At 39.5% G+C, this 72089-nt stretch overlaps 2 protein-coding genes and 1 long non-coding RNA gene across 6 annotated transcripts; 2 read left to right on the forward strand and 1 right to left on the reverse strand.

The window, feature by feature from the left end:
* Positions 1-357: 357 nt before the first annotated feature.
* On the forward strand, positions 358-14116 carry GLYATL3 (glycine-N-acyltransferase like 3). Of its 2 annotated transcripts, none has more exons than NM_001145061.1 (5): positions 358-460; positions 3930-4037; positions 4438-4564; positions 8225-8348; positions 12510-12936. In NM_001145061.1, exons 1-5 carry the CDS (start codon positions 383-385, stop codon positions 12934-12936), a joined length of 864 nt encoding a protein of 287 aa, NP_001138533.1. In that variant the 5' UTR covers positions 358-382. The 2 variants fall into 2 exon arrangements, with proteins under 2 accessions (NP_001138533.1, XP_059736448.1); XM_059880465.1 differs by lacking the exon at positions 358-460 and adding an exon at positions 3309-3406 and having other exon boundaries at positions 12510-14116.
* A 14759-nt stretch (positions 14117-28875) lies between these two features.
* C23H6orf141 (chromosome 23 C6orf141 homolog) lies at positions 28876-33584 on the forward strand. 3 transcript variants are annotated; one of them, XM_059880192.1, is made up of 2 exons: positions 28876-32613; positions 32911-33584. In XM_059880192.1, exon 1 carries the CDS (start codon positions 29080-29082, stop codon positions 29644-29646), a length of 567 nt encoding a protein of 188 aa, XP_059736175.1. In that variant the 5' UTR covers positions 28876-29079; the 3' UTR covers positions 29647-32613; positions 32911-33584.
* Positions 33585-37134: 3550 nt separating this feature from the next.
* LOC132343625 (uncharacterized) lies at positions 37135-54651 on the reverse strand. The gene is made up of 4 exons (XR_009492548.1): positions 49932-54651; positions 45123-45262; positions 44578-44762; positions 37135-44050 (listed from the first exon to the last, which is right to left on the reverse strand). It is a non-coding gene; the product is annotated as an uncharacterized lncRNA (long non-coding RNA).
* Between the last annotated feature and the right edge of the window lie 17438 nt (positions 54652-72089).

Genomic DNA, 72089 nt, shown 5'->3' on the forward strand with positions numbered 1-72089 from the left:
CCCATGTCCTTGGCAGTGAAAGCAGGGAGTCCTAACCACTAAATAACTTTTGATGCCATTTCCAAGACCTACAGCTAGCTCACTCCTGAAAGAGATGGTATTCACCAAGTCTTCATATTAGGAATTCACCGACCATCTTAAGACCCACACTAGACTTTCTCTGCAGAAGACCCGGGCTCCAGTTGTAGCCACCACATCATTTTATATGAGAAAAAATGAATGAAGCCCAGTTTAAACAAACAAACAAACGAACCAAAAAGACAAACAAAAAGCTTCAAGGATCTTTCTGGGTAGATTTAAATATTAACAGACAAAAATTAAATACATCCTTTCATGTTTTTAAATAGGTGTGGAGTTACTAGCTCTCCACTCTCCAGAGAAGATGCAGGTTCTTAACTGTTCTACCAAATTACTGCTCCTGGAAAAAATGCTGAAGAGTCACTTTCCTGAATCACTCAAGGTATGAAACATTGAGTTCTATCTTCATTTTATTAATCTGTGAAATAACATCAGACTTATAGCTGTTTCCCAAATTTTCCTAATGGTAAGACCCTGGGAATACTGGGTAAACATAGTTTCCCAATCCTCTCCTTCTAGAGACTGATTCAATGGATCGGGGATACAATGCAGTTAGTTATATTTTTGAGAGTCTTGCTAGATACCTTCTAGGAAAATTCATGCTGTGCTGGACTGGACTATTTATGAAATAAATTTCAGTTCTAAATTTTATTAAATGGCAGAAGGGACTTCTAAATTCAGATTAGTTGACTTGGCCTGAATAATTTTTTTTAAATATCTTTCACATTATCTCATTTGAGCTTCAAAAACACCTAATCAATCCCCCTCTAAAATTAATTCCTCTGTAATATTAAAACCTCTGAATAGGCATATATTTATATTAAAATTTTATAGATAATATTACTAAATAACTTCCCCATTTCCAGGTGCTAGAATTCAGATTTAAATCCAGATTATCACGTTTCAAATTGAGTGTTTTTTTGGAAATGCTTGCCTCTCACAGCACCATCTGAAGTAAGAATTAAGGAAATGAACCGTATAGGCACAGATAGATGCCTTTCTGAGAAATCTCCTCTTTCATAGCTGCTGAGCTCTTTGCTCCTGATTTCTTATTTCTCCTACCCTGAGTCTTTTTATCCCTAAATCTCTTTATCCTCCTTTAATGATTTCTTTGTTATATAATGCCTGGCTTTGTTCTTTGACCATAGTTTCAAAATACCCTTTAAGTAAACACTAAGTCCTTTAGTGAATAAAAAAGATAAAGAAAAGATAGTCTCAGTTGTTTCCTCTTCCTCCATCCACTGGAATTTATAGCTGCGTATTTTATAATCTCACTTTAGGCTTAAAATTTAGTTTAGTCACTCAGTTGTGTCTGACTCTGCGACCCTGTGGATTGTAGGCTACCAGGCTCCTCTGTCCACAGGATTTTCCAGGCAAGAGTACTGGAGTGGGTTGCCATTTCCTTCTCTAGAGGATCTTCCCGACCCAGGGATCGAACCCAGGTCTCCCACATTGTAGGCAGACACTTTACTGTCTGAGCCACCAGGGAAGTCTTTAGGCTTAAGTGTTTAAATAACCTTTCAGATTTCCTTCACACGCTCTACCTGCTCATTCCTCTAGCATTTTTACTCCCTCCTAGCCACTTTGCATCCCCTCTGAACACTCACTCTTTGGATGAATAAATTATTGAAAGGATTTGTTTGTTTTCTTATTGGAGGACAATTGCTTTACAATGTTGTGCTGGTGTCTGCCATACAACAACACGAACCAGTCATAATATAGACTGATTCTATATTATATAGACTGATTCTTTAGCGGCCCTCTCTGTAAAGTCTTCCTCCCCCATCCCATCCCACACCTCTAGGTTGTCACAGAGCACCAATCTGGGCTCCCTGTGTTATATTGCAGCTTCCCTTTAATTATCTGTTTTACACATGATAACATATATATGTCAATGCTAGTTTCTCAATTTATCTCACCCTCTCCTTCCCCCTGTGGTTTCAACCAATGCCAAAGCTTTCAGTTGGTTCTGATCTTTTACAAACTAGTTATTTTTTCAGAATCTGAATGTTGTAAAGAGGTCTCTTTTTTCTTCTAAACTTGTGAACATTTCAATCATGTTTAAGTTACATTCTTGAATACAGATTATGCTTTCCTCATGTGAAACCATTTTAATAAGTGTATTACTCTGTACACGTAAGATCATCAATTCCAGAATTTAATCTTGAAGAGAACAAGCATGACCCTTCCAGGTTACTTTAGTTTGTGGATTTTCACTAAGTGTGATCCATGTTGCTCATTAGTATTAGACTACATTTGGAAAGATATAGTCTATGCGAAAATTTGAGTGAGGTCTCAGTTTGGGTAAGACAGAAGAGAGTTGGATCATCTTCTAGGCATTGAGATGAGGTGAGTGATTTGAATTAAGATAGTGATAAAGGAGGTAAAATGTAGGCTCCAAAGCCCTTACTATTTAACTTTTTCATTGAAGTATAACACTAGCAGGAGTTTGCCAGGTGATTTTAGTGGTAAAGAAACTGCCAGCCAATGCAGGAGACATAAGAGACACTGGGTTGGGAAGATCCCCTGGAGGATTTCTTCACTCCTGGAGAATCCCATGGACAGAGGAGCCTGGAGAGCTATGTCCATAGGGTCACAAAGAGTCAGATAGGACTGGAGCAACTTGGCACACACCCACATAACACTAGAAAGTGCACAAAACATAATGATACAGCTCAGTGAATTTTCTGAGTGAATATCTATGTAACTTCTACTCCATTCAAGAAAGAACAGTACATCAAACGCCATTCTTCCCCCACTCCATACTCTTTTCCCGTCAATATCTTTCCCTGCTCTCCCACAGTAACCACTATCAATTTCTAAAGTCATCATTTAATTCTGCCTGTCTTTGAATGTAACATAAATGGGATCACACAGTAAGTATCTCTTTGAACTTAGCTTCTTTGGCTGGACAAGCTCGATACCATGTTGCTCTTTTGTAATCCATGGTAGGAATATGCCACAATTTATTTATTTATTCCACTGTTGCTGGATATTGTTTCCAGTTTCTGTCTACAGTATTACAAAAACGCTGCTGTGAACACTGGCCTATAGCTTAGCTCTTGTCCTTACCACTACAACTTTGTCTTCTCTAGAAGCACAGAGATAACATATTAAAGTTGCTTTGTGGGACAGATATCTTTGATTCTTAGTGGAAAAAAAATGTGAAAAATCACAGAACAGAATTCTAACGATAATTCAGTATTGTTTAGTCAATAAGAATTTGGTCAGCTCTGTCAGACTCCATGGATATAACAGTGAATAAGACATAGTTACAACTCTCAGGGAATGCTTATACAGACCTGCTCTATCAAATCTAAAATGCAGGGTATGCTTTTTGGCTTTTCTCTGGGGGATAGTATCTCAGTCTCAAGTGATATTTAATTGTAATTCAGGGTTAAAAGAGTAGTTGTACTTCACATATGATTTTAAGATAGTGTAGTAAACTTCAAAAGCAGCTGCACATCAAAATTATCCATAGAACTTTTAAAAGGCATATGAACTCTAAATCTAGATATCAGACACTGATTCATTAAGTATTACTGACCTATGTTCCAAGTCCCTGTCCGGTAAGCCTTTTGATTTGGTACCTCTCACCATTGTGCTAAAAAAAACACTAAGTTTTGGGAACATTTTCATAGACTGTCATAGACATTTTAACAGTTTCCATGTGCACTGATGAAATAACAAGGGAGAAGTCTATATGTGTGTGGGTTATGAATATATGTGTGTATATTTATAATTTCCCCTCATGGCCATAACTTTGCAGTAGTACAAGAAATGAAAAGAGCAATAAGCATCTGAAATGGTTAATAATACGACTAGCTTTTCCTCTGGGTTCTCTGCCTCAGGTTTATGGAGCAGTCATGAACATAAATCGTGGGAATCCCTTTCAAAAGGAAGTGGTGTTGGATTCATGGCCTGACTTCAAAGCCATCATCACACGGCGGCAGAAAGAGGTACAGTTTTAAAAGGCAAAAAGAATTGGTACCAACTGAAATGAAAGATGAAGTAAAGGGGAAATCGTAACCGCCATAGCTTAACAAGCTCACCATTAGCTTCTAATTTGACTGGCTTTGGAGTATCAGACGTATGGAAACCTCCAGTATAAATGTGTTCACTAGGATGATTTCTCTAGTGTTTGATAATCCCTAGAAGCATGAAGCAGATACACTTACACACTAGCTTTCTCACTGGGTTGATGATTCCTTATGATCATTGACTTTGGTCATATGGATAAATATGAAAGAAGATTGAAAAAGACAGCATCCTCCCCATTCTGCCTCTGAGACAAAGGAGAGGCTCACGTGATCAAAGGTGGTGTGCTTTATGTGTTTGTGATCATGTCTTCTGTCCTAGGCTGAGACAGACAACTTGGACCATTATACTAATGCCTATGCTGTGTTCTACAAAGATGTCAATGCTTACCGACAGCTGTTGGAAGAACATGGTGTTATCAACTGGGACCAAGTCTTTCAAATACAGGGTGAGTCAAGTATAAGACACTAGACAGGCGTTTTTTTTTTCTTCTTTTTGTCATATATCTCAGATATATAAATATGACACGCTTTCCACACATATAAGCACACATATGTACAAATACACTTACATACATTTTATATATTAACAGCTTATGTATTACAGTCTTATAGCAATACTTTTTTTGAATTATTTTTACTGAGGTTTGGATTAGGCTGTTTTTAAGCGATTTTTTTTTTTTCTTTCAAAAAATGGTATCAGTGAATATCACAGAATATTTCTCCTATTACTTCTAACGCTTTCCTGTCATAATCTTTTAAAGTAAATCTAATTTAAGTCTAAGCCAATAGGTAAGCCTTTCTTCTTTCTACAGCAAATGATTCTTGAAAAAGATAATCAACTGGTCTGCACAGGATAAACTGAAATGATTTTATAAGGAAAGAGTATATGTGGGCTCCAAGGAGATAACTGCATAGCCATCAACGCTTCTGGAAGAACTTTAGGCCAAGACTGAAACAGATTAAGACTTTTGATTATTTGGATGGATAGCTTTGGCTTCAATGTATCACTTGCTCTCTCAACTTTTTATAATGATTGGGAGTTGATATAGGCAATGAAGTTACTGTGCGTAGCTCTTCCAGTGAAATGAGTTCCTTGATCATTTGACAAGAAGGTAGGAACCCCCATTTAGATATATAAATTCTGGTAATTTTTATCAGCCAGAAGTAGCTGAAGCCCTCTACAAGAAAAGTTTCTGTCCACCTATAATGATTTATGTAAATTCATAATCTAAAAACTTGGAATGTTGTGTATATATATATAAAATCCCCTGGCAAATGCTCAAAAAGAGTTTATAGAGGCAGTTCTAAACTCTCTCACACATTTACAGATTTACCCCTGTTAAGCTGGTTAGAAGTGAGGCATAATTCAACCACTTGCTTATCTAATTAATTCAGAAAAATCTCACCAGGATTACTTTAATATGGATATGAGTATATCTCCCCCTTGATGTGAAAAGTCATGGCAGTAACTGGATGGATTTTGGTATTATTGCTTAATATCCTCAAATCCCCTGAATTTATCATCCCTCTGATTGCCAATACTTTTTTTTAGAAGGCTGAGCTATTAGTTGTGAGTTACACTCATTTTAATTGATAGTCATCTTTCCTGAGGGTTTGGTGGGGAGAGATGTGAATTATAGCACCTAGTATAGCTGGAATGGTAAAACCCCTCATTTACCAGGAGACCTGGGTTCAATCCCTGGGTTGGCAATCCACTCCAGTACTATTGCCTGGAAAATCCCATGGACAGAGGAGCCTGGTAGGCTACAGTCCATGCGGTCTCAAAGAGTTGGACACAGCTGAGCGATTTCACTTTCACCGTGTAGAGCAATACCGGCTCTTGACTTCTGATGTGGTCTCAACTGTAGGTTTCTGTGGTAAGAACTGTAATCTCTTTAGGACACTGAATAACTTCTAAGAAGTCATCAGGGTCTTTACTATTGTTATTCAGAGAACCTAAAAAGGTGCCATTTCTATAACATCTCTAAATCATGAGCCTCCCTAAAAGCCTATCAGCTACATATAAATAGCCTTTTACCTACTTCTTAAGTGCAGGCTAGGTCAAAACTACTAGTTGGGTTGGTGGATACATCAGGATTTAGGCAGTGAAGCTGCTTCAGTACTGGGTGTTTAGAGCAAGAACACACCCTGCATAGGAATGCCTTTGTCATTTTTAATCTAAGACCCATCCATAACAATGTTAAATCAGGGTTAATCCTCTAATGGACTCAGAGGAGCCAAACTCCTTGTGTTTGCCATATACAGGAAACAAAAACATGCATAATTGCCCAGACAGGCCCTGCTTGCTGCTCACTGCTAGTTGCATGGACGAGAGAGCTTGTCTATATATATGAGCACCAGCCTGAAAGTTTCAAAGGCCTGCTCACTGGTAACTATGAACCAAAAAACTGTCCCAAGTTCTGGCTTATTCAGTTAGCAACCCTTCCCCTTCTAAGGAGGTGGAGTGCTCAATAGCAGAACGAGAAGTGGAGATTCCTTTCTCAAGGAGAAAGGAGAAAATCATTTGTTAAAAATGATACCCTCTCAACAGATAGAAGGACATGATCCACAGCACTATGGAGAGATGAGCGGCAAAATCTAAACAACAAATCCTGTTGTTTGGTGATTAGAGGGCCCTAACCATCAGGATTCTCCAACAAAAGAAGTTTTTAAAGTAGGGAGAGAGGAGTTTAGCGGGAATTGAAAGAAGGTCTGTTTATGAAAAGACTCACAAGACAAAAAGTAGGCAAAATCAAACTACAGTGTTTAAGGATGCAGGCTTAGATAATAAAACTGTAAAGAAAACAAGAAAATGGTTATCTTAAAAATTATTATAATGATTATTTTTGGAAGAGAGAGAAGGAATTGTGATTAAAAGATTGGGAGAGTGATACATAGAAGGGAGCTCATCCAATTCTATTCTGTGGCTTCAGAAGTAGTCAAAATGTATGTAATTATTTCTAATTAAACTGTCCCTTTTATGCAGTTTTTGTTACCTGTTACATCTGAAAAGTCTAAAAGGTTTTGTTTCAATGTTAGGATGACCTTTAGAAAGAATTGACTCAGTCTAACTTAGAAGAAAAAAATTCTGTTGGAACTACCATCCACACCTCGAGTCAGCACGGCTCACTACCACTTAGATGTAATTCAGTGTTTTAATATGGAGTGCTAGCTACAGCATCTATGATTTTAATAGCATTATCTTAAGACTTGCTTATCTTTTCTTAGACTTAACTCCCTGATGGAGAAGCCGAGGCTCAGAGCGCAGTCTATGTTCACCAGGACCTGCCATTCATGTTTTCTTCAAGAGGAAGTGATTTCCTAGGAGAAGGAAACAAGCAATTAGATATGAAAGGAAGTGGGAAAGTCAATTTCCAGAGCATTCAAGCAATCAGCAGCCAGAATGGAAAGGACAGAGCAGATTAGGATTTGGAGAAGCAGACAGTCAGTTCTAAGTAAACAAGCCCCTTGTCATGCTGTAATTACTATCAGAACAGAGACCATGCCATTCTTGTGTCCTGATCTGAAGCTATGCCCAGCACAGTACTTTACTTACAACAAGTACTGAATAAAGGTTTATAGAGAATACAATATAGCTACCACAAATGAGTAAGTGCTGGGTAAGTTAAGTTCAGAATAAACCTCACCAGTCTAAGTTTATATATTGACGTTGCTGTGATGGGTGTTTAGGCAGGAGACTGAAAGACAGTCTTTAAAGTAAGATTGCCCTGCCAAATAAATTGAAGCTCTTTCACACTTCCAGAGCATCCCTTTACCCTCAGGGGCTTAAGATCAATCTGAGAAGTCAGGAAAATAAAAAGTTCCCATAAAGCATTACAAATTCTTAAGGGATAGTCCCATCAGAAATTCCCATGGAAGATCATGATCAACATGGAAATTTGAAAATCTCATACAAGACTTGAAAATCAGACAAAGGAGTAGCTCTGATAACATATGTATGAATACAAAGTGGTTAGGATAATACAAGGTGGGAAGCTGGTGGTATTGATGATACCAAGTATAGAAATCCTAAAACAAATTTCCTTTTGTCATTTTCAGATAAAGTGTCCACATTTTTTTTTTTCATTGTGTGTTTCCACATACAGGGCTGCAGAGTGAATTATATGATGTTTCCAAAGCTGTTGCTGACTCAAAGCAGGTGGATGTAAAGCTAGCTTCCTTCAAGGCCGCTTGCTTACCTCCGATTTCAACTGTAGACACCAGTTTCTTGTATGTAAACCAAGCTTCTTCTGGGGGAGAACTTATGCTATGGCAGTACAAACTGCAGTACCTGGAGTACTTAATACCATTAAGGAATATTGGATTTAGGTGACTGAATCTAAATGTGTGTATGTGTTTACTCTTTTCCTTTTTGCTGTGCTTGACTGCTCATAATTTCCTGCAAAATCAAATCTGTGTCTCTCTCCATAGTAATTAACTATGGACAGTTTTTTCACAGAATACACAAAAAAGTCATTTCTTGGGCATCCTCCTCCTTCAAATAATTCTAAATAACTTCTGCTGTCTGCACCCAAGGTGGTTATAATTGTTTTTTGTTGTTTCAGGGATGAAGGTGTTTAACTGACTTATGTGTCTTCTATTCCAGGCACTAAATGTTTTCAAGTTTTAAATACATTGTCTCTTGAATCCTTTCCACAACCCTATAAAGCAGTACCATTATTATTCCCTTTTTGACCAGAATTGAAATAACACACAGGAGCAAACTATAGAGCCAGAAACAATCAAAAGAAGTCTAATTCCAGGATCCAGCCCTTCAGAACATGTGTTAGTTTATATCTGCATTCTTTTACTTTGTGGTCCCTGATCTGTCATGCTCTAGTTACTTTCCATTTTGCCTTACCTTTCTCTGTGTGTGTGTGTGTGTGTGTGTGTGTGTGTGTGTGTGTGTGTTAGTCGCTCAGTGTGTCTGACTCTTTGCAACCCCGTGGACTCTAGCCTGCCAGCCTCCTCTGTCCATGGGATTCTCCAGGCAAGAATAGTGGAGAGAGTTGCCGGTTTCTTCTCCGGGTTACCTTTCTGAGCCTCAATCAATTCTTCCTAAAAACTGGTGTATAATATCCTCTTTGTATGTTTCTTGTACGCAAATGAAACTTGATACCTGAAAAGTAACCACTTCAGTGAATGTTACTTTCTCTACTTCTGTGGTGTATGTTGAAGTAATTATTGAGCAAAACAAGACTAAACCTAGAAAAGAAGGGACACTTTAAGTCACATAAAGCAACTGGATTTTATTACTTTTTCAGTCATGAAAATTTTCAAACACAAGAGTTGAGAAACTAGTTTAATTAACCTCCAAAACCAAAATACTTTAAAAAAAATCTTAAACCCCTGCCTCTTTCAATCACAAAATAATGCAGTTCTCAATTTTGTTTGTCCTTTGTTCAATTCCAACTGTAACCTTTTCAACAATACATTTTCCTATTAATTGAATTTAAAAAATATAACCAAGCTTGTGCTCATTAAATATACATGTATATTTTTAAAATGTACAAAAAGTACAAGATTTATTAGGAATCTTTTATCCAGACCTCTATCCTTCCCACCCCCTGATTTATTCTAAAGGAAATATCTTATATATTATTCCATTATACTTAAATATTATACTTCCAAAAGAATTATTATTATTATTATTGGCCAGGCCTCATGGCTTGTGGGATCTTATTAATCCCTGGTGGTTCAGATGGTAAAGAATCCACCTGCAATGTGGGAAACCTGGGTTCGATCCCTGGGTTGGGAGATCCCCTGGAGGAGTGCATGGCAACCCACTCCAGTATTCTTGCCTGGAGAATCCCCATGGACAGAGGAGCCTGGTGGTCTACAGTCCATGTGGTCACAAAGAATCAGACATGACTGAGCAACTAAGCATAGCATAGTATGGCTTGTGGGATCTTATTAATAGCTCCTCCATCAGGCATCAAACCCTGGCCCCAAAAGTGAACACACTGAATTCACTCAGGGAATTCCCAAGAATTTTTTTTTAAAGTGCTGTAGTAACATCACCTCTGTGTCAGGGGTCCCCCAGACCACCCACAAGTTCAGTGATTGGCTAAGAGGACTCACAGGACTCAACATATTTAGTCGTGGCTATGACTAATTATAATGAAAAGATACAAAGCAAAATCAGCACAGGGGAAAAAGGTGCCTTGGCAAAGTCCAGAGGAAACCAGGCACAAGCTTCCCAGAGGCCTCCCTGAGCAGAGTCACGCAGTATGCGTTTGATTCCCAGCAATGAGTTGTGACAACACATAAGATTTTTTTACTGGAGGTACCCTCTGCCAAGCACGCACCAATTTCCTAGACTCCCAGGAGGAAAACAGGTGTTCAGCATAAATTACATCGCTTGTACAAAGAGGCCAAGCTAACCACTCTTACCAATTCTGAGAATGGCAGGACTCCCCCAGAAATCCAAATTACCAGACACTTAGCCAAAGGCCAACCTGGCAAGCAGGTTCTCTAAAAACAGTGGCCTCGAGCCTGCTTTGTTAGCTCTTTCCTTAAAATTTTGTGAACATTATTTCCTAAATATAAAATGACCTGTTAGTAGTCACATTTCTCCAATAATCAAAACTTTGAGCACCTTATTTGTTTTGAATAAGCACCTGGTTATTATATGCAACTGGTTAACATCTCTCTTAAGTTTCTTTTGACAGACAGGTACCCCTTTCATCTTTTTTTATTTCTTATGTTATTTTTGGTTGAAAAAAAAAAAATCACGCTATTTGTCCTTTAGAGTTTCCCACAGTCTGTCCAATTCAATAGACATGAGTTTGAGCAAATTCCAGGAGATAGTAAAGGACAGGGAGGCCTGATATGCTGCAGTCCATGGGGTTGCAAAGAGCCGCTCACGACTGAGCTACTCAACAGCAAGTCTGTTTGCTGTCGTATCCCTGAGATGTTATTTAAAATTTTCTTCAATCCCCCGTCAGACTTTTTTAAATCAAATTTTTACTTGAATTGTTCCTTTCTGCGTAGGAAGTTAGACAATTTGTCTTTAAAACCTAAATCATTATCCAAATTTGTACACTTTATTTTGGATACCCACCCTTCACAGGTCATTGTCTCGAATGTCCCTCCTGAAACACACGGTTTAGTGTTTTTATTTATAGTGACATCACTACCCGAAGCTTCCTTGACTTTGTTTGAAAGTTTATTTTCGAGAATTAAATGAAAAAATCCTGTTAAGCCAGTTATTGCTTGAATTTATTTATATTCTTTCCCTCTGCTTAGTGGTTAGGCGAATGGCCCAGCTCCAGGTCTCACAGAATACCTGAAATATGAGCTAACATTGCATGACCACTAATAAAAGAAAACACAAACTTTTACTTTATAAAGAGGGACATGGTACAGGACCTCCCTGGTGGTCCAGTGGCTAAGACTTCATGCTCCCAGTTCAGGGTGCCCAGGTTCAATCCCTGCTCAGGAACTAGATCTCACCTGCTGCAACTGAAAGATCCAACATGCTGAAACTAAGACCTGGTGCAGTCAAACAAATATTTTAAAAAAGGACATAGTGAGAAAGACATCAGTAGCCTCTTAACTGGGGATGATCTTTGGATATTGATAACTTCAAGCATGAAAGAAAATTCAAAACACAACCAGCCCCCAGAGACTTGCAACTAAGTAACCTGTCTCAGTTCTTAGAAACTGCAATAATTTCTGTCCTTTTTTTTTCTTTTAATCTTAATGCCCATGGATCTTGAAATCTTTTTCCAGAATGTTTAGGGAAAGGTCTGAAAGAGCTAGCATTTCTTAAGCACCTACAAATGCCTAGAACATTATGCACTTTATATTTATTTTGTGAACATGGTTGCATAAATGTAGGAGTCCTATCCTAAAACATTTATTATTATCAAGAAAAAGATTAGAGGCTCAAGTATCTGGACTTGTTCAAGGCCTCAGAGAGGGTGTCAGCAGACTCAGGACTTAATAAGAACAAGTCTGAGGTTTGTTTTCCAGAAAAATGAAATCCTTGCCTTCATCTATTCTGAAGACAATAACAAGTGGGCATAAAATTTGAAGGAAAGACTTAGACTCAATATAATGAGTGTTTCATCCTGTTAGAAATGAAATCCTAAAAGATGTTTGTAAGTGGTAAGTTATGGATTCTTATTTATTGAAAATATTCTAGTATTTGCTAGGCACTATCTCCAGGATGCTTTCTCAGTTTGAATCAATGTAAAAAGAGAAGTAGTTGGGGAATTCCCTGGAGGTCTGGTGGTTGGGATGGGGTGCTTTCACTGCTGGGGCCAGGTTTGATCCCTGGTGGGAGAACTTAGGATCCCCCAAGGTTTGAAGTGAATAAAAAAGAAATACTTGTTTGTCATCATATGATCCCAAGTTCATATTTCTTCCCATGTCATTTTCTTCAAGAATGAATTCTTCTGTACAACTAACCTACCTGAGTATTGCTGATGTTGACTTACTCAACCAGACTTGGTCTCGGGGCGGCAATGAACAGTGTCGCCGGTACATCGCCAACCTCATCTCCTGCTTCCCCAGTGTGTGTGTCCGTGATGATAAGGGGAACCCCATGTCTTGGTCTATGACGGACCAGTTTGCCACCATGTGCCATGGCTACACCATGCCTGAGCATCGCAGGAAAGGTTATAATCGGCTGGTGATCCTCATGTTGGCCAGAAAGTTGCAAAGCCGGGGATTCCCCTGTCAAGGCAACATCCTGGATGACAACACTACATCCATTAACCTCACAAAGAGCATCCACAGTGACTTCTTGCCTTGTCGGTTCCATAGGCTGATTCTCACCCCTCCAGCTTTCTCTGGGCAAGTTCACCCCTAGCCCATTGGAACTCCAGGAGTTCTCTTCCTTTTTCTGAATATACACACACTCCTTAGCTGCCAATGAGGGAAAAATTAAAACTAGAATCAGGGGGACTTTAAATTGTTGAAAAAGGCCAGAAGACAAACAGGCTTAGGCTGGGAAGCCCTAACTCTCCCTGTCTCAAATTTCTATGGTAGTGATGATACAGGTCAGAAACAGCTGTGACTAGAAACAGGATAACTATCTTCCTTTAGGATCCACTGCAGGAAGAAGGTTCTAAAGCCATCAGTCTTAGCACAGGAGCAGAAATGACTGCATGAGAACAAATGACTAACATGGGAGTACCTGGATACTGCATTATTATTTCCCTTGGGCTTATGCCCGCTTTTCTACAACCACACCGGCGTCCTACAACCATAAATAACCCTCTCCTGTGCCTGCCACTGCTCTGTCTCCCCAAATCTCTTCCTACCACCCGTGGCTCAGGATCTCTGTAGACTATCCTGCCTTCCCCCCTCCCCCCTTTAATTCCTGTCTCTCCTCTAGCCTATAGTTCTTCCCTGGGAATGTTTAAATGTAGTGGTTCTCACATTTTAGTGCACTTCAGAATCACCTGGAGGGCAGGTTGCAACAAAGCTAGCTGAGTCTCTCCCCACAGCCCCTGATTCAGTTAAGTTTGAGGATGGGTTTGAGGTCGAGCCTGAAAATTTGTACTTCCAGCAAGTTTTCATTTCTCAGTTGCCTTGGATGGAGGAATAAACACACAAGCATTTTAAAAGCTAGAAGCAGATGCTATCAGCATAAGACTGGACACTGCCTATCACCTATTCCAGCCCCCTTGTTCATTATCAGCTTTCTCATGAAAAACTAAGAAGCCTGTTTATGTAGGTGTGCATTTGGTATGCAAATATAAACATACATACACATATATTTTCACTTCTTTCTTACTTCTGTATGCATATGTAATACTCAGAGAATCGTGGTAAGATAATAAACTTTAGTTTATTCTCATTACATATGAATATTTGTGGACAAAAGAAAACAAATGACTTCTTCAAGATTATATAACTGGTGCTAGAGGTTGAGCCAGAATGGTGTTATGTTGATTTCAAACTTTTCACTAGACCATGTATCTTTTTAGGAAATGTAAAAGAAATTTAAATGATTAAATAATAAAATCAACACCTCCTTCATCTTTTATTCTTGTCAGTATTTTTTTTTTTTTTAATTTGGGTTCCAATTGCTTCTGTCTGTGTATCTTTCAAGGACAGTAAAGGAAGAGATAAACATCACAGGCTGTGTTCTTCTATCTGCAATAAAAGCTGACACAAACAATGGTTGGATTTGTCTAGTCTGGATAAAGTTGACTTAGCCATATAGAAAATATATGGCTTATATGGTTTCTTATTGTGCAGAGGTCACACAAATCTCAACTACAAAGATAAGAGGAAATCTAAATTTTAGGTGTTTATTCTGAGAAACATAATGGAGAAGGAAATGGCAGCCCAGTCAAGTACTCTTGCCTGGAAAATCCCATGGACAGAGGAGCCTGGTAGGCTACCGTCCATGGGGTCACAAAGAGTCAGACACGACTGGGTGACTTCACTTTCACTTTTCTGAGAAAAATAAACTGGCTGAAGGAGAGCTTCAGTTATAATGAAAACGATTCCTTGGGAGTGAATATATGCTTAGGTCATCCTGAGCCAATGGTTACCTAGAGACTTATCCTTGGGGCTGGAGGGACGAGTTCTAAGGAACTGGAGTCCATAAGTCTCTCAGGAGAATGTGGTCTAATTTTCGCCCCAGGGACATGCAGTATCTATAGCACTAATGAACAGAGGGTTACTCCCACCTGGTATATGGTCTCATTAATACAGCCTTGTGCCTTATTTCTTCCTAATGATAATGTGCCTATTGTTTACTTAGCACTTAACTGCATGCTGATAATTGTGCCAAATTTTATATATGCTTATGTGTAATAAACATATGTGTGTGTTTATTTTATTATGGGGAGTCTGGCTCCGGGGTTTAATGACTCGTTAAGATTTATGGAGATTTTAAGTCATGATCAGAGCCTGGTTTGTCAGATTCTGAAGCCTGTACTTTTTTTGTGTGTGTGGCCATGACAGGTTTTAGTAGCAGCATGTGAGATCGGGTTTCCCAACCAGGGATTGAACCTGTGCCCCCTGCTTTGGAAGCATGGAGTCTTAACCATTGGACCACCAGGGAAGTCCCATGAGGCCTGGACTTTCAATTATTATTGGCCTCTTGAGCAGCTTGGAACTCTTTGGGGACTCAGTAGAGACAACATCCTTAGCTACCTTGAGATGTGTGCTTGTCTGCTCAGGGTGCTGACTGGGTTTTGCAATTGTCTTTGCATTGAGTGAGGATAAGAGTTCTCTCTGCATCAGACCCACTGAGAAGAAATACAGAGGAGGAACGGGTGAATTAAGTCTGCTCAAACTTTGGGAGCAGGATAAGACAGGGCAGTTCAGAAGACATTTACACATCCTCTAGAACAGAATCTCATCCAACAACACAAGCTTTGTTTCTACTCACTTTGCAATTCTGTCACAAATTTTTGTTTGGTGATTTAAATTTTGACAAAAACATGAAAGAACTATAAATTACCTGTCTTTCAGTTGTCTGTGATAATACCTAGTTTTCCCTTACTGCATTAAACTCTAATGTAACTGAGCAGGACCCCATGGGGCCTTTGTGGGGAGGGCAACAGGCCTTTCCCCACATCCTCTACTTTAGCTCCTCTCTGAAGTGCCTTGATAACAGTACTTGCTGTACATTTCCTGAGTTGTTTTGCATATATGAAACCACTCCCCTCCCTTACCAAATGGAAGATGTTAACTACAGACAACTGTGAGTACACAGCTCCAGGCCTCCTAGAGCCTAAGGATTGATGTTAACCCATGTGACACCACCCTGTTTCCTCACCATCAGCCAATCAAAGAATTGTGCACGAGCTGACCCTGCAACCCACCCCACTTCACCTTGCTTTTCAAAGTGTTTTGCTGAAACACTTCAGGGAGTTGGGACCTTTTTAAGGTATGAACCACCTTGCATGGCCCTGCAGTAAGCTTTTCTCTCCTGCAAACTCCCACATGTCAATTTGTTTGATCTCACTAGGAGCGGGGGAAAATTAAAACTGAAAGTAAAACACAACTGATGGAATCACACTGCACCACCTTCAAAGATGATTTCTCCCTTCTAGCTGGGATGTTAGCATTGAAATTATTTTGTGCTGTGCTGTGCTTAGTCTTGTCCAACTCTTCATGCCCCCATGGACTGCAGCCTGCAAGGCTCCTCTGTCCATGGTGTTCTCCAGGCAAGAATACTGCAATGGGTAGCCATTCCCTTCCCCAGGGGATCTTCCCAACCCAGGGATTGAGCCCAGGTCCCCTGCAGTGCAGGATTCTTTCGGACAGAGCTGCCAGGGAAGCCCTAAAAAAAAAAATACAGTCTAACTAGCATCAACAGCCTAGTACCCTTTCCCCAGGTTTCTAGTCACCCATGTTTTTCAATCTCTGGCAGAAATATTGGCTCCAACTATAAAACCCAATTGCTAACAGCACTTTACTTTTTCTGACCTTACTGTACCTGGCAATGAGAGGAAAAGGAGACGGAAGCCACTCCCAGCCTCTCCTTTTTTCCTTTAGCCCCTCCAGCCTCAGCAGTGCTGGTGGCATGTATGTTCCCAACCCTGTTCCAAGTTTATTTACTTCTTGAGTGAACTTTTGCTCACTCCCCCTTATTCAGGCTCTTGTGATTTTAAAAGTTACAAACAAGAATAGCTAACATTAACTTACCCTTCTTACTAATTGATGTGGAGCTTTCTCTCCCTCTAACAGATCTATGCATTTACAAGGCTGCTTGAGTATACAGTACTCAATTGAAAACTGTTGCTGCTGCTGCTGCCGCTAAGTCGCTTCAGTCGTGTCCGACTCTGTGCGACCCCATAGACGGCAGCCCACCAGGCTGCCCCATCCCTGGGATTCTCCAGGCAAGAACACTGCAGTGGGTTGCCATTTCCTTCTCCAATGCATGAAAGTGAAAAGTCAAAGTGAAGTCGCTCAATCGTGTCCGACTCCTAGTGACCTCATGGACTGCAGCCTACCAGGCTCCTCCATCCATGGGATTTTCCAGGCAAGAATTCTGGAGTGGGGTGCCATTGAAAACTGTTATAAGGCATTAATTGCAATAGGACTGTCAGACATTAGTTAGTACCATGCAGTTACTGCACTGAACACTAGGTGTCAGATTTTAGTTCTAGATTATTTCTCAAAGAGCTAGCACTTGTTTCTATTTCTTTAGAATTTTTTTACATTTTGGACTATTTCCTTTCAGCAGATTCCTGGGACTAGGAACATGGAAAATAAATATACAAAAATAACAATCAGATCAGTCACTCAGTCGTGTCTGACTCTTTGCGACCCCATGAATCACAGCACGCCAGGCCTCCCTGTCCATCACCAACTCCCGGAGTTCACTGAGACTCATGTCCATCGAGTCAGTGATGCCATCCAGCCATCTCACCCTCTGTCGTCCCCTTCTCCTCCTGCCTCCAATCCCTCCCAGCATCAGAGTCTTTTCCAATGAGTCAACTCTTCGCATGAGGTGGCCAAAGTACTGGAGTTTCAGCTTTAGCATCATTCCTTCCAAAGAAATCCCAGGGCTGACCTCCTTCAGAATGGACTGGTTGGATCTCCTTGCAGTCCAAGGGACTCTCAAGAGTCTTCTCCAACACCACAGTTCAAAAGCATCAATTCTTCAGTGCTCAGCCTTCTTCACAGTCCAACTCTCACATCCATACATGACCACAGGAAAAACCATAGCCTTGACTAGACAGACCTTTGTTGGCAAAGTAATGTCTCTGCTTTTGAAAAATAACAATACGAATTTTGAAAAAATAGGTTAAAAGGGGAGATTAACCCCACTAATATTAAAACATATTATAAAACTCATGTAAAGTGTAGTAATGGTACATAATTATGCACAACAATGAGTTGGGGTGGGAAGGGGAATGCTCAGAAATTAACAAGTACGTAAGAAAGCTTAAAATAAGATCAAAGTGACATCTCAAGTCACTCAGATAAAGATGGAATTTTAAATAAGTGTCAGTGAGGCAAATGGCAGAAAGTGAAGAGGAACTAAAAAGCCTCTTGATGAAAGTGAAAGTGGAGAGTGAAGAAGTTGGCTTAAAGCTCAACATTCAGAAAACGAAGATCATGGCATCCGGTCCCATCACTTCATGGGAAATAGACGGGGAAACAGTGGAAACAGTGTCAGCCTTTATTTTTCTGGGCTCCAAAATCACTACAGATGGTGACTGCAGCCATGAAATTAAAAGACGCTTACTCCTTGGAAGGAAAGTTATGATCAACCTAGATAGCATATTCAAAAGCAGAGACATTATTTTGCCAACAAAGGTTTGTCAGTCAAGGCTATGGTTTTTCCTATGGTCATGTATGGATGTGAGAATTGGACTGTGAAGAAGGCTGAGCACCGAAGAATTGATGCTTTTGCACTGTGGTGTTGGAGAAGACTCTTGAGAGTCCCTTGGACTGCAAGGAGATCCAACCAGTCCATTCTGAAGGAGATCAGCCCTGGGATTTCTTTGGAAGGAATGATGCTAAAGCTGAAACTCCAGTACTTTGGCCACCTCATGCGAAGAGTTGACTCATTGGAAAAACTCTGATGCTGGGAGGGATTGGAGGCAGGAGGAGAAGGGGACGACAGAGGGTGAGATGGCTGGATGGCATCACTGACTCGATGGACACAAGTCTCAGTGAACTCCGGGAGTTGGTGATGGACAGGGAGGCCTGGTGTGCTGCGATTCATGGGGTCTCGAAGAGTCGGACACGACTGAGCAACTGATCTGATCTGAGGCAAATGGATAGCAATCTGAAAAAAAAGTAAAATAAAGTTGTACTCATTCTTCATATCTATACAAGAGTAAATTCCAAACTGATCCAAGATACAAATAAATAAATAAATAAGTCATACAAATACTAGAAGAAAACATTGGTTGGTTCCTTTATTATCCAGATAAAAGAAAAATCTTTCCAAATTCAGAAGTAATAAAACTGTTAAGTTGGATAAATAAAATACATATGTATATGTGCGTGTGTGTGATTCCTCAATGGCAAAAGACCAAATCTAATGTCAAAATACAAATTACAAACTAGGAGAAACTATTTGCAATTTATATTACAAATAGAAAATTATTTTCAGTAAAATATAAAGAGCCCTTAACAGTGAGAGGAAAAAGTACTCAAACCCAATAGAAAAATGAGCAAAAGGCATGATTAATTTACAGAAAAACAAAACGGTCCTAATGCTTTTTTGTTCAGTTGCTCAGTCATGTCCGACTCTTTGTGACTCCATGAAGTGCAGCACACCAGGCCTCCCTGTCCTTCACTATCTCCCAGAATTTGCTTTAACTCATGGCCATTGAGTCGATGTTACCATCCAACCCTCTCATCCTCTGTCGCTCCCTTCTCCTCATGCCCCCGATCTTTCCCAGCAATGGGGTCTTTTCCAGTGAATTGGCTCTTCGCATCAGGCAGCCAAAGGATTGGAGCTTAAGCTTTAGCACTAGTCCTTCCAATGAATATTCAGGCTTGATTTCCTTTAGGATTAACTGGTTTGATCTCCTTGCTGTCCAAGGGACTCTCAAGAGTCTTGTCCAGCATCACAGTTCAAAAGCATCAATTCATCAGTGCTCAGCTTTCTTTATGGTCCAGCTCTCATATCCATACACTATTACTGGAAAAACCATAGCCTTGACTATACGAAAAAGATGCTTAACTTCACATAAATGAAAAATGCAATTAAACTATCATGTGATATCTTTTCCTACCTATCAGATTGGCAAAAATAAAAAAAATATTGAGAACACAGATTTGAAGTTATAAAAAATAGGCATATTCATAAACTGATAGTAGGGGTGCTGCTGCTGCTGCTAAGTCGCTTCAGTCGTGTCTGACTCTGTGCGACCCCATAGACGGCAGCCCACCAGGCTCTCCTGTCCCTGGGATTCTCCAGGCAAGAACACTGGAGTGGGTTGCCATTTCCTTCTCCAATGCATGAAAGTGAAAAGTGAAAGTAAAGTCACTCAGTTGTGTCTGACTCTTCACGACCCCATGGACTGCAGCCTACCAGGCTCCTCCATCCATAGGATTTTCCAGGCAAGAGTACTGGAGTGGGATGCCATTGCCTTCTCCGGACAGTAGGGGTAGGAAAGCTGTAACTCCACTGAGGGGAATTCAGTAACATCTAATAAAACACATGTGCATTTCTACGATTCAACTTCCAGAAATTTAGACTGAGGATTCCTCCAGAAATCTAAAGCCAGTGTTTGCACTGGGTTATTCACTCCCATATTATTCTTTGTAATATCAAGCTTTTAGAGACAACCTAAATTTCCATCCTTCAAAGTCAATTTGAATGAATTATGAGACATCTACACAATGAAGTGTTTGTAATCATGAGGAAGTGCTCTGTGATATAACCTGAGGTAATTTCCATGATATGTTTTTAAATGGAAAAAGAAAACTACGTGTACAAAAGTCTTTAAGAAAGAATGAGAGAATTAGTGTGATCTCTGCTAATTTTTCTTACTTTTGCTAACAAAAATACAGGAAAATTAAATCAGAAACTAATTTTTAAATGACTTGTAAACGGTGGAGGAAGGCATTGCAGAGTCAAACAGTGCTATGTGACTGAACACAAGTAGTGGAGTTAAGGATGGGAGTAAGACTTCCGGAATATACCCCATTCATATTGTTTTGACTTTTGAACAATGTATGAAACTGGGTACGTGTGTGTGTTAGTTGCACAGTCGTGTCTGACTCTTTTCAACCCCATGCACTGCAGCTTACCAGGTTCCTCTGTCCCTGGAATTCTCCAGACAAGAATACTGGAGTGAGTTGTCATTCCCTTCTCCAGGAGATCTTCCCAAAGCAGGGATTGAACCCCGGATTTCCTGTATTGTAGGCAGATTCTTTACCATCTGAGTCACCAGGGAAACCCCCATAAAACTGAGATTAAAGATACAATCTTTTAATTGTGTTGACTGAAAGGGCAACAAGTGACCATACTCAATGATAATCCCTGACTGTCAGATCTTTGTAAATATCTTTCAGGGAGACTAGAGCTCTTAGAGAAAAAGGCTGAAGAACAGGAAAAAGGGAAGGAGAAAAAGAAAGAATACCTTGAGCCAGAAAAAATGATATCCTCAAGACTAATTTATGCAGCTAGTAGATGGCAGGGATAGGAATTATATACAGGGAGTTTAGCTCCATCAGTCTCTCCCAAATTCTGCACTGTATCACAATAGAAAGGAAGGAAGGAACTGCTTAAAAGACAAAAAAAAAAAAAATAGGAGGAGAAAGGGCAGAGGAGAGGTAAAAGAGACACAAAGCGTAGTCAGAGGAAAGCAGGAAAGGGTACATATCAGAAGTTTTAAACTGCAGGAGGGCTAAATCCTATGCCTTTCTTAATGAATTTATGGCATTGAAAATGACATGATTGGCCTTAATAAAAGAGGTGAGAAAGAAGGGGTAGTAGAGAAAAGAAACTCATTAATTCACCCATATTGACTGAAAAATTGAGTTGAGTTGATCAACTCAACTTACTATACCATTCTACCCAAGCCCTGCCCTGGAGGGGTGAATTATGAAGTATGAATAAGAGATAATGAGGGATTATTACTAACAGTTTCTCTGAGTTCCTGGACATTCCAGGTCAACTCGTTTCAGACTTGGTTAACGAGAGACTCAGTGTTTTCTATCCATTCTTGATATAACGTAGCGCATTATAACAGATATTTGGGGAATGACATCTCTCCAGGTGTAAAATATGACTGAGGATTTTTACAACTGTTATATCCCTTACCTGATTACTTGCACATTGGTTAATAAAATAACAATTGCCCCATTAAAAATGTTTGACTATAAATGAATCATGATTGGATACATTAAATCATCACCTTTATTTTACTAATCTAAGTAATTATTTTATTTTAAATATTTCATAAATATTGATTCACCCATATTGAGTCAAAATTGAATTATCTCTGGAATAATACTACAGGCTGCCATAGGTGGCTTGGTAGTAAAGAATCCACCTACCAGTGCCAGAGACACAAGAGATCCTTGGGGCTGAGAAAATCCCCTGGAGGAGGAAATGGCAACCTACTCCAATATTCTTGCCTGGAGAATCCCATGGATGGAGGAGCCTGGTGGGCTACAGTCCATGGGATCGAAAAGAGTCAGACACAGCTTAGCAACTGAGCATGCATACACTGTTGAACAGGTCAAATTTTGTTTACTCTCAAGATGAATGTAGGGTATAGAACATTGGTTCTTTAATATCATCATAAAATGCCAATTCAATTACTAATAACACAATTTCCTGTTTAATAAATTGTTTATTCACACTCAATAATAGAGCCTGGTCTTAAATCCTAATCTTTGACAGGAGAGGATGATGATGAATATACTTTAAAACTTTGGATAATGTAGGCAGCTGACTATGAATTATAGTTTAAAAATCCCCTTTAAACAGCTACTACTTAGAGTGCTACATGCATCATCTCCTGCAGCTAACTGGTGCACCTAGCATTCTTTGTCTTTTCAAAGTGCCAAGCAGACGTCTTTTAAGGGTCACCACCTCTCTATTGGGCTTCCCTGACAACTCAGCTGGTAAAGAATCCGCCTGCAGTGTGGGAGACCTGGGTTCGATCCCTGGGATGAGAAGATCCCCGGGAGAAGGGAACAGCTACCCACTTCCAGTATCCTGGCCTAGAGAATTCCATGGACTGTATAGTCTACAGGGTCGCAAAAAGCTGGACATAACCTAGAGACTTTCACTTTCTTTCTCCTCGCTACAGAGTGAAAAGACAATGTGTTTAAATGTTTCATTCAAAACACATCATGCATATATAGCAAATTAGTCTCAGGGCCACATGTTAGGTAAACTAAGTCTCTTTTCTCCTAGGAACACAATTTTTGGTAATACAAAATACAAAAAAAACAAAGATTGCTTTTTTTTTTTTAATTGCCTTCAGTTTCTATTTTATTTCAGACCTCTGGGCGAAACTGCTTGATATCCCCAAAATTGCCATGTTCCCCCTCTTCCTCTTTTTCCCTTCAGTTTACAGCTAGTAACATTAGCTCCTTTATTCTAAAATTATAAGTCTGGTACTTATTCTCTGGCTCTAGGCTTTTGCACCTTTCCTTTAGGACTTCATTAAAAAACAGTTTGAAGAGTTCCCTGGTGGCTCAGTGATTAGTATTCAACACTTTCATTGCCAAGGGGCTGGGTTCAACCCCTGGTCAGGGAAATGAGATCCTGTAAGTCACACAGAGTGATCAAAAATAGAAAAACAGACAAATAAATAAATGAAAACAAAAGCATGCTTTGGGTTCCCAGTTCTAAAAAAGTCAATAATTACTTTTTAAAAATAAATTTAAAATATTTTGCAAGTGTCATAGTTTTCCAAGTGCTCCTAGAAGAATGGTCTCATCTGTTCTCCACCACAACCCCGGGAAGCACACAGGACAGGTGTAAATAACATCTTGCAGATGAGAACATGGGCTTGGCGACATTGGGAGACTTGCTCAAGATAACATGGCCCATCGAAGTCTCCTGACAGTCCAGTGTAGGTTTTCTTTGCACAGTCTGAGTTGTCCGAGTCATGAGAATATTAGTTGTCAAAGGAAATATGGTTAGAATCTCTTCTAAAAGGCTCGTGGTTTTCAAGGTCCATTCATAATCAGACTGGGTTTTATTTATACACGATAACCTCACCCTGGTCTCAAATCTCATTCTGTGTTCATTTAGGTGGCTTGTTTCTTCTTTTATTTATTCATTCAACCGTAAACAGTGACAGGCTGGAGTAGGATTATGAAAATATTTTGTCATGTCTAAGAGTCTGACTTTATTTTTGAGGCTGTGAGGATTGGAGATGGAGGGACAGACACACACACACAAAACAACACTTGGTTAAATATTAGACATGTACAGTGGGTGTAGCCTCTTAGGGAAAGGAAAGATATTAGAATTGTCAGTTATGCTAACCCTTGAGATAAGGAACACTTGAAAGAGGGGACTGATTTAAAAGAATAAATGATGAGCTCAAGTTTAGACATTTGGGGTTTAGAGTGAGTTGGCTGAAAAAAAAAAAACAACACAGAACCTAAAAGATGAGAGTCATGTTTTATTCAGTGGACGTTCTTAGAACTTCAAGTCTGGGAGATAGCATCTCAAATACATTGAAAGACTGCCCTAAAGAGGAAGGGGGAAGCCAGGACATATAGGAGTTTTTTGCAACATAATCAGGTAGTTGAAACATCAAAAATTACTGTTAATAAAAGAAAACTGAATGTCTCAAGTTAAGGAATTTAGTGCTTTTCTACGTTTGGGAAGATGTAAGAGTCTGGGCTCACTTCAGTCATTCCTTTGATATGCTCCTCAGCTATCTAGGGCCAGTATCCTGTATTTTCTCATCCTGAATTTTCTCAGGTGCACAGTCTGATGTGGCTGTAGCAGCTGACTGCTAGATGAGCTTGGAAATGGGCAGCTCCTCTGTTTGTATCCTGAATTCCCTTAGGGCTTACCATCCAGGTGGCTCTAATGTGATGGTTTGCAATATCCTTTGTTTACTGACATGGCAAGCAATATTTTAGTTGTCAAGTGACAATGAAAAGAAGTGTCAAATAAAAATAGAACAGAATAATTTTTCACTAGGTTAGGCTATGATAAGAAACAACTCCCAAATTTTATTGGTTTGCTATAACAGAAGTTTGTTTCTTGCTTAGAATATGTATCAGCTGCTGCAGTTCTGTTTGAGACTACTTAGATCTGTGCCGTGTACTTTGTTCATTCCCAGATCACAGCCAAGATGGCAGCTATGATGGGGAAATGCCGTGGGTCAATCTTACAATGACTCTTCCTTTCTGCTCAGATGCCTCCAATGACACAACTGTTTAAGCTGAAGCAAGTCACATGGCCAAAGTAACATCAACATTGGTGGGGTGGAGGAGTCTATTCCCATAAGGAGTATTGCAAGTCACATGCTACAGAAGCTGGCTGGTATGACTCTCTTTCAAGATGAGGAAGTAAATAATTTGAGACAATAATACAATGTACTACTTCAAGTCTGGAAATAAGCATCATAGTCTATAATAGAGATTTAAATGAGCAAATCATCAGAGTACAGGTTGCAACTGAAGCCATGGGAATGGATGAAATCATGGAAAGTATTTTAGACTTGAGAGAAGAGAAATGTCAAAGACAAAACTATTCTCTACATTTGCCTCCATATTCACCATCGCACCATTGCTCATAATGTTTTATTCAGAATACCCTCCCTATCTGTCATTCCCATATCCAAATTCTGTTTATAGCAGTTAGTTATAAATTATAATTTATGTTATGTAGTTATAATTACATAAAAATATATACTTATAATAGATAATTATAGTTATAATTAGCAAAATTTTTATAAACTTCTTAACAACACCCTGTCTTCTTTTCTGGAATGCTGACCTATCTCTATGGTACAGTTTTGTTGCGTGGTAAATCCAGTTGTTTGCTTTTCCATTACAGAAGCCAAGGGCTTCTTTGCATCTTTTCTTTTATGGTCCCATATTGTCATTGGATAGGCAGGTTGCATAAACTCAGCCAGGTGGATATTTCTGAGCGGGAAGTTGACTCCTCAGTAAGTGCCATAGGGGCAAAATTAGGGTTAGGGTTAGGGTTAGAAGTTGACTCCTCAGGAAGTGCCATAGGGGAAAGTTCATACAATCCAGCAGAGAAATCTTCTCCTATTGTTTCAACTCCCTATTCCCCCAGCAACAATTTTGATCTCTACCCATTTTAAAGTCTAGTATTCTCACTTTCCCAACGAATCTGTCAGCTCCTAATATCTTTAGGACAAAGTCTATTTTCCTTAGAGTTCGTTGTTGTTTGGTCGCTAAGTCATGTCTGACTCTTTATGACCCCTTGGACTGTGGCATGTCAGGCTTCCCAGTCTTTCACTATCTCCACGAGTTTGCTCAAACTCATGTTCATAGTGTCAATGATGCCATCTGACCATCTCATCCTATGTCGCCCTCTTCTCTCCTGGCCCTCAATCTTTCCCAGCACCAGGGGCTTTTCGAATGAGTTGGCTCTTTGCATCTGGTGGACATTCATAAGGGAAGTAAATGGGTTTAGTTTGTCAGCACCCCTTATCAGGCTTTTATGTACTTTAAGATACTAAAGCCCAGCAGACACCACTCTCCTGAAGGCAAGCAGCCTATTTCTTTGTTTTATATTCTTTTTAGACATTCTCTCACTGAGGTTTAATTTATTTGACATTTCCTCTTAATATTCTTTTATGCATTAATACACAACTTCTTGACATCTAGAAATTCAGGTATTATGTGATGGGTGAGTCAGCTTCACTCCTCAGCAAATAGATTTTCCCTGTTCCCCATCCCCACTGTAATCCCTCATCCAATCCCCATCCGCAAGAAAACTTAACATCTATAAATCTTGTGGTTTACATTATACTTCCCTCAGAATACAGATACCTTCTTCGAATTCTCCCAATATTCCTGCAAGGAAGGAAAACACAGTGTTCTTATTGCCACTTGAAAGCAGAAAATTAAAAAAAAGTCCTAGAGTTTATCTCTGGTCTAGAGTATTATCTTTGGTAAGGTTTCTCATAATGTTGGAGAAGGCAATGGCACCCCACTCCAGTACTCTTGCCTGGAAAATCCCATGAACGGAGGAGCCTGGTAGGCTGAAGATCATAGGGTCACGAAGAGTCAGACACGACTGAGCAACTTCACTTTCACTTTTCCCTTTCATGCATTGGAGAAGGAAATGGCAACCCACTCTAGTGTTCTTGCCTGGAGAATCCCAGGGACGGGGGAGCCTGGTGGGCCGCCGTCTATGGGGTTGCACAGAGTCGGACACGACTGAATCGACTTAGCAGTAGCAGCAGTAGCTCATACTGTTGTTCATGAACCACTAGCATGAGGCTTGCTGAGGGTCTTGGTAAGAATCCACATTTTAAGTCCTTCCCCAAATAGAATCCTTGAGAGTAGGGAAGGCATTAACCTGCAGTTGATTTTCACGTACATTAAAGTTAACTTAATAAATATCTCCTATTTTTGGACAGAGGATTCAATGTATGTAACTCATGTAAAGAATAAAACTCCAAGAGGGCAAGCAGTTGTTTCCTCCATGTCCCCATCACCTAAAACAGTGGCTGACATTTAGTATAAGCTCAGTGATTACTGGTTAAGCAAATGAATGGAATGAAAAGAACATGAAGTCACAGGTTTAAAACAGGAAAATAATTTATTAATAAAATGGGATCAAGCCTTTAAACTTGTGGGAATCCTGACTCTACTGTTTATTGGTGCTTGATTTTTAACCTCCTTGTGCTTCAAAGTTCTCAAGGAAACTATGGGAATAGTGCAACTTCCTTAGTTCGTTGTGAAGAATAAATGAGTTTAAATATATAGAGTGTCTAAAACACTCAAAAACTTCAGTTAACTGTAATTTAGCAGTAACTGGCCCCAGGTCAGGCATCAAATCAGCCAGGTATGATTCAGGTTTTCTTACTCCTTGTACATTTTTTTTTTAATGACTTGGCAGATCTCAGAAGGTCCTCTCTTTCCAAAATATGTCTTTCACCATACTACTTGGTCCTTCAAATACAGGTAGGAATTTCCACCATTGCAGTCATTTACCTAAAGCAGACAGGAAAACAGTTAGCACTTTCTAATAAAGCAAGCACCTGGAAACAAAGTTAGAACTGGAAATCAGAAACTAAGTTTTTTTTTTTTCCTGTAGCTAGCTCTCCACCATTAGCCTTTAGCAAAGTTAAGCTGTCAGAGGATCTTGTTGTGGTTGTTCAGTGGCTGTCATGTCAGACTCTTTGCGACCCCATGGACTTCACCAAGCCAGGTTCCCCTGTCCTTCACTGTCTCTCAGAGTTTGCTCAGATTCATGTCCATTGAATCAGTGATGCTATCTAACCATCTCATTCTCTGCCGCCCCCTCCTCCTGCCTTCAATCTTTCCTAGCATCAGGGTCTTTTCCTGTGAGTCCACTCTTCACGTCAGGGGGCAAGTATTGGCGCTTCAACATCAGTCCTTCTAATGAATGTTCAGGCTCGATTTCCTTTAGGATTGTCTGGTTTGATCTCCTTGTTGTCCAAGCGACTGTCTTCTCCAGCATTCCAATTCAGAGAGCCTGTTAATAATTAGATTCTGAAAGTCTACCCAGAGATTCATATACATGTATTTTAATTTGGGGGGTTAAAGAGAAGAATGTGTGTGTTGCAGGGCCAGGAGCGGCGAGGAGGAGGTAGGGGAGTAGTGAAATGTGAAACTTTAAAAATGAACACAAAATTTTAAATCCTGAAATTCTTTTAGCGGTTTGGTTTTATTTATTTCCATTTGATCAAAGGCACTAATGCTCCTTCCTGGAACAAGCAAGATCATAACCAAAACGAAAGACCAGTGTGAGCACTGTGAATATGGCCAAAAGCCATTTCTCAAAGGGTTCCACATTTCTAGCTACGTTCGATAAGCTTGGCAACCTGGTGGGGTGGGTTCGGAGTCAAGGAAACTTTTATCAGAAGACCTTGATTAAATTAGTGGCTTTTTGTTTTTACTTCCTTGTTCCTTCACTCCAAGGAGAGTCCTTGGAAAGAAGGCATACTTTGTGCTTGGCATTTCGAGGAGGAAGTAGGGGTGTGTGTGCAGTCCAAGTGTCTACCGTATCTGGAGACAAACGGAGATGGGCTGGAAATTAGTATAGAGCAGAGAAGAAAGAGGGGAGAGACTCGGAAATGAGACCACAGCTGCAGGGCTAAGAAGACGAAGAGCGATCCGAGGTGGGGGAGGGGAGGCTGTGTCGGGTGTGGAAGGGGCGGGATTGGGCGGGGGGTGTTTGGGAGGGGAGACTTTTCGCCTTTAAAGGTCCGGAGTGACGGAGAGCGTGGGCGCAATACCGTAGCGGGCGTGGCCAGTCCGAGTCCCGGGAGGCGGGGCGCGCGAGACCACGCCCACGGCCATCTGTCCCGCGCTTTCTGGAGCTCGGCTTGGCGTTCGCTGCAAAATTCCGTGGAAGAACCACCGGATGAATGGCCCTCATACTGGAATGGGGGCCCCGGGTCCCCGCGGGGCTCCAGATCTCGCAGACTCGCCCCGCAGCGAGCAACGCTGCCAGCAGTTTGCGCTCGAGGCGGGGCGCTGGGCTCCCTCGGCCCCAGGTGCCCGGAATCTCTGGGCGGCGGAATCGAGCCGCAGGCAGGGCGGTGCCCACGAGGACCGCGAGGTGGGGGAGAATGCGGACTGTGATTCCTGGGTCCGAGATAAAGTGCTCTTTCTTTTGCACCCGGAGAGGTGGTTGGGGACTAAGGGGGACGCCGCGCCGGAAGAGGTGGCCGATGAGGAGGACCTTTTCAAAGCGCAAGGACAAGACCGGGAACCCAACTGCTCTTCTCCTCTCTTTCCACGGAAAATTCGAATTTCTGGCAGCCGTGTAGACGCTCCCTCTCGAGCTCCCAAACCCCTGCTCGTGCGGGTCTTGGATTATGAGGTGACACAAGAAGTCCTGGAGGTCGCATGGGCGAAGGGTAGCATGACCACACTGACAGAGGAGCGCTCCATGACCGCGGTTACTTTCCGCACCAACACGGAGTGAGACGCGTTGCGGGGCGTCAGGATCCCTGGAGAACCCCGCGCTCTCGGCACAAAGAGAAGCACCCGTGTCCACGTAGAGAGGATCGTTTCACGAACCTGATACCCGGACAAGATTCAGTGGGCTAGAGGAGCCCGAGGAATGTTCGGGGACGGTGAAGCAGCGCTTATCAAGAAAATGCGCTTCCGGAAACTCCATCCTGTGATTAACAAAACAGCAAGAACCTTTTAAGAGTCTGGCGGTGCTCTCCTGGAAGGCACAGGGCACCCAGTGAAGACTGAACTGTAAGCAACAAATACCTCCTTACTGTGTGGTCTGCGGACCTTAGAAGAGGGAAAGAGATATATTTTCAAATTTGTAGAACGCGGGAATTTTAAAATAAGAAAATCTATTGTTATTTTGCAATTCCTTTCCATTGGTCACTTTTCTGCCTCCGCCCCCTTTCTCTGTGAGACCTGAAAACAGAAGGGAAGTTTGAGGTTGGCTCTCTGCCAAGGGGTGGAGGTGGGAATATCTGGGGAGAGAGGTTTGTTTTAAAACTGAAATAGAAAGTAAAAAGAAATGGGAAAATAAAATGAAAAAGCAGTTAGTAAACAAAATCTCTTTTTGTTACTCTGCTGATGTGCACATCTTTCTACTTGTTTTCTTTTTTTTCACATTTAAGTGTTAGGGCTTCCTCTATGCAGGAGACCAGAGGTCGATCCCTGGGTCGGGACGATCTCTTGGAGAAGGAAATGGCAACCCACTGTAGTATTCTTGCCTGGAGAATCCCAGGACAGAGGAGCCTGGCGGGCTGCAATCCATGGGGTCGCAAAGAGTCAAACACGACTGAGCGACTAACACAAGTGTTGAGAAGAAAAGAGGCGCTAGGAAGAGAAGGGGGGAAAACGAAAGGCAGAACTTTGAAAGTGAAATGCCTTTTAAAAAGACTTAACCCCAAACTTCCCTCGTGGCTCAGACCATAAAGCGTCTGTCTACAATGTGGGAGACCGGGGTTTGATCCCTGGGTCGGGAAGATCCGCTGGAGAAGGAAATGGCAATCCACTCCAGTACTATTGCCTGGAAAATCCCATGGACAGAGAAGCCTGGTAGGCTACAGCCCATGGGGTCACAAAGAGTCGGACACGATTGAGCAATTTCACTTCACTTCACTTTTAACCCCAAAGTATCTAATTTAGTTCAGTAAAAATGCCATTAATATGAAAAATTTAGTTATTTTAATGTTTGGAATACTGCAGATAAAGGTAGATAGAAATGTATAATTTGCCATAAAATGACCATATCTTACTCAGAGTTTCTTATTAAGATTTGTAGTCGAGACCGAATCAAAAATACATCTCTCTTGATGCTGTTGGGGAAAAAAATTTCTTTTGATGCTATTGAAACAAGTCATTTTTACTATTATTATTTTTAAAATTTTTTGTTAAACACCATCTTTATTAACTCTAGTAGTGGGGCCTGGTTTGAAGGTGTGTGAGGAGCAAAGCACCCCCTCTAGAGATGATCTGATGAACTGAAGGAGTATCTGGTTACTGCAGGAATTAATGAAACAAATGGGGACTCTGACTCTTGAGGAGTAAACTATTGAACATGGCCCCCTCCCAGACTCCTCTTTTGCCCCTTATTTTCAATTTAGAGCTTGACAGACCTTCAGATGTGGTCTGATCCACCTTTTGCCAGACAAGACAGGTAAGATACGTCCCTGTTTCACAGATGAGCCAACCTAGACCTGGAGGTCAAGTGGTCACACAGCTAGTTACTGCATATGCTTATTAAGTAGATAATATGATCTGGTCATCTCTCTTGTAAAAGTTTGGGGATGGCCTTTAGGACTTAGTTCTAGGGAGTCAGAGATGAGTGAGGGCAGCCTGGGTTTTCTGACTCATGTTTATGAGAAATACTAAGATCACCTTGGTGTTCCTGAGTCTGGCCAGGCCTGTAGCCTGGAGACTCACTACTAACAGTTCTCAGGCCAGTGTGAGCCTCACTTGAGTGGAATTAAGTATCTTAAGAGCTCATCTGTGCTCAAAATTGCTTGGTAGGTCAAAAAAGTAATACAGACTCCATGAAATGAATTATCTTTTTACCTAACAACCCTGCCTGGCTCCAATGTGAGTTTTAACTTAGCAGGCAAATTTCAGATCTGAGTTAACAAGTTGTTGAGAGTCAACTTGTGCCCCACATGGTTTAGCTTTGAATCTAGACAAGAAAAGTTGCTTTTTTGTTTTTTTGTCTGCATGACATGCAGGATCTTAGTTCTCCAATCTGGGATCAAACCTGTGCCCTCAGCAGTGAAAACGCTGAGTCCTAACCATTGGATCTCCAGGGAATTCTCGAAAAGCCTCTTTAAAGTTGACCCAAAACAGTAGTATCTTTCCCTTGCCTTCTCTATGGAGCAAACTCAGGAGCTGAACTACTTGGGTTCGAAATCACTCCACCTCTAACTAACCGTGAGCGTTAGGGCAAGTGCTTCTCCTCTCTGTGCCTCTGGGTCCTTAATTGTTAAATAAGAATAATAAATAGTATCAACCTCACAGGGTTTTTTCCTAGGATTAAGTTAGATGAAAAATATTTTGAACAGTGCTTGGCATATAGTAAATGCTCAAGGTTAACGATTATTATTGTTTTTCTTATTGTTTAGTTCACTTTAGGCTTTTGTTTAATAAAAAGCGTCAGAAGGCACACACACAAAAAATGCATAGATCCTAAATGAGTGGTTTTTATGGACTTTTTTCTGCATTCTTGGAAGAAGAGGTTTATTTCTAGCTTTTCCCAACGTTTAATAGATCAGTAAATACATTCCTTAAATTCCTTAGTAATAGCCCCCCTTCTTCCCAGCTTGTGATAAGATTGATCCTAAGTCTAAGAGGCCTAAGTTGCCCTGCGCTTCACAGCCTTTGAAGAGGATTCACAGACTGCTTGATTCTCTGGCAGCTACGAGCTTGCAGTACTTTCTTTAGAACCTGTCAGGTTAGTCTATCTGCCCTCTGGGATTTGAAATCTGGCACCCTTGTCATCTCGGAAAAGCAGAATAAGAGAATTTTCATTTCATCTCCTTTCTTTCAAAAATGTATGTACTCTAGTCAGCCAAATTCTTTTAATCCAAATGTTTGGGTTAATTTCCTTTCCTTTAAGTCAAAATTATTTTTAAGGCACTTATCAACCTCCCTGCCAACTGCCTACAATATGCTTATAGATTTTCTTTTAAAAGCTGTCCCCCTGATGTAGAAAGTCATAAGTTGAAGTCCTGTTGGGTTTGCTTCACAGGTGTTCCTGATCCCTGAGCAGAACCCTGTCGTGGACAGAAGCTGAGGAATCTCCCAGTTAACAGTGTCCTGGGAGTGAAGCCAGACAGAAGCTTGGGCATCCTCAATGCCAACTTGACTTAAAGCCAAGTCTCTGAGAATGACTGGGTCTTGGATCTTTGGTCTAACTTACACCTCACCAAAAATGGGTCATCTACAGCTGTCTTATGTGGATGAATCACAGCAACGACTTCGGAAGCCAGCTGACCACTCAAGTGGCCAAAGACATATGACAGCCACGTAACTGCCATGGATCAAGCAAGTGTCAGCCTGTTTTAACCTTTGTCCACAGTCTCCGTCAACTTTGAGAGTCATTACACTCCACTTGCTGATCTTATTCTTGTTGGTCATCACTAGCACTTGATGTGCCTTTTTGCTTAAAAAAAAAAGAAAGGATAAAGAGAAAAAGCTCTCTGTCAACAGAAAAAGTTACTTTCATTGCAAAAAAATTTAAGGAAATGTTAGTTTGTGAGGAAAAAGAAACATGAAATTAAACAAAAACTCACCCGCGACCCCAGATCTCTTTTAATATTTGGTATGTTTCCAGTCTGGTTTTATGTATTTGGTTTTTTAATGTATGTATATATGTGCATATAAATATATAATTTTTCTGAGCATAAACTATATAAAATCTGAGTATTGTCTTCATATTAACAAATGCATGCTGCTGCTGCTGCTAAGTTGCTTCAGTCATGTCCAACAATGTGCAACCCCACAGACGGCAGCCCACTAGGCTCCCCCGTCCCTGGGATTCTCCAGGCAAGAACACTGGAGTGGGTTGCCATTTCCTTCTCCAATGCACGAAAGGGAAAAGGGAAAGTGAAGTCGCTCAGTCATGTGCGACTCTTAGCAACCCCATGGACTGCAGCCTACCAGACTCTTCCGTCCATGGGATTTTCCAGGCAAGAGTGCTGGAGTGGGTTGCCAGTGCCTTCTCCAAACAAATGCATGCTGCTGCTGCTGCTAAGTCGATTCAGTTGTGTCCGACTCTCTGCGACCCCATAGACGGCAGCCCACCAGGCTCCCCCATCCCTGGGATTCTCCAGGCAAGAACACTGGAGTGGGTTGCCATTTCCTTCTCCAAAACAAATGCATACTAGGATCCTATTCAAGGTATGGTCTGTGAACCAGCAACTTGGACATCCTGAAGGACGGGTTTTTAAGAAATCCAGAATTCTAGGCCCAACTCTTAAGTCTGTTGAATCAGATTTCTCATTTTGTCAAGATCCCTGGGTGATTCATATTAAAGCTTGACAGGTGTTGACATATATGCTATATTTACTACTGTATCCTACTTTGTCACTTACAAAAACTGAAAAAAAAATTATTTTTTATATATTCCTCAGTAATTGTTAACAATGTTGTGGAAATAACACTGTAGAATTATGAAAACATTTAGAGATTACAAAAGAGTGAAATATGTACTGCTGTGTGAATTGGCAAAGAGATCTCTAAAAAGTTTTGTCTTTTTTTTTTTAAGCCTTATTATTCTAAAGTTTTCCTAATGAAAGACTGATTGGTTATTGAAGGTCAAACTATTTCAGAAATGTGATTCTTTTATTGTCTAATAATGTGAAACAATACTTAAAAATCTCCCTAAGGGAAGTGGGGCAGGAAGTCTTTAAAGAAAGCCCAATTACAACACTTAACAGGCTGAGTCAGGACTTGCCCGCCACAAGCAATGGATTGGGAGGGGGTGGGGAGAAGGTGGAGCCTGAATTTGAATCAACTGATTCAGATAAGAAAACAAAGGCTGTGACTTGAACACCCTGACATTCTTATAACTGTGGTCAGTACTTTGCTCTTTAATTAGGGAGGGTGAATCTTTATAACTTTGTTTCTGTAGATGAAGATAAGGAAAGAAACAATCCAGTTTACTTTGGAAAGAGTAGGGAATTATAATCAGTTATTAGGCACAATGTAGCTAATAGTTAACAAAACATAAGACTTGGTTAGTTTCAAAGCAGGGAATTAATTTAAATTCAAACTTAGATTTCTAAGATCCAATGAGTACTTTCAGGAGGCTGCAGCCTTAAAAAATACGACAGAGGCTGTTCATTCAGAGCTTGGTCATAGAAAGGGAGTCAGCTAATATCACCTGTACTGGACAGGGGAGGGAAGGCAGGCATGGTAGAGGGAAACTTTTATAGTGACCAAGATGATGTTAATTTTATTCTCAGCTCAAGCTAAACTTCAGGTTTTTTCCTGACTATAGCTTCTGAGCGCCTTTTCCTTAGATCATTTTAACTGAAAGTGGGATCAGGCTGCTGGCCACTCAAATGCCAATTCCAAAGCAAGGTTTGTGGAAAGGACAGATTGCCTTATTTTAGATGCTGGCCCACTGACAACTCCAGCGGGCTAGAGCTTTTATAGACAGAGGGTGGTGGCTACGTGTAGAAACAGCACCATCAGCTCTGACAGTCATCTTGAAATTGGTCATCGGTGGTCTGACTCGTGTCATCGTGATTAAGTACAGTTAATCTTCAGTTCCAGAGTCATTTTGTTTCCTTGAGGCCAGTACTTGGAACTGTGGCAGCTTAAGTCATGGCTACAGTCTAGTCATCATGTAGTTAGCTTCTGCCTGGTGGGGATTTCAGTATCTGCAACACTGCTCACAGGATATAGCTCAGAATATTATCTATAACCCTCAAAAAGCAACTAAAAGTCCTTAACTTCACTTAGTATTAATAGCTAAACTATTATTGTTTTGTCCTGCTTTTCTTTGCTTCTGTGTTTTCCCAGTTCTCTGATTAAACTTGTTCTTTGGTTAAAGTTTTTCCACAGACAAAAGGCAAGTGGAGAATGTCAGCGGGAAGACCATAGGATCTTGCAGCCATTTCAGCATTACTTGAGAAAACTTGGAATTGTAAATTTCTTTCTCTGCCCCTTTGAGATATAAATCTCCTAACCTCTTGCCAGTTTTACAACCCAGGAGCAGGACTGTCTGTCTCAAGGACCAGAAGCAATTCCTTTGAAATATAATCTAGAAAGATGAGGGCCCCAAGTCCTAGTTTCTGCAAGGGAGTCAGGACCCAGCTTCAAAATTTCAGAGACCAACTAACCTCAGTGCTTAAAAACTCACTTTTTGTTTCAGAGGACTTGAGGTCAGTTTCTCAAACCAGTGGTGTTTACTAAGACTATTTTTCTGTCTTATTTTTTTTTTATTATCACATGTGATCTGACTATTGTCCATTTATAGTGTTCATCACTCATCTTGAAGACAGAAACTAGAAGACTCAGTTTCAGAATTCTGGAAGGTCCAGTCACAGAATTCTTTTTTTGGAGAAAATCACATTATAATTCTTAGAATCCAGCATTGTGAGGAGTTTCTTTATGGAGTGAACTATATTCTGGCATAGTTCAGCCCTGACTGTTGACACCCAAAATGCTGTATAACGGATTAGTGCCACCTTAAGAGAGTAAAATAAGAACTGCACAGCGTCCGTGTAGGCAGAGGGCAAATCCATTGATCGATCACTGAGGCTATTAAGTGCACAAGCCTAATCCTAAGGCTGATTTGTTGGACAAATCTGCCCCAAGCTCAGAACCCTGAATGTTAAAGCTGATTTGCGTGCCTGTTAGATAATCCTTAGGCATATGTCTCACTTCTAAAAAATCTTGTGACTTTGAGTTTATTTTGAAAGCCTGCTGGGTCCATGAAAAAGTAGGTACAAATGAATACCCTGAATTCAGCTTACTTGGGAGGGAGACAAGGAGGTATATAGGGCACCAGAGGATTTTTAAACCAAAGGACTTTAAGGGAAGACTTGTGAACACAGACACCCTGTGTAAAGATTCCCTGACCACTGATGTCCGCATTTCAGAAAGAAGCCATCTGCCAGCCTATGGACTTCCCAAGCCAGCCTCAACATTGACTAAGATTCCAGAGGTTATATAGGCTCAGGCTTTACAATCTTTCCATCCCAACATCCCAACTGGATGGGAAAATGTACAAACTTAACAAGTAAAGTAATCTTAAAATGTAAGAGTAGAAGAAAGGAGGTTCTGTGACCTGTATTCAGTGACAGAGTTATCTTCAGGCAATGAGCGGGGTTTATCCCAGGAGTGAAAAGTAAGCAGTACATCATCTTCAGAGATCTAAAAATAATGACAACGCTGACTAAAAGCCTATCGGCTTTTTTATTATCACTATAGGCTTAGTAATAAAATACTTGTCTCTGAAGAAACCTATTGTTAATCTAAATTGTAAAAAAATTCCTGTGATTACTGTTTAAAGTTGAACAATTCAGACGTAAGCCTCCAATGAGCATATCTTTATTTTCCTTTACTGTTTTTTTCTGTGTGGAAGATAATATAAGAACTCTCAGTGTTGTCCCCCAATCAATCTCTTTCTCCCTCTCTCAACCACGTGTATACATATACACACACATCCTCTCTCTCTCACACACACACACAGAATAAGCTACATGCATTCATTTAGACAGTAAGTCCCTAAGACTTCAGAATCTTACTCACTTGGAATGCACTTTGTGTCTCCAACCCCTATATATTCCTGTATTTCAACAGTAGAGTCAGTATAAGTTTGTAACACAGGAGTTGTGGTGACTAAGAAAGAGAACTCAAGTTACTTCAGTTCTGATATTATCTGTGATTTATGTATAAAACTTTAGATAGGGAAACAGTGAAATGTAATATTTTTTGTTCAATAAGTGCAAATTTAGTTCACCCATGAATGGTTTTATTGGATTTGGGTAATTAACATGAAATTATTTATTGATTTTTTAAAGAATGAATCAGGAAAACATTCCAAGAGTGGTATAATTTAGTAGTTTCTGTTTTTATTTGTAGACATTTCTACTAAATATAAAAACTAGACAGTTGTATTAAAGTGTATTAGCTGCTTGACAGTTCTTCATATGTAATAATTATATCAGACTCACCAAAGGATCAAAATTGTTTACTGTATGATTACTATTGAATATCATTTTTCATATTAATGTTAAAAATCATCTGCTTCTGGTGTCACATTCACTAAGTATCCCTCTGCCAATATATAGTCATAAAGTCATAAAAATGGGGAACTGAAAGGATTGGAATTAGAACTCAAATTCCTGATTTTGAATCAAAGCTATTTCTGTTGATCTCTGTAAAAGAAAGCAGTCCATGAATTAATTTTGACTTTAGATTTAGAATTAACTATATATTATTGAACACCAATTATGTATTATGGGCAAGTCAGAAAATGCAGCTGTCTCTTGAATATGCTTAAACAAATTAAAATTAGCAAGCCCCATTTTTTTTTTTTTTTTTAATCATTTAGTTCCACTGGGAAGCCAAGGTACCTGAGTATTCCCCAGTCTGACTCATCCTTTCTTTTTAAATTATTATTTATTTTTGGCTGCTCTGGGTCTTTGCTGCTGCACACAGGCTTTCTCTAGTTGTGGTGAGTGGAGGCTGCTGTCCAGTTGCGGTGCGTGGGCCCCTCACTGTGGCGACTTCTCTCGTGTTGGAACACAGGGTCTAGGATACGGCTCAGTAGTTGTGGTACAAGGGCTTAGTTGCCGTACAGCACCTGGGATCTTCCCAGACCAGGGATCAAACCCGTGTCCCCTGCATAGGCAGGTGGATTCTTAACCACTGAACCACCAGGAAAGTCCCCCATCTGACTCATTCTAAAAAGGGTTTGTGGAGAATGCTGGATTGGGGGTGACCAAGGCCTTAGTACTTTTCTCTCCTTGATTAACCTAAGCAGGCTAGTTTCTGACTCTAGACCTTAACCTCCCTTTTCCTTAGAGAATTTACTTGAGAACACTTTTAATTATGAATTATTTCTCAGCCCCTTTAAAATGTAAATATTTTTCAAAATCTCTTGCCAGTTTTACAATACAGGGATGTCTCAAGGACATGGGAGACATCCCGTGGAAATATAACCTCTAAGGAACTTAGTGTCCCTATCTCCCAGGCTCTGAGGGCGAGTAGGAGCCTAACTTCTGTTGGTAAAAATGAGCAAACACAGATCTAGAATCAGAGAATAATATTTGCAAATGAAAGAATAATTCAGTGTGCAGGACACATTGACCACACTCCGCACTCCAGGACTTTTCTACTAGCTCACAGTTTAGTTCAGTCCCTTAGTTGTATCTGACTCTTTGAGACCCCATGGATTGCAGCATGTTGGGCTTCCCTGTCCATCACCGACTCCTGGATCTTGCTCAAACTCACGCTCATTGAGTTGGTGATGCCATCCAACCATCTCATCTTCTGTCGTCCCCTTCTCCCCCTGCCTTCAATCTTTCCCAGCATCAGGATCTTTTCCAATGAGTCAGCTCTTCGCATCAGGTGGCCAAAGTATTGGAGTTTCAGCTTCAGCATCAGTCCTTCCAATGAATATTCAGGACTGATTTCCTTTAGGATTAATTGGTTTGATCTTGCAAGTCCAAGGGACTCTCAAGAGTTTTCTCCAACACCACAGTTCAAAAGCATCAATTCTTTAGTGGTTAGCCTTCTTTATGGCCCAACTCTATTGGAAAAACCATAGCTTTGACTAGATGAACCTTTGTCAACAAAGTAATGTCTCTGCTTTTTAATATGCTGTCTAGGTTGGTCATAGCTTTTCTTCCAAGGGGCAAGCGTCTTTTAATTTCATGGCTGCAGTCACCATCTGTGGTGATTTTGGAGCCCAAGAAAATAAAGTCTGTGACTGTTTCCATTGTTTCCCCATCTATTTGCCATGAAGTGATGGGACTAGATACCATGGTCTTAATTTTTTGAATGTTGAATTTTAAGCCAGCATTTACACTCTCCCTTTTAACTTTCAGGAGGTTCTTTAGTTCCTCTTCGCTTTCTGCCATAAGGGTGGTGTCATCTCCATATCCGAAGTTATTGATATTTCTCCCGGCAGTCTTGATTCCAGCTTGTGCTTCATCCAGCCCAGCATTTTGCATAACTCTGCATATAAGTTAAATAAGCAGAGCGACAATATACAGCTTTGACATACTCCTTTTCCAATTTGCAACCAGTCTGTTGTTCTATGTCCAGTTCTAACTGTAGGTTCTTGATTTGCATACAGGTTTCTCAGGAGGCAGGTAAGGTGGTCTGGTATTCCCATCTTTTGAAGAATTTTCCACAGTTTGTTGTGATTCACACAGTCAAAGGCTTTAGCATAGTCAATGAAGTAGAAGTAGATGTTTTTCTGGAATTTTCTTGCTTTTTTGAAGATCCAACGGATGTTGGCAATTTGATTTCTAGTTCCTCTGCCTTTTCTGAATCCAGTTTGAACATCTGGAAGTTCACGGTTCAAATACTGTTGAAACCTAGCTTGGAGAATTTTGAGCATTACTTGGCCAGTTTGTGAGATGAGTGCAATTGTGCAGTAGCTTGAACATTCTTTGGCATTGCCTTTTTTGGGGATTGGAATGCAAACTGACCTTTTCCAGTCCCATGGCCACTACTGAGTTTTTTCCAAATTTGCTGGCATATTGAGTACAACACTTTAGCAGCATCATCTTTTAGGATTTGAAATAGCTCAGCTGGAATACTATCACCTCAACTAGCTTTGTTCATAGTGATGCCTTCTAAGGCTCACTTGACTTTGCACTCCAGGATGTTTGGCTCTAGGTGAGTGATCACACGATTGTGGTTATCTGGGTCATTAAGATCTTTTTTTGTATAGTTCTGTGTATTCTTGCTACTTCTTCTTAATATCTTCTGCTTCTGTTAGGTCCATAATGTTTTTGTCCTTTATTGTGCCCATCTTTTCATGAATATTCCCTTGCTATCTCTAATTTTCTTGAAGAAGTCTCTAGTCTTTCCCATTCTATTGTTTTCCTCTATTTCTTTGCATTGATCACTTAGGAAGGCTTTCTTATCTCTCCTTGCTATTCTTTGGAACTCTGTATTCAGAAGGATATATCTTCCCTTTTCTCATTTGCCTTTTGCTTCTCTTCTTTTCTCAGCTACCTGTAAGGCCTTCTCAGACAACCATTTGCCTTTTTGCACTCCTTTTTCTTGGGGATGATTTTGATCACTGCCTCCTGTACAATGTTATGAACCTCCATCCATAGTTCTTCAGGCACTCTGTTTATCAGATCTAATCCCTTAAACCCACTAGCTCACGTTAGCACTTAAAAACCTTTGCCTCCCTTGTTTCAGTTGAATTGAGCTCAGACTAAATTCTGGCCTCTCTCTCCTATTGCAATAGCTTTAAATAAAACCTTCTTTTACTGTTTAACCCTGTCCAGTGCAATTTTGGCTTTGATAGGAATCAGATAAGAGCAGGGGAGAATCATTTATATTGATATTAGGGACATCCATTTGATTTGTAAAGGCTAAAGATGCTTTGTGTCTCACGGGAACTGACAATGATTTCTTTATTCTGCTCATAGGTCCCTTGGGTATGACTTTACTGGGACTCAGAGCACTGAACATAGAGAAGGGGGGTGGTCTTCAAGTTCCAGTTATGTCAGAAGCAGGAACCTCATTTTCTGACCTCAGCAAATTGGTCATACTCACAAGCAATGATCTGTTATTAGTCATCCTATATTGACTGAACCAATGAATGAAGCCAATATCTTATGTTTAATGGGACCCTCGCTTAAGAGTTAAATTTTCTTCACTGCAGTTTTAAAGATATTCATGAGCATTCTAGACAAAGCATTATACAGCACCCCCCTCCCCTGCACCAACCAATTAAAACTGCACCCCCTGCCCTGCCCCAAGCAATTAGAGCTAGTAATACATAGATGTCTCATATGCCTTGGAGGAAAAGGACAGTTTCTCGGACTAAAGGGCAAAACCTTATGGCACTAGTAGGTTCTATTTGTCAAATGTTGTGTTGATGTGTACTGTCTTGGAGAACGGCAGTAAGGAGGTTTTTGCTGCAGAGATTAACAGAGGAACCCAATCTGACTTAACACCAGAGGCCTCTGGGATGATGTGACTGCCTGCTGAAGCAGTGAAGGACTCGGCAGAGTACACAGCTGTCAAGGTGCAGAACAGTGCAGTCAGTGCAAAGGACCGCAAAATAACAGAGAACTGGGACAGTAGCTGGCACGCAGACCCTGGCTCGGGGCAGAGCACGTATCTTGTGAGGCATTGGTTGGATGACGACACCAGTATCCCGGGTTGGGTCCAAGTCCAGATGGGAGACCCCAGGGGGTGGCTGGAAGGTGAACTTCTGCAGGAGACTCATGAAGAAAAGCAAAAGCTCCATCTTGGCCAGTGACTCCCCAGCACACTAGAGAGGGGACCTAGAGAGGTGGATGGTAGTGAAGGGTTATAAGACAGACCAAAAATCTGAAAAAACAGTGTGGACAAAGAGGGAAACCATCCATGTGTGATTTCTTCTCCTTCAGAATGTGTGAGTCAGTCAACCTCTTGTGAGTTTTATAGGCTCTGTCTGCTAGTTGAAGCATTGGAAATAGAAAATTAATAGAGCTCCCCTGAGGGAGACAATTTTAAGGTTTTAATGTGAAACAGGTTATAACAGGTAAAACCACGTATGTGATGAGAACCCATAGGAAAGTGAGCTAAAGGAGGTCTCACCTTCGTATGACATCTTTGTATCTAAGTTCTGGTACACATGGAGAGAAGTGAGCCAGGCACACAGGGAAGATGAGTCAGGTGTGGTGATGCATTGGAGGGTGGGAAGAAACAGGACTCTGACTAGAACGCCAAGCATGAGGTCACGAGTCTCAGACCTGAGACTGCATGTATGACTAGAAACTAGATCATGCTAAGGCACTTGAAGAAGAGTATTTGGCTAGTACTATTTTTAAAATATGGATTATTGGGGGAAATGTCAAGATGTTTAAAAACTGGAATAAGTTCGTATAGCACTATAGCACAACAAACTATACTCAAATGTTGTAATAACCTATCAGATCAGATCAGTCGCTCAGTCGTGTCCGACTCTTTGCGACCCCATGAATTGCAGCACACCAGGCCTCCCTGTCCATCACCAACTCCCGGAGTTCACTCAGACTCACGTCCATCGAGTCAGTGATGCCATCCAGCCATCTCATTCTCTGTCGTCCCCTTCTCCTCCTGCCCCAAATCCCTCCCAGCATCAGAGTCTCTTCCAATGAGTCAACTCTTCACATGAGGTGGCCAAAGTACTGGAGTTTCAGCTTAACATATAAGGGAAAAGTATCTGAAAAAGAATAGATATATGTATATATTTAACTGAATCATAGTTCTGTACACTTAAAACTAACACAACATTGTAAATCAACTATACTGCAAAAAAAGAAAGAAGAAATTCTAAAAGAAACACTGGTATTTGCACAATTAAAGTAAGGCTTTTTATAGATGAAATGGATTTACCTGTGGTTGCCCTGCTCAACTTTCTCTTCAAATTCCCAAGGCTCTGCGCTAGCCTTAGCCACAAGGAATCTTCTAGGATTCCATAAGAAAATGTCATTCCAATGCCCAATGTCCTACAGCCAACTGAAAGCTGGGGGAGAACTTTTCCATATTTCTGAAGTTTAGTGCCACGTGGCAAATTACAGAACCTTAGCCCTGGCCTTGAGCCAGGGCCAAGTATCTCCAGATTTTTTGAATCACCTTTCTAAAGTAAGATGCCTTACCTACTGAAAAGGATATGAAAGCTTCCTTCTTGATAAACTTCTCGATAGAGTCAAGGAAATGCTCTGGGTTAAAGGTGGCTGGGTTTTCCCACTGTGTTTGATCTCAAAGTACAGAGGTCAACAAAAAGATGACCTCAGTGCCCTAGAGATAAAAGTGTTATTAATGACAAAGATGAAATTCCTTCCTAAAAAGGTGGCTCTTAGAGACATACGATGACTCAGTTGGCAATTTTAGAGAAGCAGTGTATTCTAGAAGGAACAGGAAGTAGAGAAGGGGAAGATGGCATTTGAGATTGAGGTAGGTTGCAGTCCATGGGGTCGCTAAGAGTCGGACACGACTGAGCAACTTCACTTTCACTTTTCACTTTCATGCATTGGAGAAGGAAATGGCAACCCACTCCAGTGTTCTTGCCTGGAGAATCCCAGGGACAGAGGAGCCTTGTAGGAGGCTGTCTATGGGGTTGCACAGAGTCGGACACGACTGAAGCAACTTAGCAGCAGCAGCAGCAGCAGCAGGGTATTCATATACTCTAACAAATTTTCATCTGGTACCTGCTGAAAAACACAAACCTTGGATTCAGAACTAGGAACAAATTCTGGCTTAACGATGTATCTGCGGTGTGATAACAGCATGTTATTTAACTTTTGATAAATTCATGTGGTGGGAGTTTAAAAGTCCTCATTTGGTGACTGTGAGCCTTCCTGGTGGGTTTGGGGGTGCCAAAAGGCTTGATCTTTTATCTCCAGAGACTGTGACAGCAGACATACTAAATTTAATAAGCCCATCAAAACAAATCCTCAAAAATAAGCCACCCCAACTTCCTCAGCTATGACATAAAAATTAATCATACATTATAAAGTCACACTGAGCAAATATCACCTACTGTGTATGTAGACATTCCGTTACCTCTGGTTGAATGGCTGGGGTGAGGGGAGACCGGGAGGGAGGGAAGAAGAAGGAAGGATGGAGGGACCAGAGGGAGGGCAGAGATTGCCTGACAGCTCATCTCAGCACTTCTGTGATTTTGAGCAGCATTCTGATGTTCTTTCCTCTCCCCTCATCCCCCTTCTTAAACCCTTACCTTTGGAATATAGTTGTTTTTAAATATAGTATTTGTGGTGGTTGCTCGGGGTAAGCCTGTGGGCAGGATATCAGCAAATCTCTGCACTTCGAGAATGACAGCATCTGTGTACGGCATTTGAGTTCAGTGTGCCATTCAAGGCTGGGTGGACCCCATGACTTTGGCAATCTCATCATGGACCTTTTCTGGATAAAAGAGAGAACGGTTAGGGTCCGTGGTGGGAGAGGTTGTTGGAACAGTCTCTCCACTTTCTTTAAATATGAAAGTCAAACCCAAGTACTCTTGAGTTCTGACTCATCTTTACCCCACATTGCTTCCACCCCCAGTCCTCTATTCCTAGACTCCTCTGGGGACCCGTCAGATCATCTCAGGATGTTTAGAGAGCAAATCTGCTTTCTTTTATCACAAGGAGACTAAAGGTACAAACTCTCCTCAAGGGTACAAATTAAAGGTATCCAGGATGGCTCTAGAATTCTGCATTGTCCAATCCAACAGATTTCTGCTTCCTCTCCTTCAGACAATGCCCTGAATCTTAGGAGACTTACTCTGGATCTCAGGATATCGTGACATGAACAGAATCCCCCAGCACAGAGTGGAAACCATGCTCTCTGTACCTGCTGCAAACAGATTATTAACAAGTACCACCAAAGTATCATCATTGAAATAATCAGTAGATGTGTCTCTCCTGAAAGAGGAAAAGGAATAATTAATGATGAAATAATTTTATCTGGATAATCATCACAACCTCGCGAATTTAAAGAATAAAACCTTGCATTCTTCCCTTAATTGAATGGAAATTTTTTGAGACCATCGTGCAGAATTTTAGGATAAAGCACATCCCAGATACTAATAAAAAATAAGTAATTCTAAAAACTGGGAAAGTCTGTTTCTCATTTAGGAAGATTGGGAATAAGTTTTTAACTGAGTGATTAGAATATTACTGGCACTGTTTCTTTAAAACAAGATTAAATGATCTCTCGAGTTTGTCAATTGAAACATATTTTTCAAGATTGCAAAGAAAAGAGAATATTAATTCCACATGATAACATATCTGAGGTCTTCCATATGTATCTTGTTTTCTTCAGAGAGTGATATGAAAAGAAGTGGAAAATATGTGAGAATGCAAAATGTAATAAGTAATGTTCTTTGTAGTGTACAAATCTATTATTATTAACTTGAGTCCAGTTATCTTTCTTCTCTGAAAGAAGTATTTTTCCTGAAGATGCTGTTAACTAAATCAAATAATAAATAATATGCTAAAGTGACCCCTGAAGAAAATGCCATTACCTCCTGCTGTCTGACCAAAAAAGCATCAGTTAAGCTTCTTGGATCATTTTTGTCAAGTTTATGATGGTGATGGAGGAAAGTCATCCTTATAAAGGAAAATAATTCATCTTTATTCCTGAGTATATTCTTATAAGTTTTTAGGAGGAACCTCAAAACAGGAAACATATTGAAAAGCTCAGAGAATGAAAAACAACAAAGTAAATTAAATATACATTTGTAATGCTTGGGATAATGGGAATGACACCATTATTTCTACAAGCATTATAGAAATAGCATCTCCTATAGACTTAGATTTTATCTCAATTAACAGTGGCAGATTGGACTAGACAACAGGATTTCGTTTATCAGAATTCAGTTAACATATAATAAATATTGATATGACTTACAATAAATTCTGTGTACCCAAAGTATTTTGCATGTTACACTTCTGGTCATAGATGTATGTACTTAGAGTTTAGATATAAAAGCAATATTGGCTTTATGGTCAGAGTTATAAATCTAAGTGTTTTGCTTGCAAAATCCCAGGTGATTCCAAGTCAAACTATTCTGGTTCAATGTGGTATACTAATGTCTGTCTAGTCAAAGCTATGCCTTTTCTGGTAGTCATGTACAGATGTGAGAATTGGACCATGAAAAAGGCTGAGTACTAAAGAATTGATGCTTTCAAATTGTGGTGCTGGAGGAGACTCTTGAGAGTCTCTTGGACTACAAGGAGATCAAACCAGTCAATCCTAAAAGGAAATCAGTCCTGAATATTCATTGGAAAGACTGATGCTGAAGCGGAAACTCTAATACTTTGGCCACCAGACATTCTAAGAGCTGACTCATTGGAAAAGAGCCTGTTGTTGGGAAAGACTGAGGGCAGGAAGAGAAAGGGACAACAGAGGATAAGGTAGATAGTAGCATCACCGACTCAACAGATACAAGTTTGAGCAAGCTCTGGGATAGAGAATGACAAGGAAGCCAGGGGTGGTGCAGTCCATGGGGTCACAAAGAGTCGGACACGGCTTAGTGACTGAACAACAACAAATATGACTATCGTTCCATTGAAGGATCAGAATAATTCTTTTTAAAATTTGCACCAGGATGACTGTCCACAAGTCTCAGAGAAATATCACTTAAGTCCAATATTCCCTGACCCTTAAAAAGTTCACTGTTTGTTAAATTTAGTATTTATCAGTGTATTCATTTTCTGAGAGACACGCTTTATATGCTTGGTCAGGTTCACAAAGGGGTTCCTAACCCCTGCAAGTGACTTAATAAAACCAGAGATAAAAGATCAAAGTTAAAATTAGTCCTCATTGTTGTCCAACCCAGTGTTCTCTAGCACTTGTGTTCAGAGCAAATCTGCATTTTTATGTTGAGTCTAAATTTCAAAGTGAAATAATATGGCCGATTGTCCATGGTATTATTAAAAAGGAGAACTAATGGACAAGGCTCTTTTTTCATATGTTCTATAAGATAGCAACTGAATCTGTAAATGTGAAAAATTGGATTGCAGAACTATTGTGCATTGACATGGCTCAGAATAAATATTAAGGTTTTATTTAGTGCTTTATAATTTTTGTGATAACTGACAGTCCTCTTCTGTTAAAATTCACTTTCCTGAGTGGATTCCACTGAGTGCTCCTTGCTCATTCATGGCTTATCCACATTCCATGCATAACTAGTAGGACAGATTGAAGATGGTCAAGATGGTAAGAATCTACTAAAGCCATATAATAAACTGTTTATTGGTGTAATTCACAATCCCTACATCATAGGATACTTGATGCAGTAATCTGTGATGGGAGACTGATCAGATCTCTTAACCAAGCAGGTTAATACTCAATGTTTCAGAAAAGGTATATTTTTGAAATGGTGATTCTCTAATAAGTACTTTTTCATGGTCTCTTAAACAGTCAGGGGCACCTTAGAGGAAGTAAAAGTGAATAAGAAGGATACAGGTACTGCAGTTGGAGGACTAACAATAAGTTTCACACTTTGATCTATCAAGGTTAAGAGTCTTAGGAATGGGGTATTTTGGTAGTCAAACCCTTTCCCAAGCAACACAGACACGTTGATGTTAGCCACAGAAGCGTTCGTTAGTGTTTTGACCTCAAAGGGCTTTCCTGCAAGAGAATTTATTAATCAGATTGGGAATACAGGCGGCCGATTCTCAAAAGTTTGCTTTAGGCCACTTCACTTTCACAAAAGATCTACATTATTTGTTTTGTAAACCAAAAGAAATCCGAAGCTGATTTTTGCTTTTACAAAAAAAAAAAAAAAAAGCAAAAGTCCTTAAGTGGGGTTTCTGTTGTTTTGTTGATTTTGTTTTTTGCAGCAAACCCTTGAAAAGGCAGCTGGAACATGGACTGAGTGACGCCACCAAGCGTCTTCCTGAAGAACTACACTCAGCATCAAGCTGCCATAGCTTTGAACTGTGTCTGTGAGCATCTGTGCTTTGTCTCGATATGTTCTTTGCATCCCTTATTAAGATGAATCTCAAGGTATTTGCTTCTTCATTTTATGCCATTCTAGCTTGTGAAAGACTTAGTAGGAACGGTCTACTTTTGGGTGGTAGGAGAAAACTGTATGCACAGAATATTAAACCAATTCCAGACTGATTGGGATAGACTGTCAAAGGAAGGATTTCATAGAGAAAAGGGATTATTGGTGATCATGCCCTACAAGGAGAGGTGAGACTACACTGGACCTTGAAAAATACCCAGAATTTGGTTAAAAGATTGCCACAAGGGAAACTAAAAATGTATGTCAAAGGAAAGCTGCTTTGACTCAAACAAGTTAGAATGGGCCAGGTGAGGGGCATTTCAGTGTGGGTGAACACATGTGTGTAGGAGTTTTAATGCATATTTTCTGGGGAAATATTTCAACCTTCTAGGCTGCATTCAATTTTAAAAGTTTAAAATAGGATATCTAGATGGTTGAAATGATCGTATTTTAAAGAACTTCATCCCGAGCAATTCCTTGTTTTAGCCTCTTCTGCTACTGGGTTCTATTTTTGTCAATATCACTGAAAACTGTTCAGAGTATTAAACATGTACCAGCAGATGTGTATTTATTTTCAAGTGAAGCGCATTCTAGTGGCTAAGATTCACTTTTAACATTAGCACCTACCTTAAATGTAAAGCCGAAGGGGAAATTCTTATAGAGAATATGTTTTCTTCTTCATATACAAACAGAAGGGCTTATGGGCTGCTGTGTATACATAGCCTTGAGAAATTAATGTCTGTTAGGAGCCTAGCACTAGAGAAGGAATAGTGGTTTTTCTGAATGTACTTTCTCCAAACTCCCAAGAGCCTCTGCTAAATGGACAGGGACTGCTAATTTAGCATGTGGGTCCCCAAGGCTTCTGATTCTCCTCTGCATTCATCTCAGGGTCATCTACCTTTGATAACTTCTCTCCGTATTCGTTTTGGCATCAGTGATGATAATATTCAAATGGACTCATTTTTAATAAGGAATGAGCTCAGTTTCTTAAGGAAATGACAAAACGCTTGACATGAAAATGAGTTTTTGGATTATTTATCCCCTCATATTGATAAAAGTAACCTGGAATTATCTCTACATTGTTTAAAGGGATCAGAAACATACCTGTAATTGAGAGACTGTTCCAGATTAAAGAAGGCAGAAGACATAATGACTGAATGCCATGTGTGAGCCAGGATTTGTTGAGAACATGAGTGATGAAATTTGAATAAATTCTTCAGATTAATTAATGATTCCATGTTAATGTTAATTTTATGATTTTGAAAAATGGGACTTTGGAAATAGATGGGAATGTCTGCTTATTTTGAGAAAATACATGAATATATTTAAGAATAAAGGGACAGAATTTCTGCAGAATATCTCAAACAATTCAAAAAAGAGGGAGAGAAAAAAATAACAAAGGTAACAGGACGGCATTAGGGAATTTTGGAGAAGACTAGAAATATATTGTTAATTATTTGTATATTCTTGGAATTTTTTTTACAAGTCTGAAATAGTGTCAAAATAAATAATTAAAAGTATACCTTTCGTTGACTTCTTTCTCATAAAAAATAAGATTTTTTTTTTATCCTACACACCTTTGTCAGTCTCAAAGTTCCTTATAAGATGCTGGCTTTCCCCTATAATGGTGTCTTCTAGGGCCTTCTTGCCCATTCCAAAGTTCTGTGAAGTGGTCAAGGTGAATCTTATAATTTTCGAAGTGTCACTATGAGAGAAGAAAATTCCTTGTAATAAGGAAAACGTTCTTATTTCCTCAAAGCTTTTAAAATCTAATTTCCAAGGATAAATAAAAACTAAAAAGAATTAAATTCTCTCTATTGAAAGTAAGGGCAGAAGTTTCTCTTTCTCTTGGAGTATTTACTGTAGGAAACTTTGTAAGTACTTCCTCCTCTCTTTAAATTGTATATTCAGCGTTTTGAAAACTACATAGGTCTTTTGGTCAGCTTTATGACCTAGAATGTCTTTCTCAGTGACCTGGGAGCCATTTCTTTGGAACATAAACATCAGTATCTCTGAAAGGAGAGGAAACTCACTTTGGTGACTGGCAAGACTCTAAGTTGCAAAACTACCTCCTGTGAAAAAGATATGAGAAATTTATTTTTCCTGTGTATAAAGCCAGCTAATACAGATGGTCACCCCAATTACCCAGTGAATCTAAGATGAACTCTGCGTGTTGCTAAGAGCAAGACAACAGGCCAAAAATGGAGTCAGTTATGCTAAGCCTCAAGTCACCAAATGGTGAGTTAATTATAGTTTAGTTGTCCCGTAAGTGGAACCATAAAACCAGTTAATCAGGAACTACCTGATCACGCTAGTTAGGTCATCTGCCTGATAGACCCCTACTATCCCCTAAAGGAAAATAACTTTAAAATAACCCTATTTTTTTGCCCAGTATAATTTCCTTGTTCCTTCTCCCTTCTGACTATAAAAGTCTTTCACTTTGTACAGCTTCTCGATGTTCCTTCCTTGCTTCTAGAATGGATGCTGGCAGATTCAAGTTGATTTTTGCTTAAATAAACTCAAAATGTTTAGTATGCTTCAGTTTATCTTTTAGTAGTGACAAATGGTTAATATGCCTCAGTTTATCTTTTAACAGTGACTGTCAAATCCTCTTACTTGAGGACTAATCCTTTTAACAGTGCTGTCAAATCCTCTTACTTGAACAGTAATTCTCTTTTATCTTAATAACATTTTTTTAACAGGTTGTATCTGCTTGGTTATATAAAATGGTGAGATATCTTTCTGTTTTTGCAATTTCTTAGCAGATTATGTGATGCACACCACTTTCTGGTTTAATGCAGTTCAGTAATAAAATTGTTTTCTTTCTCTACTACCTATGTGGAGAGAAGGATTTCTGGATTTGGAGATTTTTTTTTAAATTCTATTTCTCCAACAGATAATTCTATAAGCAGTTATTGAGTATGTACGCTATGCTTGCATCATGCTAGATGTGATTAAGAGATTGCTGCTACTGCTAAGTCACTTCAGTCGTGTCTGACTCTGTGCAACCCCATAGATGGCAGCCCACCAGGCTCCCCCGTCCCTGGGATTCTCCAGGAGAGAACACTGGAATGGGTTGCCATCTCCTTCTCAGATTAAGAGATTGGTGAACAATAAAAAACAAAGTCTCTGTTGCTGGGGAAACATAGAGACGAGTAGACAGAAGACTACCCAAAGAAAAAGTCACAACCAAAGGTTGTAAGCAAGCTTCCACATTACTGCTATACATACCTAATCTGTGCTGCTACTGCTAAGTCACTTCAGTCGTGTCCAGCTCTGTGTGACCCCATAGACGGCAGCCCACCAGGCTCCCCCATCCCTAGAATTCTCCAGGCAAAAACACTGGAATGGGCTGCCATCTCCTTCTCCAGATTAAGAGATTGGTGAACAATAAAAAACAAAGTCTCTTTTGCTGGGGAAACATACAGACGAGTAGACAGAAGACTGACTACCCAAACAAAAAGTAACAACCAAAGATTGTAAGCAAGCTTCCACATTACTGCTATGCATACCTAATCTGTATATAGCACCTATTCGTAGTTTCTAGAGACACATGTTGTGGCATATAGTAGATGTGCAGTCAATATTTATCGACTAAACAGGCATGTGAATTTGTGCATGTCAAAAGGAAATAATAAACATACGAGAGAAATTTCTTACAGGAGTTGGAGCATATGATAACTTTTAGAAAATTAAAGAAAGAGAGGGTTGCTAAGGTTGACCGCATCTTTCCTTGGTAGAGTTTGTGGGATGGTGGCATTATTCCTTTGGCTCAGATCCCAGCCCCAGACCTTCCTCTGTATGCATTTTTCTTCTTTTTCTAGGGGAGCTTAAGAGATATGGAAGGAATTGCTGAGTTTGACTGATAGCCAAAATTAGGAAATTAGCATAGACTTAAGTCACCCTGCTACTGCTAAGTTGCTTCAGTCGTGTCCAACTCTGTGCGACCCTATAGATGGCAGCCCACCAGGCTCCTCTGTCCCTGGGATTCTCCAGGGAAGAATACTGGAGTGGGTTGCCATTTCCTTCTCCAATGCATGAAAGTGAAAAGTGAAAGTGAAGTCGCTCAGTAGTGTCCGACTCCCAGTGACCCCATGGACTGCAGCCTACCAGGCTCTTCCATCCATGGGATTCTCCAGGCAAGAGTACTGGAGTGGGGTGCCATTGCCGTCTCCGTAAGTCACCCTATGTGTTAGCAATGGGGTAGAACCAACTTTGCTATTCTCAATACAAAATCTAAAAGAAAAAGATAAATATTTGCAGAGTTGCTTTGCTACCTCATGTCAGGGTATGCCTTCCTTTGAAAGACCTTGGGTGAAGGTTCGATTCTGTTCACATTCAGTTCTTATATTAATAAAATGTTAATCTGTCTATGGATACTGTACTACATAAAACTCATCAAATATGACTCTTTAAACTATCTCACCTGTATATTTAAGTGTTCACATTTTAGAATACAGAATGGCTGTGAGGTTACTGCTATTCTCTAAAAGATAGAGGGACTTCTGTGGTGCTTTAATACTCTAATACTGGAAGGTATCTGGATTTAATAAGACATTTAGCAAAGAGCCACATGAGCAAGGTATAGCTTTATCAGGGTGAAAATATGAATAACATTAATTTAGCACCACGAGTAATTGAACTTCTTTTAAATACTAGTCCCAAAGTCCTAAATATATTTAAGATGAAGAAATAAACACTCTAAAATGGTTCAATGGTAACAAAAATATTGAAGTTTTCTTTTGCTTAGTCAAAATTGGTATAAGAATGCGTAGACCCATTTCAATAGTTTTGGACTACTAGACTGGTGGAAAGTAGTCATTTTCCTCTTTGAATAATGTTTTCTATGACCAGTTAGGTCACTTAAAAAAAAAACAAAAACTCTGCTTGATTCTTAGAATAAATGATTTGTTTGAGGAAAAAGAATACTAGCTCTTTTTTGACTTAAAACAACAGCAATATGTTCTCTCACAGTTCTAGAAGCCAGAAGCCCAAAACAAGGTGTTGGCAGGGCCAGGCTCCCTCTGTGATTTGTCAGGAACCCTATTTTAACTCTCCTGAGCGCTTGTGTGGCTTTACTAGCTTTAATATTGATAAAAATCAAAGCAATTTTATATATAACCATGAAGTCAGCCAACACTATTTGAGGTATTGTAGAAAAGAGCAGAGATGCCAGAAGCAAGAGACAGGAAGCTGTTCCAAATTTCTAGAAGGAAAAAGAGAAGGTGAATCCTGGAATCTACAGACTAAGAATCTCGAATGCTTCCCAATGCTGATTTTATGAGACATTCATGACAATTCCAAGCATAAGAAATGTCCCAAAGGCTTATAAGTGAGGGAAAATGACATTAAATAAAATTAAACAGGCTTTGGTGTTTTTCTCAGAAGCTTTAATTTGCTAATAAAGACAAACCCATGCGTCCGAAGAGGATTCAATCTCTAACACGTAGGATTTCTCAAATTCCCTGATGCTGCCTCTTCACAGAGAATATCTACTAACATCTCATGGAATTAGTGTTTTAAGGACAAGAATGTGGGAAATACTTTTTAAAAAGATCATTGCATTAAAATGGCTCAGTGGTATTTACTCGGAGCCAGTATTTGTTTATTAAAAATAATGGTCAAAGTAACATCGTTTCCATTTTTAAAGAGTTATTAAGTTAGTGTTAACAAGTTAAAGTGTTAGTCTTAAACAGCTCATCTAATAACTGAGTTATTCTTGTTTAGTTGATAAGTCATGTCTGACTCTTGTGACCCTATGGACTGTAGCCCGCCAGGCCTGTCTGTCCATGAGATTTTCTAGGCAAGAATACTGGAGTGGGTTGCCATTTTCTTCTCCAAGGGAATTTCCTGACCCAGGGATGGAATCTGCATCTCCTGCATTGGCAGGTGGATTCCTTACCACTGAGCCACCAGGGAAGCAAGAAGGTCATTAGATAAATGAAATTCCATAAAAGTAGAATATCTGGAATTTATCAAGGCATTTAAGAAAGATTCACATGAACAAGATGCAACAACTTTATCCAGGTAAAAATACGTTTCAGTATATTTACAACACTAAGTGTTGGCACCCCACTCCAGTACTTTTGCCTGGAAAATCCCATGGACGGAGGAGCCTGGTAGGCTGCCGTCTATGGGGTCACACAGAGTCGGACATGACGGTAAGAGTCGGACACGACTTCACTTTCACTTTCACTTTTCACTTTCATGCATTGGAGAAGGAAATGGCAACCCACTCCAGTGTTCTTGCCTGGAGAATCCCAGGGACAGGGGAGCCTGGTGGGCTGCCGTCTATGGGGTCACACAGAGTCGGACATGACTGAAGCGAATCAGCAGCAGTAACAGCAGCAGCAAGTGTATTGTTTAATGAGTCTATGCAGTCATTAGATTGTGACCTCTTTAAGTGGGTAGTTTCTGTTCTCTATCATTGCATTTCCCTGGTATCGTATTTTTCAGCAAGTAGCTAGCTACTAATTAACTCATTTACTAAAATTAGTTATTATATATAATAAGAATAAAACCATAAATTATAAATTTTCTTTGGAGTAAATCCTATTTGTGTAATGTATATATGCTGATGAAGGAAAAATTGCATCATGAAAGAAATTATGCAAGAGAATACAGGGAAACTGACTTAATAGTTTTAACCACAAGGATATATTTTAAGTTTAGAGTTTAATACCTTTTCCTTCAAAAAGTCTTTCAGATATAGGCACATGAAACCATTCCCCAAATTGATCAGTGTGATTAACCAGCACATCTTTCACCGTTTCATATCCAGAGAACCGCCACCTTCCTTGGCCCTATTTGGATGCTATAAATGGAGCCATATTTCTGGGAGAGCTTAGATGTTTAAGAAAAAGAAAAGCAACTAAAGCATTGTGCTATAGTAACAAGTGAACTGGTTCTCAATATTTGGTAATTTAACTTCAACACACTAACCAGTTTTATGACCTTATTAAACCAGACTACAGTGCTAGTTTATAAAGATACTCCTGTGGTTACTTATACCTGCTTCAGCCTTATTTACAGTATTATCAATCTTCTATGGACCATCCTTATGCTCCATTTTGTTTGAGCTTTCATAGTAACAGTGCCCTAATATTGTGAAATTGATGTATAGCTTCTCCCTAATATATATAAATTGGTAGTTTAAATTATTTTATATTTAAAATTTATTTGGCTGCACAAGGTCTTAAATGTAGCACACGAGATCTTTGATATTCATTTTGGCATGAGGAATCTTTCCTTGTAGCATTCAAACTTTTCACTGGGGCATGCAGCCTCTAGTTCCCTGACCTGAGATCCAACCTGGACCCCCTTCTTTAGGAGCATGAAGACTTAGCCGCTGGACCCCCAGGAAAGTCCTGCTCCCTAGTATATTTTGTTGGGTCTCAGAAAATGCCCATCCAGGGTTCTAGAGAGGCAAAACATTTCCTGACTACCACACTGACCTGACTTACCTGACAACCATACTCATGCCCTGTCTTTTGTGGGATGCTATGACCACAGAAAACCAAATTAATTCTTTGTTTTCCACATAACACTTCTTACTCAAAAAATTCCATTTTCTTTGATAATGAAAAATAGTAAGAACCAATATTTGTTTCCTCTTTAACTTTATTCCCAGCACCATTATTTACTTCTATGCATATTACCAACCTGAGAAGTAGATCTTATCATCATCCTTGCTGTATAGGCAAGGTATTGTGGCCAAGAAGTCACACAGCTAGTAAGGGACAAAGTTCAGCAAATAATATGTTTGTACTTGCTGGGACAGAACCTGTCGTCCTAACTGGACTAAGGTTCAAGTAGGAAATGAGATGGAGACTGCTAATGTTCTTTAAGATACTTGATTTTAGAAAACAACTTTAGGATTGTGACAGGAATTGCAGGAGGGCGCTACAATTTAGGAAGATAATGTAAATTAAGATAAATCTTATAAGGAAGTGAAAATTTAAATAAATATGAAAATTTGAGACTGTGAGGACAGAGTCCTTCAGGTAAGGACCACTGTGTATTAAGAGGATAAGAGGATATGGGGAGCCCAGCCTGGTGCTCTAATGATCTAGATGGGTGGGATGCAGGGAGAGGAGGGAGGCTCAATAGGGAAGGGATATATACATAATGATGACGGATGAGCATAGTTGTATGGCAGAAACCAACTCAGCATTGTAAAACAATTTTCCAGCAGTTAAAAGAAAAAAAGAGGATATGGCATGTTTCCAGCAAAGAACAAAACTTAGGTAAATTTTAAGGAAGAAAAATGGTAGACAGCAGAGGGAGAGGTGGGGAGAAGACATTTCATAGGTGAAATGAGCACAGAGCAATAGTACAGCGGTGGGAGTGAGAAAAAAAATGGAAGACTAAGTAGTACAGAGATTAGGCTGGTTAATACGTAAGCAAAGACAGGGATGTTGAGGAAACAAATGTGATTGGGGTATATGGAATTAGATGAAGGACTTTATTGAAAGAAATTGTTCTGAGGAATTAACCTTTGTGTTATGTGACCTTTGAATGTAGGAGAAAAAGCCATAAAGTCATTTTATAAGATTAAAAAACTCAAGTCCTAGTTCTTTAGTTAGTAAATAAAGTCAATTGTTTTGAGTTCAGTTCAGTTCAGTTTAGTCACTCAGTCATGTCTGACTCTTTGCGACCCCATGGACTGTAGCATGCCAGGCTTCCCTGTCCATCACCAACTTCCGGAATTTACTCAAACTCATGTCCTTTGAGTCGCTGATGCCATCCAACCACCTCATCCTCTGTCATCCCCTTCTCCTCTCACCTTCAATCTTTCCCAGCATCAGGATCTTTTCAAATGACTTAGTTCTTTGCATCAGGTGGCCAAAGTATTGGAGTTTCAGCTTCAGCATCAATTCTTCCAATGAACATTCAGGACTGACCTCCTTTAGGATGGACTGGTTAGATCTCCTTGCAGTCCAAGGGACTCTCAAGAGTTCTCCAACACCACAGTGCAAAAGCATCAATTCTTTGGTGCTCAATCTTTATAGTCCAACTCACATCCATACATGACTACTGGAAAAACCATAGCCTTGACTAGAAGGACCTTTGTTTTGAGTTACACATACGTAAAACTGAGATAAAAATAACTCCCTGTTTTCCTCCTAGAGTGATTGTACAAAATGAGTAGAATTCTTGCAGTCACTGTAAAATAAAAACTAAAATACAAACTGGTATTATTAAGTTGCCCATTGAGGTAAAGTACTGTTCTTATCTTCAATATATGTTGTGTGAGGATTTTCAAGCTAGGAAGTTATAGAATATAGCAGAATTCAATTTTGATTATCTGCCCTTTAGAACTTAAAAATTGAAATTGACAGACAAACACCAACTATAAATTTCCTCCCTTCCTCCCTCCTTCTTTCTTTCCTTCCATCTTACCCCACAGTCAAGAACTATAAAATCTGTGAAGTGAAAATTGGAGAAAATTGTTCAAGCATTTGATCTAGCCCTGTAATTTTAAACATGAGGAAACAGAGGCCAACTTCTTACATAAATTCTCACAGCTAATTAATGCAAGCTCAAAACTAAATCCCAAGTCTCAGTTTCTGGGGCCATGCAAGCTCTTGGTTGTATCTTTTGTGCATACTGTTTTTAGTAATTAACTAAAAGTCTCTATGATCACAGATCAGTTCCTTCATAGTAGGGAGTATATGAAATATGTAGATTGAAATAGTTGAGATAGAAGTTCTGTGTCATAAATATTTTAGGATAAAAATGTCACCTTAAATAATAGAAATATATTGACTAATATTTTTACATATACAAATTAAAAAAAAAACTAAAAACTAAAGCAGCTCTATTAATTTTGAATCTAATTACCTCATTATATATTATATGAAGCAGTTTTAAATACATACAAGCTAGTAAACCCACAAAGGTAAAATGAGGAAATTATAAACATGAAATGAAAAATTATTTATTTCTGTACCTCCAGCATGGTTTGATATGGCCTCTTCAAATTAAGGATGTGTAGATTTCCAATAATTGGTAAAGGTCTGGGAACTGGAGGAAAATGTTGCTTGGAAGCTTTGGTCATGACGATTTTAATATTTAAGATAAAAATAAGAATCAGGCTGAGAATTGGAAGTATGAAAGAAGATTCAAATCCACTCATAATCTTTAAGTAGAAGTATTATTTTAAAAAATAGAAATCTTTGTGATTGCAACTAGACAGAATCAGCAGCAGTTTTCAGCGCAAATCACAAATACAAGGTTGCTGTAAAAAAAAAAAAATTTTTTTTAAAGTGTTTCTGTGTCCCGGAAGCGGTAATTTTGAATCCATGCTATGACTTTAACCCTTTTTTTTCTTGTTCATTATTATAATCATACATAGGAGAACTCTGCCACCTCTGTCTGACTCAAACTAAAGTGTCTTTGTTTAGCTCACAGGGAGACAACGGGACCCTGCCCACCTGTGAATGACAGTAAGGAAAAGAAACTAACATAGCCTGCTGCCTGCGGCTTGCCAGATATTTGCAAGAATTAAAAGTTCTTTTTACTTTGTTTCCTCACGTCTCCCCATCCTGATCCATAAAAGAACCTGACATCCAGGTCCTGACAAGATGGTTATTTTGAGACTTTAGTCTGCCATCTTCTTGGTCAGCTGGCTCTCTGAATAAAGTCATATTCCTTTCTCAACACCTTGTCTCTCAGATTCGTTGGCTTATCATGTGGCAAGCAGAGTGAGCTTGACTCTGTAACAAATTTGGCTTAGCCAGCCAGGAGTCTTGCTGTTTGTGGGTAATGGGCTTAGACCAAGGAGTACTGCGGTAAGACCCTAAGCAGCTGGTGGGACCATTTTTGTGCTAAGGATCTTTCCTTCAAGATTCCCTGAAGTGACACTGGCTTGCCAGTGCTTAGCAGTTGAGACAAGGAACCAAAAAAACTACAAGTCAACAAACTCGATTTTGCTCATAGGGTAAGCCTACCCAATTCAATAGCTGGTTCAGCTGGTTCGTTTGTAGCTTTCTGTGTCCTCTTGTGTTGCGAGTTCACAGACTTGATTTTGTAGGGTAAATTGCTCTGGTGGCACACCAGGAACATATTTCCCCCACAATTTGGGCGTTTCCTTTATGGGACAAGCCAGTTTGTTAGACAAGCCTCCTTGTTGGAGGGGGAGGAGTTGCTGAACTCTACCTGAATGGGAACCAGGTCACTGCGGACCTAGTTCTTGTGGGGTGAGGTACCTAGTTGGAATGAGTTCATTTGTTTTGTAGGGTAAATTTATTTACCTGAGTTGGGGGCCAGTTCACTGGTGCATTGATGCAATCTGTTTGTGCCATTTTTTTTGAAATTTGCCTATGTCTTTTGTGTTTTGGTGTTATCAAACTTATAAAAATGGGAAATATTTCATCTATCCTGAAGGAAAGCTTTTTGAGGCCCATATTAATTATGTTAAGATCAGAAGAGCAATGGCCCCTGAATGACTCACAGTTTTACAATCTTGCTTTTAGAAACCCTTTGCAAAGGAGAGGAACACTCTGATAAAGAATAGGCCTTGGGGGCTCCCTTGAACTTTAGACATCCAATTATAATTTCCTCTATAGGAGCCCTGGATAACTTTGACCGTGGAGAACTTTAGCTTCAGTTTGGGAATCTCTCCCAAGGAAGGAAAACTGCAACCACCTGGAGAAACGTCACAGGCTTAGATGGGATTCAGAGTCCCGTTTGAGACAATCTTGCCATTTGGTTTTTGGATTTCTGGGCATCTCTGAGCCATTTACTTCTTTTTCTGGTGACTTCCTGCTAGCGTGGTTCTGTTTGGTTTGTTTACTTTTTTGGTAACAGACAGACCTCTTGTACTTACTGCTCCATCTAAAATGAGAAGTACTTTCTGTAAGGTTCCTCCTGGCTGCTACCTTCCTAGCAGGAGGCCTTCTCCCCTAGGCTAAAGAAGAAGGGGTGAAGCTTTCCAACAGGGGTGGATGGGTGTGTCACTCCTTAGGTTTCATTGGGGTGGTCACCCAGTTCTTTGGGGGAGAAAGGAGGAAAACAAAGTCATTCTAGGAAGAACTTGCTTATATCTTTGAGATACAAAAGTCTGATCTGGTCTATCTCTGCTACCTTTTGTAATGCAAATTTTAAAATGGGAAAAATAAAAATTGTCTTATCCAAAACAAATAGACATCATGAATGCTTTTTCTACAAATATTTAGCTGTCTAGTCGAGAGAGCTTGATTTGTTCCATTTGTGAGAAACCCAATTTTTAATCCAACCTCTTTTGTAAACTGATGGGTTTTATATTGCTGTACCTGATTCAGGACTGAAATCTTGAAAGAACTGAGTCCTCACTGTGTGTATGTCTGTACATGTCTTTATCTTTTGATGCCATTGCCAAAGTTGATCTGTAAAGGAGCTCTATTTAATTGGCTTAAACAAAATTTAGCGCTTATAAATCAAACAATTCTAAATACAAGAGAAATTAAGGTAAATAAATTTCAGGTTCATGTGAAATGGGAAATATTCAATATTAAATTAGTACCTGGTATTAATGCTTAAGTTAACTGATCTGATAGGCGTGTCTTGAGTTATCAACTTTAAATATAATATTAAGTACAATACTTTCATTGTGCTTAGGTTTTGTTGTTGTTCAGTCACTCAGTCGTGTCTGACTATTTGTGACCCCATGGACTGCAGCACACCAGGCTTCCCTGTCCTTCACCATCTCCCGGAGCTTGCTCAAACTCATGTCCATTGTCTCAGTGATGCCATCCAACCATCTCATCCTCTGTTGTCCCCTTCTCCTCCTGTCTTCATTCTTTCCCAGCATCAGGGTCTTTTTCAATGAGTCAACTCTTAGAACATCAGGTGGCCAAAGTATTGGAGCTTCAGCTTCAGCATCAGTCCTTCCAATGAATATTAAGGGTTGATTTCCTTTAGGATTGCCTGGTTTGATCTCCTTGCAGTCCAAGGGACTCTCAAGAGTTTTCTCCAGCACCACAGTTCAAAAGCATCAATTCTTTGATGCTCAGCCTTCTTTATGGTCCAACTCTCATGTCCATGCCTTAAGTTTAATATGCCTAGGTTTAATACAAGCTAAATAAGCAAATTTGTCAGTAAGGAAAGTAACTCAATGTAAAGAAACATTTGAGAAAAGAAAGTACAAATGAGATTAGAGGAGTTTTTGAGTAAACCTTTGTTTACTATGAAATATATGTTTTAGGACCTCTCCAGATATTCTACAATTTAAAAGTTAATATAAATTAAGTAATGAAAGGTTTATGGAAAATGGACTCCCAAATGGGTTTGGTATATGATCAGTCAGGATTGACTAAGTTTAAAACAAGTTTAATTGAGTAAATGAAGCTTTAAGCTGGTAAATTTGGCTTTTCTCTCTGGTAAAAGACAAGTTTTCTGAAGCTGCTAAACTGACTTTGATAACAGATTTTAAGTTTATTTACCTTTTAAGTATTCTGTATTTACCTTTGAAGTTTCTTATTGTCACTTTGGGGAAGTTTCACAGGAATCTATGGTCCTGTTGTATTTTAAAATGTTTTTTGGTGTTCCTTTGACAAAGCTTCCCAAATCAAATTATAATAAAGTTCCTTTGACTTCTAGCTAACTTTGGGGTGTTTTAGAAGTCCCCTGAGTCACCCCAAAGGGAGATACTAAGCTAATTAGGTTCACTTGGTATATGAAACTGTAAGGGAGGTGTTGTGAAATGAGTAACCAATTTTAAGTTATATTATGTGATAAATGGTACAGATAATCTAGAGATTATATGGAGTCCTTAATAATCTGGTGTTAAGATGATTAAGATTAGAGAATTCTACTCCTGGTAGAATATCATCCCTCATAATTCCAGTTATTTTCTGAAAGTGTTGTATGTCACGGCAGTAACAGGATGGCTTTGTCAATTGCATTGTAATCATTGTCTATTTTAAGTCTTTTGTAGACAGTTACAGTTTCACTCTAATATTGCAAAAATGTCTCCTTTTCAAGATTTATAAAAAGGACTTTGGGATAAATGAAAGTTTCTGACTTTCAGACCACTTGCAGAACTGAGTAAGAAATTGAAGAATTCTAATGAGAAATCTGATGACTTCATAAAGCTGTTAACCAAAAAAAATATGGTTGTAATTTTTATGGTTTCTGTATAAAAGGATTACTGGTTTAAACCTGTGTTTTCCAAATGTAATGAAAACCTTCTTAAATTAATTATGACAATATAACTTGGTAAATTGTACCTTTTGTAAGCAAAATTAAAATATTTATCTTTTTCTCTCTACCTGGTTGATCTTGCCAGTAACATATGCTTATCTGAAAGATTAAGCCATGCATGTCTAAAACACACAACCAGTACCGTGAAACTGCAAATAGCTCATTCAAGCAGTCCTGCCTCCTTTGGACTCCCAATTATTGTGACTAGATGAAAACCATTATACCAATCATAGATTATGTTTATTCTTTGTCTTCAAATCATGCTTTGTGTTTCCCTGCTGCACTATGTCATTGTCAATGTTACTGACTGCATTGCTTATATTCTGTCTAATTTATAAGATTGTTATGTCTTGTAGTAACCAATGTGTAAATCAAGCCTCCAACAAAACTTCTGTGGCTAAACGTTTTAAGGAAATAATCGTAATAGTGTGATTCTGGTATGGGAAGAAGCAACGAGGGAAAATGTCTCCTGGATTATATTAATAGTTAGAATCCAGAGAATTTTAATTATTGATAGGGATTTGTCCAAAACTTAACACCTGGAGTGACATATCAAGAATGTTTGCCTTGTCTGGGATGAACCTCCCAGTACCATGGGACAAAAGTTGGTCATGAAATGTCTCCCAAACATTTTGGTCCAACATATTGGTCAAATCCATAACCAAGAGGGGAGCCCTGAGAAACGAATCAGCAATTACAGCACTTCAACATGAGCCAGTGAGCCCCAAGGAAGGGGAATCAGACTGTAGTTGTTGCAGGAAGGGGGACCCCTTCCAGGGTCCGAAACTGGGCTCTTGTCTAACACTCGGAAATGAATTGTCCGAGGAGACGCATGTGCTGACAAAGCAAGAGATTTTATTGGGAAAGGGAGCCCGGGAGAGAGCAGTAGGGTAAGGGAACCCAGGAGAACAGCTCTGCTGTTCTGCTGTTCATTATTCTCCTAATAGTGAATCCCGAGGAAACGCTGAAAATACAGGATTATAGGTCTCAGACAGCTGAAGTACATACCAAAGAAGTCATTTTAATGAGCCCTGACTCCTGCATCTTCCCATAAGTAGAAAAACACTAAATTTCTTAAGTTGATAAGCTGCCTCTTGGGTTTGAAGTTAAATATTTCTAAGTCTACAGGTGTAAAGTGGACACTTTTCAAAGAGGAACTAAAAGAAGACAAATCTTAACTTTTGAAATACTGGCACCTGTGGCAGACACTCCCAGAAAGATCCATTTGACAAGCAGAATGGTCATCACCCCCACAAGTTTATGGGATGGATGTTGACAGTGGGGAATGGTAACCAGGAAGGGTTAAAGTTGATTCCCTGCTGTGACTTTAACTCTTATTTTGCCTTTTGTTATTGTAACCATACATAATGGCCTGCCTCATACCATATGTATGGTTATGTATACATATGGTTATATATACATATGGTTATGTATATAACCATACATAACCCTGCCCCCTCTGCCTGACCCTGAAACTAAAGTGCCTTTGTTTAGCCCACAATGTGACCCTGCCCACCTGTGAATGTCTATAAGGAAAAGATTCTAACATATCCCCCTGCCTGAGGCTTGTCATTCTAGGAGATAATTGCAAGAATTAAATGGTCTTTTTACTTTTTTTTCTCACCTCCACCCCCCACCCCCTGCCCCTTCTCTGATCCACAAAAAAAACCCTGATATCCAGGTCCTGACAAGATGGTCATTTTGAGGTGTTTGCCATCTTCTCTGTCAGCTTGCTCTCTGAATAAAGTCATATTCCTTGCCTTAACACCTTGTCTCTCGGATTCATTGGCTTGTCATGTGGTGAGCAGAGTGAGTTTGGACTTGGTAACAGTGCTAATAATATTTGAGCTATACTATAGTCAACTGTCTAGTTTTACAATTACCCTGAATTAAGCCCTAAAGCCTGGAGGGATTTTCTTTTAATATAAAACAGGGATTCTTGGAGAAGGAAATGGCAATCCACTCCTGTATTCTTGCCCAGAACATCCCATGGACAGAGAAGCATGGCAGGCTACTGTCCATGGGGTTGAAAAGAGTTGAACACTAAGTTGGACAACTAAGTTAAGTTCAGTCACTCACGCGTGTCTGACTCTTTGTGACCCCATGGACTGCAACATGCCAGGCTTCCCTGTCCATCACCAACTCCCAGAGCTCACTCAAACTCATGTCCATTGAGTCAGTGATGCCATCCAACCATCTCATCCTCTGTCTTCTCCTTTTCCTCCTGCCTTCAATCATGCCCACCATCAGGGTCTTTTCCAATGAGTCAGTTCTTCCCATCAGGTGGCCAAAGTATTGGAACTTCAGCTTCAGCATCAGTCCTTCCAATGAATATTCAGGACTGATTTCCTTTAGGATTGACTGGTTTGATCTCCTTGCAGTCCAAGGGAATCTCAAGAGTTTTCGCCAACACCACAGTGCAAAAGGATCAATTCTTCAGGCTCAGCTTTCTTTATAGTCCAACTCTCACATCCATACATGACTACTGGAAAAATAGCTTTGACTAGACAGAACTTTGTTGGCAAAATAATGTCTCTGTTTTTTAATATGTTGTCTAGGTTGGTCATAGTTTTTCTTCCAAGAAGCAAGCATCTTTTAATTTCGTGGCTGCAGTCACCATTTGCAGTGATTTTGGAGCGAGAGAAAATAAAGTATCTCACAATTTCCATTGTTTGCCCATCTATTTGCCATGAAATCATGGGACTGGATGCCATGATCTTTCTTTTTTGAATGTTGAGTTTTAAGCCAGCTTTTTTACTCTCCTCTTTCACTTTCATCAAGAGACTCTTTAGTTCTTCTTTGCTTTCTGTCATAACAGTGGTGTTATCTGCATAGCTGAGGTTATTGATATTTCTCTGGCCATCTTGATTCCAGCTTGTGCTTCACCCAGCCTGGCATTTCACATGATGTACTCTGCATATAAGTTAAATAAGCAGAGTGACAATATACAGCTTTGACGCACTCTTTTCCCAATTTGGAACCAGTCTGTTGTTCCATGTCTGGTTCTAACTGTTGCTTCTTGACCTGCATACAGATTTCTCTGGAGGAGGTCAGGAGGTCTGGTATTCCCATCACTTCAATAATTTTCCACAGTTTGTTGTGATCCACACAGTCAAAGGGTTTGGCATAGTCAACAAAGCTGAAGTAGATGTTTTTCTGGTATTCTGTTGCTTTTTTGATGATCCAACGGATGTTGGCAATTTGAGCTCTGGTTCCTCTGCCTTTTCTAAATCCAGCTTGAACATCTGGAAGTTTACGGTTCATGTAATGTTGAAGCCTGGCTTGGAGAATTTTAAGCATTTCTTTGCTAGCGTGTGAGATGAGTGCAATTGTGCGGTAGTTTGAGCATTCTTTGGCATTGCCTTTCTTTGGGATTGGAATGAAAACTGACCTTTTCCAGTCCTGTGGCCACTGCTGAGTTTTCCAAATTTGCTGGCATATTGAGTGCAACACTTTCACAGCATCATCTTTTAGGATTTGAAATAGTTCAACTGGAATTCCATCACCTCCACTAGTTTTGTTGGTGGTTTTCTGTCACACATCAACAAGAATCAGTCATAGGTACACCCATGTTGCCTCCCTCTAAATATTTCCTTCTTGATATTAGTATTTCCTTAAATTTTTACTAGTTGCCTTTATATTATATATTTACTTTTATTATTCTTTTTCTCCAAGGAATTAAAAATTCTTGAAAGTAAGGACTCTTCGACATACCATTTCCTCCATCCTCTAACCCCTACTATGTCTAGAACAGTTTCTAGTAACTTACTGAATTTAAAAATTGGTCAGTAAATGTAGGAGTAAATGAATGATTGAAGTCTTCTGAATATTTTGTTTCTAGAGTCATTTCTAGTAACATAGAATTTGGGGAAACTGAGTGACTATGTGTATCAAATTCTGTCATTGTATAGGTAATGCAGTGAAGACCCAGAAAGTCAGTTTGGTAAGGATCATGCACTTCTTCCTAATAGAGTTACAATTAGGATTTAGGTCTACTCCTGTTTCAGTAATTTACACCGTGCAACTTCATGCGATGATACTAAAATGTTTTATACACAACTGCTTGACTCCTTTGCTTAACATGACTTTGGCTTGCTAGAACACAATCCTAGATAATTCTGTCTGGTGGGCATTACAAAAACCTTCTTGAGCCAAGTCTTAAACATGTGAACAGTCTAAAAGAGACAGCTGCAGGCACAGAACAAAGGGCAATATTTCTTTGCATCAAAAGTGACAGTGGTTTCAGAGACATCTTTTCCATGATCTCCACACTCAATAGTGTTCCCATCTACTAAGCTGTTTCTCTAAAACAGGATAGAAGGACAGACAAAAAAAGAGTTCTGATCAGACCAAATGGGAGTTGATTCTTTCAAATTGTTGTATAATAATAGGTAATGTACTATGTAACAGCTCCTAATGATGCTATTTTTAGCCCATGATTACAAATGAAAAAACTGAGACTCTAAGAAGTTACCCCGTTTGCCCCAGGTTGCATAGTTGGTATGTGAGAGAATTCAGGTTTCTCTGACTCCAGAGCTATTAATCTCTCCAGAATATTGCTGCTTCACAATGCTGATTTACATGTCTGGCTCTGATTAACATAGCACCTGGAAATGATGATAAGCTGTGTGAGTGTGTGCTAGGTCGCTTCAGTTTTGTCTGACTCTTTGCAACCCTATGGACTGTAGCCCGCCAGGCTCCTCTGTCCACGGAATTCTCCAGGCAAGAATACTGGAGTGAGTTGCCATGCCCTCCTCCAGGGATCTTCCTGACCCAGGGATCAAACTCACGTCTCCTGCATCTCCTGCATTGCAGGCAGATTGTTTACCACTGAGCTACCAAGGAAGCCCTGATGATAAGTTGACCAGCAATCAAACGTTTCTTTATAGGCTCTACTTCTGAATGTGTAAAGAAAATTGCTGGAAATATTCAACCTTGTGTCCTGACATTTGAATGAGAAAACTAGGGATTTTCTGTCTGTGTCTATTAACTATTCAGAGAGGGGTAATTTTTTAAAAAATCATAATTGTGAATTTACCTATATTTCTTTGCAGTTGTATCCATTTTTGCTTCATGTATTTTAAAGTTTTGTTATGAGGGGCAAGCATATTTAGAATGGTTATGTCCTCTTGATTGTTTTATTATTATGAAATTACCTTTTTAAATACCTAGCTGTATTTATTTTCTTGAATCTACTTTGTCCAATATTAATACAACTCTCCCAGCTTTCTTATTACAAGTGTTAGTATGGAATATCTTTTTCTCATCCTTTTACTTTTAAGCCCATTTTTGTCCTTATATTTAAAGTGTATTTCTTAAAGACAGCATATATTTGGGTTTTGTATTGTTTATTTAATCTGACAATCTCAGTCTTTTGAGTCCTTAGACCATTTATATTTGATGTGAACTATTTTTTATCTTACATGTTGCTCTTTTTTTCCCGTTTTTCTCCTTTCTTTTGGATTATCTCTTTTAAAAATATAAATTGATTTATCTCCTATGTTATTAACTATAATCTTATGCCTGTTGATAAAAAATTATGGCATATGTATTGCAGTGGAATATTGTTGAGCCATAAAAAAGAAAGACATCTTATAATTTGCGACAATATAGGCAGAACTCAAGGGTATTATGCTAAGTGATAACAGAGAAAGATAACACATAATCTCTCCTTGTGTGGAATCTAATGTATATATATTTTTTAAAACTATGCTTATAGATATAGAGAACAGACTGATGGTTGCCAGAAGCAGGGAGTAGGGAGTAGGAGAAATAAATGAACTATTTTGGGGGTATTTTTTGTTGTTAGTCTTTTGGTTTAGATAAACTGAAAAGAAAAAAAGATACAAGAGTTCATCACCAGAAGTACTGCACTACAAGAAATGTTAAAGGAAATCTTTCAAGCAAAAGTTATACCAGATGGAAATAAAATCCATAGAGGGATGAAGAGCACTGGAAATGGTGACTATTCAGGTTAATATATAAAATTTTTCTATTGAAGTACTTTAAAGGATAATTAAATTTTTAAACAAAAATAATGACCATGTACTCTGAGGTTTCTAATGTGTAAAGTCAAATGTATAAGAGCAGTAGCATAAATACCGGGAAGGAAGAAATGGGCATACACTGTGGTAAGTTATAGTTTTTATACTATAAAGAGTGGTGTAATGTCACTAGACAATATAGACTGATAAAGGCTCATGCTGGGGATGGGGGTGGGCTAAAGTTCAGGGCTCTGGAAGGAGAGAAACTTAACCAGTCTTTCTAACAAGTATTTTGTCCTGATTGATCAGTGAAACCAGTTGTTCAGGAAATAATTTAGGCAGAGCATAGAAATTTGTGCCTGGCCTTGTTATAGGTAAACAAGGGACTTTGTGAGTCTTATCCAAATATATGTGAAAGGCTTTTTTTTTTTTTCCCCCCTGTAAACTGTGTTGTTTTCTGGAACACAAAATGATAAGATTCCTTTAAAATTCCCTATTTCCAGAATCACTGGGTTTAGGTAAAATTCAACGTGGTCAAATCTCTGTTATCTAATGTCTGGCAATTATTGAAAAACTTGCTTAAAACTAAAAAAAAGAATTAGAGAATAAAGACCCACGCACATGCATTTATTCACCAACCTTTTGTTGTAAGGTCAGGGGCTTGCCTTTGTCTGCTGATTGAAATTTCCTATCTTCTTCCTGGCATAAATTACACAAAAAGTACATTGTCTAAGATGTTCAACTTCACATTCTTTAAGTAACTTAAAGTAGCTAGACCAGAGCTCTGAATGAAGAATCTTTCTAGATTTTTCAGTCTTTATCACTGTCTTTATTTTATGTGTTGCTCTTGTCTGATACAAGTACAGTTTGTTTCTTTTTGTTGTTGTTGTTGTTTTAGTAACTTGTCTTTACAGTCTTTCTAATATATCCAACCTAGAAATTACCACTTTCATTTACTGCATTTCTAAAATAAATGAACATTGAATCACATGTTTTTGAAAGGTGCTAGGGAGAAATATCAATAACCTCAGATATGCAGATAACACCACCCTTATGGCAGAAAGTGAAGAGGAACTAAAAAGCTTCTTGATGAAAGTGAAAGAGGAGAGTGAAAAAGTTGGCTTAAAGCTCAACATTCAGAAAACAAAGATCATGGCATCTGGTCCCATCACTTCATGGGAAATAGATGGGGAAACAGTGGAAACAGTGTCAGACTTTATTTTTGGGGGGCTCCAAAATCACTGCAGATGGTGATTGCAGCCATGAAATTAATAGACGCTTACTCCTTGGAAGGAAAGTTATGACCAACCTAGATAGTATATTCAAAAGCAGAGACATTACTTTGCCAACAAAGGTCCACCTAGTCAAGGCTATGGTTTTTCCTGTGGTCATGTATGGATGTGAGAGTTGGACTGTGAAGAAAGCTGAGCACCAAAGAATTGATGCTTTTGCACTGTGGTGTTGGAGAAGACCCTTGAGGATCCCTTGGACTGCAAGGAGATCCAACCAGTCCATTCTAAAGATCAGTCCTGGGTGTTTTTTGGAAGGAACGATGCTAAAGCTGAAACTCCAGTACTTTGGCCACCTCATGCGAAGAGTTGACTCATTGGAAAAGACTCTGATGCTGGGAGGGATTGGGGCAGGAGGAAAAGGGGACTACAGAGGATGAGACGGCTGGATGGCATCACTGACTCGATGGACGTGAGTCTGAGTGAACTCCGGGAGCTGGTGATGGACAGGGAGGCCTGGTGTGCTGTGATTCATAGGGTCGCAAAGAGTCGGACACAACTGAGTGACTGAACTGAACTGATATAAGCAACTTATTAAAAACACATCGTTCAAGCAAACGTAAGTAAACTGATAACATATAATTATTTGAGGTCTGGTATTTGCTCTGAGCTTCTGGGAGGTAACCCCTACAGCTTGAAATGTCCTGCTTGATAAAAGTGTATTTGTTTACCTGGAAACCTTGGGCAACCTGGACAGTCTCTGGTAATAATGTGGTTTATGATGTGGTCTTGGGCTGTGTGGTCACAGCTCAGTCTCTGGAGGGTGAAGACCACATGGGTGGTCAGTCATGTGTATATGACCAAGCCTGAAGAAAAACTCTGGAAGTCAAGGCTGGGTGATCTTGTTGCCAGTACTTCATGCATGTTGCCACAAGTCATTGCTACTAGTAAGTCCAGTTCACTTGACTCCACTGGGAACAGACAACCGGAAGACTGTCTGGAAATTTCCTAGACATTGTCTTATGTGCTGCTTCTTTCACCTGATTTTAATCTGTATCCTTTTGCTGTAATAAATGGGAGCCACAGGAATAATGGTTTTTCTGAATTGTGTAACTCTTTCTAACAAATTATTGAAACTGAGTATGGTCTTGGGGACTCCCAAACTTTTCAGTTTCTAATAAATTCAAAATAGAAATTTACCATAGAAATTACTGGCCACATTAAATGTATTTATAAAACATGAATAAGTTTTGAATTGGGTGTTTTAGAAAGACTCCTTATTGACAAGTTGCTAAAATTGCATTGTTCAATTGTTAAGTAAACTGGTAACACGTATTTGTTGGAATAATATGATTAGAGTAATAGAACAGAGAGTTTGCTTAATTCCATCAGTTGAGTAAAATGGATGTCAGTAAATAGAACTTCTACTGTGTGTTAGTTAAGACAATGATGGGAAGAACTCTGACCTTTTTATTTTGTTCTACAAAATAACTAGCCTATAATTTTCCAAAGTATCAAGGTCATAAAAATCAAAGGCAAAATGAGGAACTGTTAGACAGAGGTTAGAGAGAAATGACAACTAAAGGCAAAAACGTGATTCGGAACTGGATCCTTCTGTGGTATAGGGCATCCCTGGGACATTAGGTGAAACTTGAATGGTGTTTCAGGACTTGACAGTTTCTATGGACTGAATTGTGTTTCTCAAATTCATGAATCCCTAGCCACTCCACTCCCCCACCCTCTTCCCAATATGAGTGTATTTGGAGATAGAATTTTTAGGAGATAAGGTTAAAGTGGATCATAAGGGTGGGGTCTTTATCTGACAAGTTGGTTGTTTTATAAGAAGAAAAAGTTTTCTGTTTCTTGCTGTGTGTTCATACACTTTAAAAAAGCCATGTGAGCATATGAAGGCAGATGTCTACAAGCCAGGAAGAAGGTTCTCAACGGAAACCAAATTGACCAACACCTTGATCTTGGACTTCCAGCTTCCAAAGCAGTGAGAAAATAACTTTCTGTTGTTTAAACCTCCCAATCTATGGTATTTTGTCATGGCAGCCTGGACTAACAATGGTCATAATTCAACTATTTTAATTTCTAGGTTTTGATGGTTTTATTCTGGTTGAGAGATTATTTGTTAATAAGAAATACATTCTAAAGTATTCACTGTTTATGCGACCAAGAAACAAAAGCTTCAAAAAAAAAACACAGCTCTTTGTACTCTACTTATAACTTTTTCTGAAAGCTTAAGGTTATTTTTAAAATAAAACTAGTTATTTCAAAAAGGTATTGAGCAAAATTGCCAAAAATTCTGAAGGAGATGGGGATACCAGACCACTTG

Source organism: Bos taurus, chromosome 23 (assembly GCF_002263795.3).
Source record: "Bos taurus isolate L1 Dominette 01449 registration number 42190680 breed Hereford chromosome 23, ARS-UCD2.0, whole genome shotgun sequence".
In the NCBI taxonomy this organism is placed as follows: domain Eukaryota; kingdom Metazoa; phylum Chordata; class Mammalia; order Artiodactyla; family Bovidae; genus Bos; species Bos taurus.

Coding starts and splice junctions, on each gene's coding strand:
- C23H6orf141 (XM_059880192.1), top strand. CDS start 29,080: ATGAATGGCCCTCATACTGGAATGGGGGCCCCGGGTCCCCGCGGGGCT.
- GLYATL3 (NM_001145061.1), top strand. CDS start 383: ATGCAGGTTCTTAACTGTTCTACCAAATTACTGCTCCTGGAAAAAATG. Junction 4,565..8,224: donor CCAAGTCTTTCAAATACAGG/GTGAGTCAAGTA, acceptor TTCCACATACAG/GGCTGCAGAGTGAATTATAT. Junction 8,349..12,509: donor ACTGTAGACACCAGTTTCTT/GTATGTAAACCA, acceptor ATTTTCTTCAAG/AATGAATTCTTCTGTACAAC.